General features: G+C 30.8%; 1 protein-coding gene across 1 annotated transcript; it reads right to left on the reverse strand.

Moving 5' to 3' along the window:
- Positions 1-31,129: 31,129 nt before the first annotated feature.
- Positions 31,130-48,989, reverse strand: LOC113393942 (methanethiol oxidase). Its single transcript, XM_026631064.2, has 11 exons — positions 48,868-48,989; positions 41,739-41,893; positions 37,328-37,513; positions 34,825-34,984; positions 34,632-34,740; positions 34,246-34,443; positions 34,042-34,139; positions 33,309-33,493; positions 32,729-32,878; positions 31,965-32,083; positions 31,130-31,350 (listed from the first exon to the last, which is right to left on the reverse strand). The coding sequence occupies exons 1-11, from the start codon at positions 48,875-48,877 to the stop codon at positions 31,302-31,304; spliced, it is 1,419 nt and encodes a 472-aa protein (XP_026486849.2). The 5' UTR covers positions 48,878-48,989; the 3' UTR covers positions 31,130-31,301.
- Positions 48,990-67,025: the final 18,036 nt, after the last annotated feature.

Here is a 67,025-nt window from a genome sequence, read left to right on the forward strand (position 1 = left end):
AAAATCCAAGAGCAAAAAAATCGAGCAGTCATTTCATTGTCCCCGAATATATTTTCCTGAAAAATCGTGGAACGAATCTCCGATACGTAGCTTTCGTTTCATTATATTGACTTTCCTCTAAATAAAGGGTAGGAATTTTAATCTCGAATTTTCGAGAGCGCTTCTCTTATGTACTTTGCAAGGGAACTCGGCTTGTAATAATTTTATAAGCATTCTTAAGTGTCTCGACTCTTAAATGACATTGGATGCGAAGCTTAAGATTGGCTTAAAGAAATTTAGTTTAATAAAAACACTAAGCTTTAAGAAATATTTATCTTGTTAATTATTTGATGATGAACTGTATTCAAACTCTTAAAATAACTAAAATTTATACTTTACAATATCAAACGAACGGAAATATATTCATTTTGTTCAAAATTTAAAAAAAATGTCCTGCATATAATTAAATAAAAACTCAAAGTTGAAAGACCTTACAATTGGATTAGAAAATCATCTCCACTAGCCGCTGATTATTGAGTGGATACGTATAGGTAGGATCTTGATTTAAAAAAATTATAAATACAAATTAAGCACCACTGAGTGGTGCTTGACTGGTTTTATTTTTTTCATTCAATTCATCTCGTGCTCGGCGGTGAAGGAAAACATTGTGAGAAAACCTGCATGTGTCTAATTTCAACGAAATTCAACCACAAGTGTATCCACCATTGGAGCAGCGTGGTGGAATATGCTGCAAAAACCTTCTGCTCAATAGGAGAGGTGGCCTTAGCCCAGCAGCGGGAAATTTACTGTTGTTGTCTGTTGTATAAATCAATATCACAATTTCATTTCTCATTTAAATGGTACGGTTTTATTTAAGAGGTAATTATGTAATACAGAGTACACACGAATATAATTAATTGAAGAAACGGCTTTGATGATCATCTATGCCATCGTTAAAATTTAATTAATTTGTAACGTGAAAGGGAATTTTATATAAGTTACCTTCTGGCACATTGCACGCAATTCCAAAGCATATTTAACCCTTTAATAAATAATATTAAAAGGATTGGATTCAAAATTAGAATTTATACTTTTTTTTTCAATATAAATATTACTTTCACCGTTTTATCGATGTTCGGAAAGAACACAAGGCTTGAAAAAAGAATAACAAAAAAAAAAACAGGAAAATAAACAATTTTAATACTACTAATACTATTTATACTACTTCTAATACTACTAATACTAATACTAATACTATTTAGTGGACGGGCAAATAAAACATTAGTATCAAAATTTTTGTCAACGTTATAAAACTGTTAAATTTCCAAAGCACGCGGAAACAGACATTTTCAAAAGCCTCTGTGCTATAGCACAAGTATCGATTGAATAAAATAAAAAAAAGAATATAATATTTTTTATAATCTACTTAATAAAATTGTTTAAATGACGTACTAACATACAAAACATAACCTAAGCCGTTGGGTCTATCAGGATGAAATTTTGTACATAAATTCCTTGGATCGTAGGTCAGCACTAAGAGATTTGCTAAAATTAATCTCTTAAGAGATAATTTGTATGGGAGACTGTCATTTTTGAAAGTTACAGATAAGGGAATCGTCATTTCGACTTCTATTTACAAGTAAAAGACAACTGTTAAAGCGTGAAAATTCATCACTCTAGAGGGTAAAATTAGAGAAGAAATTTTGTATGAAGGTAAGTTATTTTAAGTTAGAAATAAGAAAACCGGTGATTAGCTTTCTGTTTATAGAAGACCAACGTTATGTTATTTTCCAAAAGTAAATCCCATAAGGTACATCCCATATACTAAGTTATTATTTAACTTAATTGCTTACTATAACTTTTTTGTTTGCCAGTAAGCAAAAGCTTATTTCTCAAATAAGTACAATACATGTGTACATTGAAAGCATTATTTAAAACTACAAATATAAACACTATAACATTTGAAGAAACAAAAGCCATTAAACCCATCGAATACTCTTTACGAAATTGCATAAAAAATATATATAAATATAAGTCGTTATGAAATCGTTGAAATAAACAGTAGTAATATAATTTATCCATTCAAGTTAAATTTAACGGCTGGATCCGTTAACGAAACTAAAGAAATAAATGTTTCCACTGCGGTTATTTCAAAATTCTCGTCATTTCCATGTTTTCAGTTTTTTAATTAAACGTGCTCGTTGAGACCTTGTTTTTAAAATTCATTAAAATCTCTTCGCAGACACAAAATTTAAGTGTTACTAGTTTGGCTACAAAATGAAAGAATAATTTCGTTGTGACTTCATTTTCATTTTGGTATTAAAAATATATAATTGGTATAACATATCTAATGATGAATTAATTATATACGCTTTAGTCTCAATTCCTTAAAATATACATAAAATATAGTGAACAATGAATATTTGTGACAATTAATAAAGAATATATTTTATACAAATTAAAAATATAAATTTGTATTTCTATAGTATAATTGATGTATGTCATGTCTTTTAAATTTATATTTAAATTGCTTTAAATTTATAAGCTCTTTTAAAATGTCCTGTATTCATTTTAATTATTAAGTCTCTGTAATCTATAAGATTATTTTTAATGAGTTGCTTTAAAAGGCGCCGTATTTATTATATTTCAGCATGATAATTTACTACTTAATTTATTAAAATATCATTTACATATACATAGTTGATTTAATTTTGACTTAATCTAAACCGGAAAGAATCAATCAAATATAACTGTAAAATCTAAAGTCAATTAAAGTAGAGTAACATGCAGTTGCTTAGTTGTATTTTACATTTCAGGAAAAGAGCACGCTCGTTTGGTGAAATTAGAATAACAATAAAACGCCACGCCAACGAATAACACATTCATTTTTCATGAGAACTAGTTTTCCATTTGTCACCAAACCTTATTCGCAGTTTTCTTTTTAAACAAAGCCTGATAAAATTGTTAATAAAAAATCGATATTTATATCATTTATAAATAAGAAACAAAATAAATATGTTTTCTTTTTGAAATGATTCCATTTCAGATTATTTATACACATATATATATATATAGTGTTGCACCACAAAATAAAATAAATACTATGTATTTTTTATTACATTGGTGTGCGTGACAGCTACGTTTGACAGACGTCAAACGTCATAAAACTATACGTGTTGTGTACTTTTTTTCGACGTATTTTATATTTGACAGTCTATCTCAGTGATTCCCAAAGTGGTCCAGGTGGATCCCAGGGGTCCACGGGAGACTTGCTGGGGGTCTACGTAAGCGGGAATAAAAATGGGGGTCCAACTTGCGTATTCGATATTACGTACAATTTCATGTACAGATTTTTTTTTTTTCTTCATCATCATTTTGAGAGAATCACTAACAAATTCATAGATTTGAATTGCTGAAATACTCGTAGGGTTACTAAGGATATAATTAAAAACACCAATATTAAACAAATTTAAATTTACTTCATAATTTAGTGTTTCTCTCAAACTGTGGTTACGGACACATGCCAATAGGTGGTCCACGAGAAAAATAAGTTTGGGAACTACTGGTCTATCTGGTTGTATAAATAATCAAAGGATTCCATATCAAATGCATGCATTCCGTCCGACCACACGTTCACCGTAATCTTGTCGGTTCTATTGTAGCTTCTATTTTATGGAAACGATGTCTACGATGTAAATGAAACCTTTATTCGACTAAACAGTTGTGTTCCCGAAGCCGCAATGGGTCGAATATTAAATAGACATGGGATGCGGTCGATCTGAAAATTGAAATTAAGATAAGCATGGTTAAGAGGAATTTGGTTTTGATTATTTCATGCATATTAAATAGTTATGCGTAGCTCATAAATAAATGAAACTTCTTTAAAGTTTTCATTGAATTACACTATTGATTTGTACACTGTATTGAAACATGAAAATGATGTCACTTGTGTTTGTGAATTATGTCATGCTTGACGGATTCGAATGAAATGCTGTTACAAGTGTACAGCTCGCATTGGAGCAGCACGGTTGAATAAGCTCAGAGCCTTCTCCTCTAGAATGGAGGAGGGATAAGCCCAGCATTCGGATATCTGAGGTTTGTTACTTATACGCATGCGCTAAATCGTTTCCAATATTTTATTTTTAAAATTTACTGTACATGTTCTTTTTTTTTCTATTTTGTATTAGTCATATGAAGGTGGACTGGCAATTGGACCATGTTCCACCAACTTTGGGAACTGAGAAATTATATCCCTTGCGCGCTTCTCTGGCATAATCAACCTTCAAACTGGAACCCAACAAGAGTACGTAATTCTGTTTGGCGGCAGAATAAGTTATGTGTATAACTGGGTAGTACCCATTCAGATATAGATATATATATATATATCGGCTATAGAATATAGTCATACATATTTGTACAATTATTTTTAAATTAAAAACGAGCGGTATATTGTTTCACCCTGATTGATCAAGCAAGCCCTACTACCAAGTATAAAATCATTTGAACTGAGAAGAAATAATATATAAACAAACAACATCAATGTAATATACATTAATATTACTCTAAGGGTAACTTAGGTCTAATATTCCCGGAGTGATCTTTGATTAACGTATACTCCGGATTATGGTGACGATTAGATATGCTAAATCAACAAACAGACGAGGAACGGATACGACGTATATTAATAATTGATTCGAATTAAGTGATATTACTTATTTACCGTGTGAGCAAGCTGCTAATACATGCTATCAGCAATGTATTGCGACTAATTTCAGAATATTGTGTCTCCAATGAGATTCCTTTAATGGACTACCAGCCAGTCTCGTCGTATGTGTTACCTAGTTTACAGTAAATTAAACGTATTCTTTGAAAGTAATACTTCCGTATACACGGTCTCCTCACTATTTATTTAATTTCGTTAATGGTCTTCAGTGAGTATAGTATTTCTGTAAAAAAAAATAATTAGTAAAATATAGAGAAATATTTGTTGCCTACTCTCCGTTTGAGGAGAAGATTAGGAACATACTCCGCCACACTACTTCAATGCGGTTTAGTGATTATATAACACACGAGTGTTATATTTGCAGCCAACCACCCAGAGCACACATAATAAGCACATGAGATTTCAGTGGTATTTGCTCAGGTTTGAACCCAATATCTTAAGATAAGATTAAGGTAGTGTCTACATCATAATTTTTATTGATCCTTACTCAGATAAATACGTTCATTTTAATTTAATTATTTTATAAACCGACTTCTTCTAAATATGTCGAACAGTTTTGTTCTTTATTTTTTAGTAAGCATATAGAACAAAAAAAATCCTGGCTTGCGGGTTGTATTCTTATCGACGATTGCTCGACACGTTCCGCGAGTACTTCGTATTTCATTTTAACTTAATTGAGTAGAAGTAATCTTATTTTTTATTTATTCTGATACCACTTACGATAACTCTACCTTATTCAAGTAGGTTATTAGCAGCACTTTAAATCATAATGTAAGAGGATCACATTAATATTCGCTTATGCAATACATATAAAAAAAAATGAATAAAAGGAGAAATTTGACAGGCGCACTCTTTTCAACGCCAGACATCGTTGAAGTATCATTTGATAATTATCTACTTAACTTAAATTTCACGTTAATTAGTTAGTCTGTTTTGTTTTCTTTTTAAGTAAAATGAATTAATACTTTATAAGCACATGTCTAAGATATATTTGTATATTCAAATATATCATAATAATATATACGTTTAAACGTGTTATTTTCGTCTTACCGTAACTTATATGTTATTCTAGCCCTTCTTGCCTATTTATCACCAAACAAATTTCCTCATTTAGCATTACAATGTCATCAAATTACGAAACTCATGTCACGCCGAGAACATATTAAGGGGCGAATAGGGTGCGTTGTTATTTCAAATATGTAAGTAAATATTTCGGGACGAATGTACATTTTCAAGGATTATAAAAGTTACTGGCTTATACTTATGTGAAAATGTTTTTAAAAATTACGTTTTAATAAAAAAAAAAAGCGTATCACGAAAGTGCACCCTGATTGTTCAATAAAGAAAATTGCTTATTAAAATTTAAAAAATAATAATCATATTCAGTTAGTAAAAATGTTAAGCTTAGTTAAATTTTAAGCTATTTGGTCGTAAATGAAAAGTTCAACATCGCACCTATAAAACTTCATACCCTCAATATTCCAGTTAAAATTACACACCAAATTGCACAGTAAATTCATTGAAACTTCAAACACGGTGGTTGTGGTCCAAATAATAATTTCCTAGTCAATAATTATATTTATTAAATTAAATATAAAAATAAATAGGTATATTTTAAGCATAATGACTAAAAAGGTATTTTAATTTACAATTATTTAATGTAATAGTTTAAGTTTAACAAAGCAAGTATAGATATCATAGATGCGACCGATCTAGAAAAGCTTGAAGTATCGCGATAACTGTCCCTTTTCGTAATTGCAGATCTCGAAGGTTTGAGATCATTATCTTGGATTAAGCCACTAAGGTTGGAAATTAGAAGATAATACTTGTAGGAATTCTATTGACGGAATCTTCATACTATTTCCTTGATGCATTGAGAAATTTCAGACTATTTTATATGAGATAAATGAGCGGAGGCAGAGCCAATTTTACATATAAAATCTTCCATATCTATTGTGACTGAGAACTTCTTGGATGAATAAAAATTGGTCTGGCTGCAATTTGGACTGCGCACTTTATCTAGTTTCTATTTTACGTTCTTATAGACGACATTTATCTCTTTGTCCGAAGTTTTAAAAGATAAACTAATACAACGCGACGCATCTTTGCTTAACCCTAAACCTTAAAACAAAACCCTTTAATGCGTATACATATTTGTCTCCATGTGCTAAAATGCTTAACACTTTTATGAGGTAGATTAGAGAAACGTGAGGGTAGGTATGCAGTGCTTTTTAATTAATTACAAATATAGAGTAAGTATTTAATTCTTAACACAAAACCCTTTTAAAATATTACGGTGTTCAATTTCTAAATTTGTATGAAAATAGGTGTATTTCGGGTATACATTTAGGTCCCTTTTTATTTTTGGTATACATTAGTGATATTACTTTTTATGTATAATATTTTTATGATATTATGTAAACAATGCAGTATTATAAAATATACTCTATATTTTGTAATACAGCATCGTTTTCTGACTAAACTATGTTATTCAGACAGAAATAAACAAATTAAGACGATGTTGATGACGATAATATCGATTTGAATGCTAAGAAACAAATGCAATGCAAAAAAAATAATCTACCATAAAGCAGTACTAATCTTAATGTAACCAAATATATATGTTTTTAACTTCATTCACCCAGAATGTAAGCTTCAGTGTAATTCTCAACTAACAACTCACAGATATTGTCAACAAAGTTAGACAACTGACTAATATTGAGCGCGATTGTACATTTTAATTATTTCCATAGTATTATGTTGTACGTCATGACGACAGAACCAGAGACAAATATTGTATAAAAGTGAGAAATAAAAAAAACAAATAACAGTATCACTGAGATTCTGACTTCGCAAAGTCAAGAAATTCGTAATTAGTTTCCATATTAAATTCCGCAAGTATTTTTAATATAATTCCGTATACTTAACATATTATAATACATACGATCAAGATGCTTGGCGTTATTATACATATTTCATTATTTTTTATTCGGAATACATAAATTACATTCTATGTGAATTTATGTTTAGTGATATATGTATTAATTGAATGCTCGTATTGTAATTAGTATTTTAACGATTAACGACGCAGTTTCTTTCTTATTGTACCGAGAACGATAGAACGGTATCAACATCATTCCGAGTTGTGAATGGCAGCTTTATATATTATTATTTAATATTATCTTCTGAATGAACTTTATTCACAATTTGTAGCCTAAATCTATCTATCTTTTATATATTTAACCAGTTCGGCCAAGTAAAATATTGCAATTTATATATCAGATTAAAATTGCTTGGAGTTATATGGAGGTCGTTATAATTTCTCCATATGTCGTATATGAGGACATACTTGATGGTAGGGCTTTGTTCAAACCCGTCTGGCAAGGTACCACCCATCCCATATTCTAACACCAAACATCAATACTTAATATTGTTGTTTTGCGTTTTGAAGGGTGAATAAGCCAGGGTAATTATAGGCACAAGGATCTTAATATCTTAGCTCCCAAGATTGGTAGTCGGTACCATCAAGTGGCCCATTTACCAATATATACGATAAGAAAAAATAAAAAAGTATTGTTACGTTAGTAATTAGTCATGTTCACGACTATACAGTACATATGCACAGATATGAAGTATTATATATGAAGACTTGTAAAAACACACAAAATAACTTTACAATAACTTTTACAAGGTTGTCGTTTCAGTAATGAAGACTTCAAAGTTACAGATAATAAATAAAAACTCGAAGAAACTTGGTCATATTTATCATATATATGTAATGTATCAAAGCATTATATATATTATTTATTAGTTACATTAAGATATATATCGCTTGTAAAAATTAAAATTCCTTAATATTTTTAATGGATTGAAGACATCAAAAGGTAAGAATCATGAAACTGCTCTTTTCGATAGAGAATGTAAACAGTCGGGTAAGGGTAAGGGTTTAAAAGCAATTGAGGGGTATTTTCTTTTGAAACCAACACAATAGCGATTGTTGTTGGCTATTGCCACCATCAAAGAATCCGTATAGCCATTGCTTTGCGGTATTGAACGTTTCCATTTATAGCTATGATAAGGAAAAATGTTAACCGTCGTTTCACATAATATTTTATCGCGCATTTTCATACTTTCGTTTATGTCTTTGAATTTGTATTTCATTGAATGAAAATCATTATTATAATAAAATACAGCTTGGATATAGTATTTCACTATGAAATTGGTTAATGAGATCGGATATATTTCCCAATTAACTACCAGCCTGGATATGAGCAAGTTTCTTTCGGCTCGGTAAATTTGTTTTAATACAATACAGAATGAGGCTGTATTGTATTCAAAGAAATGGTTTTTCGTTACATAAATTGTAAGGAATTTTATATATGATGAAAGACTCATTAATTAGTTCAAATAATGGTTTTCTAATTCAATGGAAACTTTACTGGCATTCTTACCTTATTCAATGCAGTCACGGTAGCATTGTTATTATTAGTTACTAGCTGTGCCCGCGACTTCGTGCGCGTTGTTTGAATTTAAGTTATTTGGATATTGTAGCGTGATTTTATTTTTGTTCTATATATAATTCTAAAATTAAAGTCCTTATTACATCCGCTATCTGCCAGTGAAAGTACCGTCGAAATCGGTTCAACCGTTCCAAAGATTAGCAACAGACAGACAGACAGACAAAAGTTGTAAAAAAAATATATTTTGGTATATGTACCGTGTACATACATATGCATTTAGCAAAAATGGGTTATTTTAATATTACAAACAGACACTCCAATTTTATTATATGTATAGATTATTAGCATTTGACGACCTCCGTTGTCGAGTAGTGTGAACACCGGTTTTCATGTTCAAAAGTTCATTAGTTTTCTATGTTGTCTTGGGCCTGGATGTTTGTGGTACCGTCGTTACTTCTGATTTTCCATAACAGAAGTACTTTAGCCATATACATTGGGATTAAAGTATGTATGTGATGATCTCCAATATTTAGTGAATTATATCTTGAACAGTATTGGTTAAAATTGTTAGTATTGGTTCTTCGCTTGAACCCCTCCGGTCGTGTCGAATATATTCCATCAGATGTTTCATCAGATTACGAAATTGAGGATAACTTAGAATGCTTTTGTGTTTGGGCACATATTTGTGGAATATAATATGCCCCGCGAAGATAGCTGGCAACCGGAATGAATCAGATACTTGTAGGAAGACCCTCAAATTAGCATCATTATATTTCGCAATAAAAATGAACAAATCGCAATATTAACTGTCTTTGCGTAACAAATATAATCACTACATCAATACATATTATTAATTATAAAAATAAAAATCCACCCGCCGTGTCTGTATGTCTGTCTGAACGCAATAAACTCAACAAATACGAATGATGTTTCATAATGTTTTCTGTAATGGACGGATTGATTCGTCACTAAGGTATAATTATTATACATCTTAACTATAATTTACAATGGTTGTTTGTAAATTGACTGAATTATAGCGACGATTATTGAATACGACGGAAAAAACAATGCTCACTGAGAGCTTTACCCATAAGAGTTAAATGCATTATGATATAAATGTTTCATGCAGAACCCTTGTTGAAAAATATGATAAAAAATATATTTTATTATTAAAAACTACATTCATACGTTACAAATGAAGTTTTTTTAATTTATGTATCCGAGAAATTAAGGTTCTATCTATGTAATTACGTATAGTATAAGATTTTTTTACCTTTTCATTTTATTTACGCAACACAGGCTATTCACAGATCTATTTACAAATGCATACATACAAATAAATCCTCTTGGAAGTTAATCTCTTTATTTTCAAATGTTCTTTCACTTAGCAGAGTCTTATATTAAATTCAATGTACAGTTTATGAGTATCTAGTAAGTATCTATGTTTTAGTTAATTAAATTACTGTATTAATATTATAAATGCGAAAGTAACTCTGTTTGTCTGTTGCCCTTTAACGTAAAAGTTTTAATTGGGTATGAAGCAAGCTTTAGCTCCAAGGAAGGGCGTAGGCAAGTTTTTACTAACAGCTGACGACAAGTCCTTCGAACACTAGCGAAGCCGCGAGCGGCAACTAGAACATCTTATATATGTATATCTTGTATAAGTATTTATTTTTTGCATTGTGTATGCAATTAGAAGGAGTTTAAAGTCCCACGACGTTTGTCCTACAGGTGGGTAAATTAATTGTCTACGTTTAAAATAACAGAATTAAATCTAGTGAAACCATATTTTGAAAATATACATAGTGTTATTATTCCATTATAGATATATTTTCAAAATATATCCCTGTAACAACATTTGAATTATGATATGGTAAAATTAACAATATATAATATTAGTAATATTAGTAAGAGTATTAAGGTAGTTTGAATATTTAAAACATTTCGATATTGTATCTAAATACGTTGTACGTTTAAAAAAAAAAATATCTTAACAAATGTAATGTATCTGAGTAAACAGTGTCCGGAATAAATTAGATATGTGTAACGACGTACTTACTTACGTGCTCATGAAATACTAATATAATTCAACTACACGTAGCAATTTACAATATAATTCATTATATTATGTACGACGAGTGGTTATTTACATCCATGAACTAGTTCAGTAAAAAATGTACACTATTTGTATAAAAAAATATCATTAAGATGTTTTGCGCGATTTCAACCGCGTTAAACGTTACAGCTCCGCCCCGTCGGTTATAGCGTAATGTTGTATAGGCTATAAAGTTTCTCAATAAAAGGGCTATCTAACGCAAGTTTTTTTCACTGGTAGATTCCGAGATTAGCACGTGTGAAAAATACGGCTAACTCTGCAGCTCTATTTATACATTTATGTATACTTACTATTTGTAATTTATTTACTTTTTTAATTAAGAAATCTCCTCGATAAACACCTAAATCGCATACGTATTCAGAAAGTTACAAATATTTTAGCAAATTTGTTAAGATTAAAGTATTATTATTTCTATATGGTAGGGCTTTGTGCAAGCCTACAGTGCGCTGGTACACCCACTCAAAATTTTACAAAAATATATGAAAATTCCCAACTAATTTAAGTAGAAAATAAATTCATATATTTCATTGAAATTTTCTAAATTTTCTTTTAAAATTTTCAGTTTTCCGAAAAACGGACAGATAAAAAATGTATCCAGAAAAGATCTCCAATTCATAGAACGTATTGTTTTTAATGAATTAGAGGACACAACGAATTTAAGGAGAAGAAGGTCTCTCCCTTACGTGTTTCCTTTCTCTTGACGAGGGTACCTTATTTACATTTTAACGGAAAACTGACCCAGTAACGTTCACGTTTGACCTCACAAACAATAAAGTATATTACATAAATTGTTCCCTTTAAATTTGAATGACAAACATATAATAGAAGTCAAATCATTTATTTTAAAAAAATCATTACTAACCAAAACAGTCTAGTTGATACTTAAGGCGAATTAAATGCCTTAACGCATTCTCTGCCGCTCAATCTTTAGGCTAATTAAAAATACAAGAAAGCACTACAACTATTTAGATATAAATTGGTAAGATTATATATTTTATACTTACATAATTTTTTTACATCTCGGTCCGTCCGATAAAATGTATTAAGCAAAATATTATAAGCACCACAATGATGTTTAATTTAACAGTGGCGTTAAATATGTAACTTAATAAACACATTGACACCATTTCAATCTATACAATACACGTAATAACTATAGTATAGTTGTAGTGATCTATGAACTAATGTTGATTTTGAATAATATTGTGTTTGTAAGTATAATGAAATAATCTAGTGTTTATTAATAATATTAATAAGTGCAAGTATATTTATTTGAATGTAAGTGTGTAGTTTACAATAAAAATGTGTATATATGTATGAAAATTTATGCTTTTTCATTTCAAACAATAGTTGTTTAAATGAAAGCTATAAAACATTTTGAACCGTTACTGTTGTGTTGTTGTTTTTTTTTTTTTTTCATTTTTCTGTATCGTTCGAGAAAAATACAATGACAATTAAATTTTGTAACTAGATATAGTTAGCTAACGTGAAGAGCTACTTCAGGCGAACCCACTTCAAGCCCTAGGGTCCGTAATTTGACCACTCAGCCTCCACTTTGTTGCTCCACAGCTCCACGCAATTGTGAATTAATTGAACAATAAAAAATTAAGTTAACTTTGTGAGCAATAACAGAGAGATAAAAATGGAATTAATGGTTGGCTTGGTCGGTAAAATAAATCTGGGATAGGTTGAGGCTCAAAGTAATAGCCCTTTCCCTGAATAGTCTTTGCTGACTATGTATTCAGTTAGTTCTTCCCGTTTATTGTTAAAATACTACGATTTTATAACTATACCAGTCGTTGTGAAATTAAATAAATATACGAATCGCATGAAATACGTTTAATGAAATAGACCTACTTATATAAAAAATCCAAACAAGACCCTATGGTACAAAGTAAGGAATTTAGGCAAGAGGTTCACAAAATTTTAAATAATATTTTATTATGTGAGTGGATTAAACAATAATCTCAGATATAGCATGTGATTATACCTATATATTTTATAATGTAACACTTAGCTTAGATTGCATAAATCTTCTTCGTATACTCCAGCTTATTTTTATTTGTATAACATAAGAGCCATTTGTTTGTATGTAATAATAAATTAAATATTTCTAGCATGTGTTGCGGTTTTTAATTGTTTTTTAATCATAAAGTGATACTACTTGCGTATTTGAATCAAAATATTCCAGAACCTTCTTGTAATAGACATGTATATGCCTCGATATCTAAATTAAATTTTAGTATGATCAACCCTGAGGTTTAGTTTTGATGAGTTAAAATAATATAATTATAATTTTACTAATGTTTAGATGGATGTGTCTTACTCAATCACTTACAAACGACTGAACGGATCTGAATGAAAGCCACAGAGATAGATTATATCTTGATTAGCATATAAGTTCACGAGGGCATCGCAACCGGCAGAAACCGGTACAGTATCAATATTATATATAAAGATCTACAAAGCTATTTTCGCATTTATAAAGTTATCTTGATGAGATTAAGATGTTCATTTAAATTGTTATCATGAAACCTTTGGATAAATTTCAATAAAGGTTCTGTTAAAGCTGTTTATGAATTTAAATAAGAACATTATTTTACATATACTGTTTAAGTACCATCAAGACTAGTAAAGTAAAGATTCAAAAGTGCTCGTAAGAACTTATTTTATTAAAGTATATTTTTCATTTAGATTTACTTGCCTCGCAAATACATGTGAGTTTCAGTATACACGACGAGATGTTTTCTTCGACCTCGTTCGCTTTAAACTTACTTATTCCATAGTTCTAGTATTTTTCTGTAAATCTCGTCCATTATATAGTAAATCCTAATGCAGATCATATATCGAAAGCTACTCCTTTGAATCTACTTTCTTTTGCCAAATTTGTTTAAAGTAATAAAAAAGCAAATTAATAATAATTTCAAATTTATAAGATAAGTCTAATGTACGTAAATCTAATTACGATTCCATCGTCTGATTACAAAAGTACTAGGAAAGCAAATGTAAGTTTTTTCTTAACACCACTAATGGTAACGACAACTCCTTAATGTCTTTTAAATATCTTTTGGACCCTTTTAAGCCTCCTTCATTATCTTGAAAGCAATCTCTGGTCAACATTTGCTCAGAGAGTATAAAGATTCGAATTTAGAAACATCAATTACTTTTAATGTTTTCTGTATTCCTAACTGCTAATTGGCTTTCGGGATTCCGATGTTATATACATTAATGTTATACATCAGCTTTAATATAAATTGTATTAATTACATACTAATATTACATACGAATAACAATGACGTATCAATTAATATAGGCTAGGATTTGATTATTGTACATAATAGAGTATTTTAAAGGCTGTTCAAACCTTTCTAATAAATGTATAATGTATATGCAATACTTTAGAGTAAATACCGTCAGCAAAATAATAAAAGGTGGAAACGACTTCCATGATGAAACCAATAACGTTTAAGCGAGGCGATAAATTCCCTCCCGAGACCTCTGGAACAATATGTAAACTTCGATACCGCATTTACTGCAGCTCTATAAAATAAATAACCTGTTTTATCTTTCTAGACTCCTTGTTGGCCCCTACTCGGCCCCTAGGGTACAGTTAGATACCTTTTATGTGAATTTACTCGTGATATTTTTACAATTGAAAATTCTATAAATGCGGAATGCGAATGAGCTTGCCTTTAAAAACTTCACTTGCTTAACTTTACCATTTGAAGTGTTACGGAATTCTTAATATTTTATAAACTTTTATCTCGATTATAATATAGTATTGTACTGATTATCTAAATCTTAAAGAATGGGTAGAAGATAGGTTATTTTACCAAGGAGGTTTATAAAGGCACTTTTTAAAAGTTTATCATCAATTCGGAAAGTAGATTCTATCAAGAACTACCGGCATGAAAGTCAGTAGTTACACTTTTTCTACATTTTAATAAGATACTTTATGTACTTAAATATTATATTACTTGTTGTTAGGGCTTCGTGCAAACCCATCTGGGTAGGTACCATATACTACCGCCACATAGGAGTACTCAGTATGTATTCCGGTTTGAAGGGTAAGTGAGCCAGTGTAACCACAGGCACAAGGGACATAACATCTTAGTTCCCAAGGCGCATTGATAATGTTAGTAATAGTTAACATTTCTTTTAGCGCCATTGTTTATGGACGATGGTAACCACTTACCATAAATATATATACATATTTACACATATCGTGCCTGGAAATTAACAAATATTAAGACCATGTTTTTCTATACTTAATAAAACTATAAACCTTTTGGTGCGGTCGTTCAGAACCTTTAAGCATATTACGTTTTATGTACGAGTTACGTTTGTATATATTTTGTATGTTGGATGTACGAGTAGGTAGTTCTGTTTGTGATTAATAGACTTCGACACCGTTTGATCGATCACCATGAAGGTTGGAACATATATTTTTTCACGTTGAAGGTTTTAATATTATCCACTTTGGTGTATCCCCGCTGGATAGTGCAGCATATCAACTTCTATTCCGTTCAACTGAACGCCATGACAATTGATAGGTGTATAAGTAATAAGACGACTGCCGGGTTATATTAATATATTTAATACATAAAATATACTATAATATATTATTGAAACCTACAACTGACTCAGACGAATAGTAAAATTTGGAATTTGATTATACACATTATCAGCCTGTAAATTTCCTACTGCTGGGCCTCCTCTCCCTTTGAGAAGAAAGTTTGGAGCATAATCCACCATGCTGCTCCAATGAAATTAGATACATGCAGGTTTCCTCACGATGTTTTCGAGATGACGAGATAAATTACAAACAGAAATCATCGGTTAAGATGCACGCATTCTAACCACTGGGCCATCTCGGCTCTTTTGATTATACAAAAGTTGAGAATTAAAATTCTAATATGTGGTATTTGTTATGACAATCAAATGGGAAAAAAACTCCGTGATTTAAGAACGAAAATGATTGCGGGATTCCATTCGGAAAAGCACTCATTCATTTATCATGTACTTTATTTTTATTTTTAATACATTTCGCGCTCAGTGATCTAAAGCATTGTGAGGAAATCTGTAAATATCCTCAGTAAATATCTGCTACGTCTATAATTTAACTGGTATGTATGTCATTTAGGTAAAGAGGATTGTAAGTGCCACGCCCAGAAATAAAAGGGCTATTAGAAAGGCGAACGTTTCATTATTTTATACAATATCAAATTATTAGAAATCTATCCATTTTTGGTCAAATGTACCGATAACAAAAAATTTCAAAATATCTTCTGACCAAACAAAGTTCGTTTGGTTATCACGTTCATAAAACATAAAATGAAACAAAGTATGTTTTAATTATTTCAAAATAAAAATAATTATTTAACAATTAAACTTGTCCGAAATTCCCTTTGTAAGCGAAATAAAATTAAAAATGAATTCTGTAGTAACTCAGTAAAGTTGGGACAATAATTGGATTTTAAAAGTTGTTAATTTGACTGGACCTCACCGCGGTCTGTTTAGTCACTTGAGTTAATTAATTCTAAGCGAAATGAAAAGGTCGGTACCATTCGAATATAGTTATTTAAATTAAAAGGAATAGTTATATCATTGCTCTCGTATCAATGCAAATTATCATTTCATATAATACAGCAACTGACAAAGCTGTAATTATTGGTTAGGTATTGAACATAAATTAATAGCGATTCGATATGATGAGCGGTTATTGTTCCCACGTAATTGATTCATTATTAGTATTTTACTAATTGATCGAAGTGTAATTGAACCTGGTGTATAATTTATTATTAAAAATTCTACTTGGTGGTAATTATTAAAAAATATTAACTTACAATGTGGGTCGTTCCACTTTTGAAATGTCATTAATGTCTATGTGTTGTTTAATGTGTTTATTTGTAGAGGTTAACGTTTACTTATGTGTGCATATTCGTAAACTTTTGAATTTTGACGCATATCTTTAGAACAAATTATCGCACCGACTTTTAATCTTCTTACGGAATACTAATAAATGAAGATTCTTATAACATACTAGCTGCGCCCGCGACTTCGTGCGCATTTGAATTTAATAAAAAAAAAGTGACTTTATTATTATTTTACATATAATTCTAAAATAAAAGTAACCTAAGTTACTCCTTATTACATCAGCTATCCGCCAGTGAAAGTCCCGTCCCGAAACAAACAGTCAGACATACAGACAAAAATTGTAAAAAATGTAATTTAGGTATATGTACCGTGTATACATACATATGCATTTTGTAAAACGCGTTTATTTTAATATTACAAACAGACACTCCAATTTTATTATATGTATAGATAAGGGAGTGAAATATTTTGATAGAAAATAATCTGTTAAAAGTAATATTACGTTTCGAAATCCAGAGCCTTAGAAAGCAACAGAAAGGAATAAACTCCTGACAATCATTACTCAGACAATTGAAAGCAATAGAAGGATGAAATTAAAAGAATGACACTGCAGAACAATAGTTGTGAAGTCACGAAACATTAATTTGAAACCGTTTCTGTATATATAGGTTTAAAGGTACTACTTTAAGTTAATGGTGAATATTTAAATAGGTTAGCTGAGCCTACGGTAGCACATTTTATTCTGTAGCCACTAATGGTCACTGTCAAATATCTCGACTCGTAGTGCGAAGCATGAGAAAGTGTATTATAATTTTAAGATTTTACGTGATAGGAACGTAACAAATTTAAATTAGACCAAAAGCTTTCGCGTCAATCAAGTGTGAAACCGAAAACTTGCGAAGAAAATCACCAATGGAATATATTTTTTTTGATAAATTCCTTTCAATAATAGTTGTATTTTGTTTGTAGGTTATTGCGAATGGCGTTTAATTGTGATTAATAAAAAAACCAAAAGACTTGTATTGTATAATTATTTTTTTTTTTATGTTTAACTTAGTAGAATTTTTTTTTTCGATTCAATGGCCATTATGTGTCGTGCACTTTTAGAATTTCCAGATTTTTTTTTACATTAAATTTTTAATATCTCCTTAAACTATAAGTAATCGTAGACTATACGTTTTAAAATGTACACGATTTAAACTAAGCTAGCTAAGGTAAACTAAGGTAGCTTAATAGGGCTTACAGTAGGCACGTTTGGCAAATATGCTTCTACTACGGATAAACAATAATAAATGCATTATTAATATAATCACACAATATCCTCGTATCTTTTAAATTATAAACACTAAGATATTTTTTTATTTTATAGTAGTAGTAGTTAATATGGAATGTTGCCATTAATTATTTAGTAGCTAAAGACTTCTTGGAGCATTTAATAATTATCAAATTGTCACAATAACAACCAGTAAGTGCCCTGTGTTGGTCAAGGGTATAAGGTATTCCTTGTTAAGACGGCTTAGGGATCATTCGACACAGGTATAGGTAGTGTTGCCAGTTGGTAATTAATTACACATGAAATAGAATCTCGTCCAATACATTAATGTTTTCCTTAAAAATGTCGTCAAGATAAATTATAAACATAAATTAAAAAAGTCATATCTCAATGATATTTGTTCGAATTTGTGTCTGAAATCTTGAAATCAACTCGTCCACCAGCTCCATATCAAAATCAATACAATATCATACTAGAATTTAACATTTTAACTTGTATCTTAAGAAAACTTAATAGAACTGTCATGTCAGTGGAAGTTAAGGGAAAAGAAGATATATCTTTACTCCCGAGAGAGAGTAATTCTGATCATAAACATGTCACACAAACGAATGCTCCACTTTATGCTCAGTCCTTTATCTTACAACATTTTGTTTAATGTAATTTTCGATTCGTTTAGGTCATTTTATGATAAATTAAATTGGAATGGCCCAGTGATTTGAAATTGAGTCTTGAACTAAAGATTGTTTTATTAAGCACCAAAACAGCAGAATTAATTTTCATCCGCATTATTCCTGTTCATTATTTATTTCTGGCTCGTCGAATGGCAATGGAAAACATCGTGAGGAAATATGCAGGCTATCGGATGAGAATCTACATATTATGTATCTGCCACCCTGCATTGAAACGTTAAACAATTGGAGAGATAACTACATAATATATATATATATATATATATATATATATATATATATATATATTTGGTTATAACATCATATACCTATATAATTATATATATATCTAGAATTGAGACCTTCACAGACCTATATAAAAACCAATGTATCCTATGTAAAAACGTTTTCAATTTAAATGTTTAATATGTAAAAACATAAAAATTTACAAAAAAATATTCAAATCCCAGGATACTTTGTATAAATTAATATTATACATTATAGCAAATTTAGTTAGTAAGTTAGCTAAGGAAGTGTGGTATTTTAGGATTTACTTTCTTTAGTCTATTTTTACCGACTTCAGAAAAAGGAGGTTATGTATTGCATAAGACAGGAATCTTTAACTTTTGAGTTTAATAATCATATTTTATATTGTTTCTAATGCTAATTAATTTTGATAAAAATCTTTCTTATATAAAAATTAGTGGATACTGCCGTGCCCCGAAGAGCACGTAAAGACAAACACACTTTTGCATTATGTTATTTTCGGCGTATTTATCTGGTCACCCTTGAGAGTAGCCACCGTGAACGAAATCAGTGAAGAAATCACTGACCTATAATTTTTCCTTTGGTTCAATCTGAGATTGAACACAGAATCTAGGGATCAAAAGTCTAAGCATGCCTCACCACCGATGCCCCGATGGGTCTTAATATAAAATAATATAAACACTGACACATAGCACCTGAAGTTAATAAGGAAAAAATCAAATACAACTTACCTACACAACAAAACAACGTAGCAGTATTAATAGTATAAAAAATTGTTTATATATTATATCAATATATAAATAAATTCTTAGATGGAATCACCTATGGAACATTTCTCATGGCTCGTTCAAAGGGAATAACATAGTAAACTAATATTAGTTTCGTAGAATCGTAATACAAAACTATTGACATTCGATATATACAAATGTATTCCGTTTCCTTTAGGGATATCACAGTAATGATCAATTAACGAAAGTTTTTGCGTTGTCGAGTACTCTTTTGCATATCTCTTTGTTCGTAGTTTCCTTTTGTGTTGATAATAACAATCTTCGATGAATATTGCCATAGTTTATTTAGTATTTACATTATATTATAACCAATCCTCTTTAAGGATCACTTGTGATTTATTTTGTTGTTATATTTATTAATTTTTATTTGTTTTTGTTAAACAACTAGATATTAAAGTAGATTTTACAATGAAATATATTCAAGTCTAATTGTCAACGCGTTTATAGGATCAATTTGATGAATTCTTGTTGTTGCAATTGTGTTTTTTCAGTATAACTCGATGTCGCCACCTAACTGTGACATCAATTCCATACAAGAAGAAATTTGGTAACACTTTTCTTTGTAGCACAGCTAAAAAATTGAATTGTTTACCAGCAAACGTAGTCCCCTCCTCTCATAACCTGGGTTCCTTTAAACGAGGCGTGAATTGCGCCGGCATGGCGAGAGCGGCTAGTGCAGTTCATTTTTCCTAACTGGGCTATCTTCGCGTTTGGTACACCACTACCACTTACTTACCAGGTTGAAGTCTGACTTGGTAAATATTAAAAAAGATGTAAGCAAAATTGTAATTTATTTTTTACTGATAATATACAACGTCCAATGTTTTTTTTCCTCAAACTTTGTTAAAGATTTAATGTTTTTTTTAAATATAATTGTTATTGCTATCTATGATCCAAAAGTCTTACATCGTCACCGAAACCGGGTGTAAAGCTAGATAAACTATAGATATAATTATATACTATATAGCTAGTTAGGTAACTGCTTCAAATTTAAATAGCCTCGGGCTTCGAATGCGTCCACCCTGATAGTATCTCCTGTTAGATGACACTTTGTATCGTATTAAATATTGTCAAAGTCCATTGATTCTCGTAGCAGTTTGGAAATGTTATTCGTACTAGTTTGTAAGTACCGAGCAAACCTAATTATAGCAATTGCACAAAAGATTAAACATTCAATGCCTTGACAAAGCTTAGGATCTTAAGGTATCATCAATCATAGGATTATTATGTCATGTTCCTTGTTTCTATAATTATACTTGTTCATTCGCCCGAGACCATCTAATATAAGATAGTAGATATATCTTTTATGAATATAGAATTAGGACGATTGCAACAGTGAAGTGGACAGATTACAAAGCCTTACTAAAATAAATCCAAAATTAAATAAATAAATGTACCCCAATTATAACTAAGCGAAACTGGCTTATAACAGTTTATCGCTAAAGAATAATAAAAATAATTGATACCGTCAGTTTTTTTTATTTTTTTTATTAACGTAATAAATATTTCGATGAAGGCATTAATTATATACTGTGACTGGAATGATAGCAACATTTCCATATATTGTGACAATAATTATACCAACATTTCCACGTTGAAACGCAACTCTGATCCTATACTCTACTATAATCAGTTACAAATAAAAAAGCACAATTTTAGTAAATACTGAGTTACATCAGTCAATATTTAATGTTCATTTACGCTTTATTATATGTCGGTTCTTATAATACACGTATTTATTCAGTAAGCTCTTTCAAACATAATTGAAACAATAGTTCCGTTACTCAAGCAAATTAAATCGAAGTCAGATCTGGGATATGATTCGCTTTGCATAGCGCTTGAAATTCAAATTGTGCATTTCATATCGAGCTGCCTTGTCTGAACGATTTTGAGATGCTATCAGGCTTAGCCTGGATCCTTTATAAATAGAATTTGTCAATTATTATTAATATGATAGTAATTAACTTAATATATACAATTCTAGACACATTTCTTTCATTATCAAAATGTTATACGTAATAATTATGTTTATTCGATAATCTATTTATATCGAATACACAATTATTAAAACCTAATTAACTTTAAAAAAACTTTTAAAAAGATTGTCTGTCAAAACGTACACAATTGAAGTTCGAAATATACCCGTCGTGAAAAGTAACGTAAGCCAGAAACGCGTTAAAACACGTAAATAATAACTCATTTTAATAGTATCTTATTATATGAAATAAAATTCTGAGGCAGCTAATGAACAAATATTAGACATGGTACATATGATTAGAAATATATCATGATTATATCATAAAACAGCATTAGGAAGAGACCAGAACACACGTGTTTCTAAAGGAATTGGTGAGCGAGTATTCGCCTTAGCACTAACGTTTTTAAAGGACCTACAGGCAGAGTGTCATACCTTTTTAAATGCGCTAGTATCAACATCAGCGACCAAATCTGGGATAGGCACCTGCCACCGATGGGCACTGTAAAATACGGAATGAAGAGTTTTATACCCAGAAGCGACACATCACCCATGGTTAAGATGCGAAGGAAGACCGCATCCCATCCCAGTCCACTCATCCTATTTAAACACATAAAGAAATCTCGATAGGGAAGATCCCTACCGTTTAGGAGGTTACATACAAACGTACAGAAGAATTATTTACATAAAGTACTATTTAAGTTAAATATACTTTAGTAAACACATAAAAATGTAACGCAACTAAATTAAAATACCACCTACTTTTATATTTAAGGTAAATTTTCATTGTCTCTTTAATATAACTTTTTTTTTATAGTATACCTATTTATTTCATTTGCTACTGAAAAGTATATAATATCTTAGTGACACGAATAGTCGAGCTTGACCTACATTTTTTCTTATTTGTGGTGCGGCGTTTATTATTTATTGTTTCAAGAAGAATATTATTTATTTTATTTACATAGGAATTATTAACATTAAATCCTTAATTATTTATACTAATATGAATTAAAAATAGTTACTGCATAAATCTTGACCTCATGGAATGGTGGTAAGAATGCTAGCAGAATTTACTCTGGGCAAATTCGAACCAGCCCTCCTGTCACCAGTGGAGGCAATAAGGCGAGGTGTTATACTTAAGTGAAGCTTTTTACACTACTACTCCAAGGTCCAAGTGTTTCAAGAGCAAATGACAAAAAATATATTGAAGATTATAGGGTCTGTGGTATTATTCAATTTTCCTTTAGATCAATGCTTATTTTAAATGATAGGCACTCAAAAAGTAACATATAAATATATATAAGTATTTGCTTTTATCTTAAACAACTCTTATATTTCAAAACATAGTTGTTAATTTTCTTTTTATCTATTTTTCCCCGAAAAACGATGTATTTTTAAACACTTACATAAATTAAATAAAGTCGGATAAACTTGGTAATAATCCCAAATGGAATTAGGATACCGTTGGTACAACAATAATTATTAAATGTATTTTCACATAATATTTAATTTCTGTTTAAAGCTTTTTAATTGTAAGTTACGATGTATATATGCTTTCGTCTGAACTTTACACGTAATTAAAAAAATATGTCAAAAAAAAAATCATAAAGTTATAACAATATTACGTAAATAGATTCTGTAATTGTACGTCTTTATTCTAGTACAGGAACAGGCGTCGTCTAATTAATATTGTGTCAAATTTCGTGGATCACTTTGTAATAAAGATTCTACTGTATAGTGTTGTCAGGTTGAAAATACTAGGTCATTAACTATATTTAGAAAATAAGAAAATTATAAAAAATAATATAATTGTACTATCTAAACATATTTCAATGTACGTCACCGATAAATTATGTATGGCCGGAATAACAATTAAATTTGTTATTCTTAGCACTGCCTTGATTATATAGTAAATATAATATAATATAAGGAAAATTTCTTTGGAATGTAAATAAGGCACCCTCGTCATGATAAGACGGACACGTAAGGGCAAAGTTTTCTTCTATAATATTGCTGTTTATTCACTCAAAATATCCACTACGGTGAAGGTAGTATTAGGTAAGTAACATTATTATTTTTGCTATTTTATTCTCAAAAATAAGCCAGCATTACATTCGAGCTCATATGCGCGTAACAAAAAAGCTGAGCGAACGTAAGCCGAGATTAAGTTGGGCTGGAAATACGTGACTAATTGTAACAGATTTTCGTATATTTTATACTCACATTGAATAGTATTACGGACGTTTTAGGAATAACTATCCCGTAGGATTTTAAGCCTTTTTTTATTTAAAACATATTAGTTTACGACTGAGTACTGTAAAGTCACTACCGATGATAAGCATTGGAACTTTAATAAGTATTCATATTCTAATTAGGGTTCTAGTATTTTGTCTCGTATGCATGAAACAAATATTTACATTCCAAAGATTTTTTCCTGATACGATATATCAGGTTATATATACAAGTTATTATTTAATGAACGTAATATTAATAATAACAAATTTAATTACTATTCCGGTAATATATAATATATCTGTGACGTAAAATAAAAAGGAACAATAAACAGTGCTGAAAAGTGTTGCTATTAAAATCTTATAATGTGTTTCCATTAAAATAATAGTGTTGGAGCTTTTTGCAATTATTCTGAATGTCGCCGTAGCGTATTTCCATACGATCTACGCCGAATAAAAAGAAGTCTAACAGAGCAAGCGATGCAACGCGCGAAAGAATACGCGTGAGTCGTAATACGCGAAAGAAGACTCGTCACATGTACTCGTACATCGCCTAATGTGGAAGCATTTAAGTAATTGCAGGATAATTCGTCACCACAATTTGACAATACAATTTTTATAGAATAAAAAGTTGTTAATTCATTATTCTTTTATGTAATATCGATTTAACATTAATCGATTTTTAATTATTATTGTAATTCAGGTGTTATTATAGAATGAACTTTTCTACTGAATTGGAATAGTGATGTAAATTCACTGTATGTAATTGTGTTGTCTATTTCGTTTAGAATCGCAATCGAATATCGCCTTATAGTACGATATAACTTTGATGTAGCATCCCGAAAATTCGTAAAACCGATTCAAAATCATCAATCTTTATCCATTTCTTATGCGAAAATGATATTTACGCAAACGTTATAATTTGTATAACCAAATACATTCGCCAAATTGATGATTGATTTTTTTTAAATTTATCGGTAAACTATCTATGATATTTTTAAACTGTTTTGACTGTTTTAAACAACTGAACAAAAATCAAGTTTAACTTAACGATGCAATGATTTTTGTATTTCTATCTTTTGTGAAAAATAAATATAAGTATTTAGAAGACTTTTGTGATATTTATTCTATCGTTATTGGAAATGAGTCAAGCCAATGTTCTATAAAGCTTAGAATCTATTGAATACATTTTCGACACATTTTCGGTATTCATAGTCACATGATATGCAATGTATAGCAGGTATGTTTAATGCATATCAAATATCTTAAAATAGATACAATTTGAATTCAATTCATATTATAAATTATTAATTGCAATTTTATGAATATTCGAAATTTAAAACCTGTATAGTTCTGTACCTCATATTTTCATATATGAATTCTATAGAATACTTTCAAAATTATAGAGTATAATAAAATTTTATGAACATTACGTAATTATTTTGTAATAAGATTAGCCAATAATAATCCTTTCAAAAAACCCCTGTAGACGTTCTACAATATGAAACGTGCTAATTAAGTAAAGATACAGTTTACGAGATAAGCTTAATGTAATTCCTTTATCATTTTCAACGACAAAGAGAATTTTAAAGACGTTAATGCAACACGTCGGTGATGAACTTACTAAATTAAATTAATTCTTATTCATAATGTAATATTCTCTTACGTAATTTAAAGGGGAATATAATGGGATGCCATTGCTCAGCATGGGCTTCTCCCCCCATGAAGTTTAGAGCTTTTTACCACCCTGATCCATTGCTCACATAAGCATGTGTGTTGTGGTAGAGAATTCGACACATGTTGGTGAAACACGATGTTTACGTTCATCACCAAGCATGAGATTAATTATAAACAATAAAATAAGTACATGAAACTCTCGATCCGGTTTGAACGGCAATATTTGTTATAGTTTTACATTTTTTAGCCACAAATATATTAATGTAAATATTGTTACACCCTTCCCCTTTTTTAATGCTCTTAATTTTGTTTTGCCTCGAAATATTTTTATACGCTGATAGTTACAAAAGATTCACAGATAAATCAGCGTTTACGCTCATTTGTTTTGTACTTTTTCCGTTACCCGGTAATTGAACGTACCTTTGCCGTCTTCCTCATAAATTTCCTGGACTTTAATTTATCGTACAAAAAATCTTTTCCAGAACAACAAATTTATCTAACATTTCTTCAGTACCCATAAATCGCGATACCCGTAAATGTCTTAACAGGGCGCTTAATGTGTTTTCAATTGCCTAAATCGATGGATTATATAGATAACACCGTACATCCGTATAAACGAAACCTTCATTTGACTAAAACAGCTACGATACTAATGGCTTGAGTATTTAATAGGGGCGAGTACGGCGGCTAAACTGCAAATTGAAATTAAAGATAATGGTATGGGCCATAGTAGAACTTTGGTATAGCTGCTTCGTTAAAATTAGAATACGTTAATACTCATTTACTTTGAAGCGAGTACCTTTATAGCTTGATATAATTTTGTTTGCTTATTATTACGTAATTTCGACGTTCAAAAGTTTGCCTCAGTAAAGTCTAATGGTGTTTATTAATTAATTGGATATAAGACTTCTTCAAGTTAATTCTTGTTCAGTAAATTAATTAGATACACATTAAAATATGTAATTAATTATTAGTATAAAGAAATTTTACAAAAAATATATAGTGACTATGAAATCAGTTTCGTTTAGCGATTTAATTAATACATTTATTAATTAAATTATATATCAAATCAAATTTGGACAATAATTTTCGCTTAGACTAGATAAGAAAGACGCTTTGTTGGCTTGGATACTAGTTTTGTTGCTATAAAATTAATATAAAAAAAGCAATTTTTCTCAATGTCTTAATAAATAAATAGCAAGAAGACGTCCCAATGTTGGGGAGAGGCTGATCAGATAAATTTTGAAGCCAGAGAATTTTTGTGATCAATGCGAGTTCGAATACTTACTTTTTCGTAGTAATAAATTAAATATATATATTCATATTTTATTACAATTCAATATAACATATATATATATATTACTTCAGTTTCTAAAATGTTAATTTAGCTGATTTGAGTTGTCGCAATGTTCATTGGTCGAAGGCAGCCAACGACGAATAGGCGCTCAATTAGCATACAGTATTTAGTAAGATTAGTAGATCTGACTTAGCTTGTTATTTCCGAAACTGGCAGTTAGTATAACGATCATATGAATAATTAATTTCCACCATAAAATCTACGATATTATGTTCCTATCGTACCTTACCGTAACAATACAAAGTAGGTATTGATGTTTGGTGATAAAATAACTAATGAAGGAGCGAGACAGCACTTATGAGATAAAGATTAATCTTCTTTATATATTATATAGCTGTTCGTCCCTACTTCGTATGGGTAAAATAAGCATTTTATCCTAACATCATTTTTAATTATTAATTGTTAGTGTTCAGCGCGAAACCGGAAATCTTAAACATACAAAACTTAAATGTTTGTAAAAGTATAGTGCCAAAGCCTCCTCTCATTTCGAAGAGAAGGTTTTTGGTGATAATTCCACCACGTTGTTCCAATGCGGGTTAACGAATACACTTGTGACGGAATTTCATTGAAATAAGACACATGCATGTTTCCTCTCATGAATATAAATTAAGTACATATTTTATATGATTTACATAAATATCAATAATAATACAAAGTTTTATCAAAAGCACTTTTCTAAATTATAGCGTTGTATTCAGATATTTTAAAATTCAGTTTCGAAAACCTTAGTTTGTACTTTAGCTAAAGTTTCAAATCCTTTGGGAATGTGGCACGTATAATATGCAAATTGTATTTCAATAGCTCTCATTCCAAGTATGTAAAGAACTAAAGCTGTGCCAGTTTCATATAAATACTATTATGTTTCTGAAGTATTAAAAACAACCGATAATATACAGCAAAAGTTTTTTTTTTTTAATAGGATTAAAAATCTTGTCCAAAGTGTTCAATTTGTGTGAAACTAAAACGTATATATCTATTGTTCAGTAATAAAATGAAATTTAAAACGCCAAAATGTATTAAAGTCAAATGTAAAAAAGGCACGGGCAACTGCGAGCTCGTGAATGTAAAATACCCTACAACGAATGTGATTTCTTTAAGAAATAAGGTACTGCAAAAAGGGTTGCCATGATGTAAAAATACACTATTGGTTTGATTTAAGAATATTATTGTTATATTTGACGACGTTTTCTATACGACTGTCCAAAAAGGAGTGTAACGTTAAGTATGTTTATGAGTTTATTTATTTTACCTTTTCATTTAAACTCCTGAACAGTTTTTAATGTTTGACATACCATTAGAGTGGCACTCGCTTTTAATTTATTAATTCATACATTCATGACAGTTGTTTTTATTTGATAGGGTAAACCGCTACGTTACGTAACGCGTTACGACGCTAGTCTGTCTGGCTTCCCTTTCTCTTATACATATCTAGTTACAATTCTTGATTATCTAATGTACGTTAACGTTACAATAAAATATTTTATTAATAAATAACTTTTCCTCATATTAATATAAATAACATTTAAGTAGTTACATAAGCTTACTCAGGTTAAACAATTTCATTATTAAATAGTTCAACTTATATTAGATTAAGTTATCAATTATCAGACAAAAGAAGTATTATTGTTGTATTTGATGAATATAGCTGAAGCATGAATATAGCATTTTTGACGATAATATAGCTGAAGGATAACAAATGACTTAAATTTAGTAAAGACGCGTCGTATAACACATTCGCGTCACCTTTACCCGCACCATTTGTCTCGTCGCGAATTCTCCCAGTTAATATTTCAGTGGAATCAAATTACGAAACTCGTAAGATGCCGGGAACATATTGAAGGACGGATGGGGGCGGTGTTATGCGAAATACGCAAGGAACCGTCTTATGGGCTGTATGTGAACATTTCCAAGAGTTATTTCTTTCGTAATAGCACGAATTACATTGTTTACTAACATAACGCGCACTAAAAATGTTAACAGAAATCTTCGAACTACTACCCTTATTTTTTATATAATATTAATTTGTTTATTGATGTATTACGATTCTTAATACGATTGTCTATATAAATTAATGAATGAATGTACATAATATGAAATGAAATTTTTTAAAGTTTAACTGTTAAAATAGAACTGATGATGTTTCTTAATCATATCTAAAAAATCACTGTTTAATTGTTTGTTTGAAATTAATCATCTAATAGATTTTAACACTGTTTAACAAATCATCATGAAATTGGTACCTATATGTAAAATCGGGGGCGTTGAGGTAAGATCTGCAATGGGTTAAGATCATACCATTTGAATTATCGGTTAATGTGAACTCTTTTATATAATAATAATAAGGGCATTGTGCAAGCCCATCTGGGTAGGTACCACCCACTCATCAGATATTCTACCACCAAACAGCAGTACTCAGTATTGTTGTGTTCCGGTTTGAAGTGTGAGTGAGCCAGTGTAACTACAGGCACAAGGGACGTAACATCCTAGTTCCCAAGGTTGGTGGCGCATTGGTGATGTAAGGAATGGTTAATATTTCTTACAACGCCATTGTCTATGGACGGTGGTGACCACTTACCATGAGGTGATCTATTTGCTCGCCCGCCTACCGATATCATCATTGGTAGTGGAGTAAGGGATGGTTAATATTATATTGCACCAATGTCTATGGGAGATGGTGATCATATCTCATCATCGGATAAATATGTGAGGATATTTATACGGAGAATAATTTAAAGGTAATCGCATGGGATAATCACTTTTGAGGAGACTGCAATGCATTTCAGGCATCACTTATTTATTTATAAAAGTTAACTTATATTGAATTTAATTATTTGCTTTCTACAGCAGAATGTGTTTTGAAATTGTTTATTTATTTTGAATACGTAAAGTAGCTTAAAATATGTTGCCGACGGACGTTCCTTCATAACGGAAGCATAGGATTTCGCCATAAATCTTATACAGCTTCAAATAATAACACTCCGACTGGAAAGTTTAAGCTATAAAAATAATGGCTCTATTATTTACGGTCGACAGTTAGTACTGAGGAATTATATTTATCAAGCTATAAACGAATATAATTTATGTATCGTAAAGACTGATCGCTGTTAACTTAACGATTAAGTTATTCAATTGATAATGACATAAAGATAGGAAGCTGATATGTACAAATAGATTTTGCCAAAGAGTTACACCATGTAAGATTCATGAGTTCCGCCATAAAGCCAGGGTATACACATCGCTTATTCTAGCGAGAAACATGAATTATCTGTATTCTCGTGTTGTATTTGAAGGCTGAGTAAGAAAATAGCATAACTTAAAATTGAATATAGAAGATTATAATATTACTTATTAAACACAACGAGATCCCATGGCCGGTGGAGCATTAACGATCTGAAAAGTGATTAATATTTCTGGGAAAGGGTTTTTAATGACAATTGACCTTTAGAAAGCTCATCATCTCATAAACATCTCGTAAACATTATAAAAAAAACATGAGCGATTTTCTTTTTGAGTTTGCATATATATATTTTTTTATTTTTTCCAGAACTAAGTTATGTAGCAGGTCTGCGTAGAACGTGTTTTAAATTCTGCGGGCAAGTTTCTTTTCACTTGTCCTATCTACGAATTCATCTCGGCTCGACATTTAATCTGTTGTAAAAAGTTTTAAAGTAAGAAGAAGTAAGTTTTCCCTATGGCACTAATTTTGTATAACCATATTTTGAAAATGGAAAGAAAACATTTTTCAATTATTCAATCATATATTTATTGCTTTGTACAAAAAATCGTTTTACACTTTTATATAGATTAATTATATTTATATTAATACAATTAAATAATCCAGAACATGCTTACATCATACTAATATAATAAGGGATAGCGTATAAAAATATTGACAGAGCAATTTACTTAGTTAATTTTCAGCCAACCAAATATCTGAAGTGCAGTCGCCTCCCGGATATCTATAGAAAAAAACAAATAATCATATTTAACTATCTATACTAATATTATTAATTCGAAAGTAACTCTGCCTCTGTCTTTCTATTAATCTTTCCGGGCCACCAACCGACCACTGAACCGAATTTGAGGAAATTTGGTATGAAGCAAACTTGAACCCCAACCATAAGCTATCTATTGTACTAGCTATTTTATGCCAAGCTCCTGACACCCACCCCCTAAAACGCAAGCGAAGCAGTGGGCGACAACTATAATAATATAATTTGTACTTTATTTCTGCAGTGTTATCCTATAAAAAATAACTTAGCCATCTAGTTCCAACAAAGCAATTCGAAGTTGGTGCCACGTACGTGGTTGTACCAAGTGACATATACGTCAAACATATTATAACCACATTGATAGAAATTACGATCTTTTTATGACTGTCAAAAATATATAAATGATGTTTAATTAACCAGCAATAGTAATTAATTTACTATATAATACCTATACATATACTTTACTAAAAACAATAAAAAACTTCAAAACCTTAAAATATTACACAAAATGTTGAAGGAAATCGAGGCGTCTCGAATAGTAAAATCTCTACATCAAAAACAGCTGAAAGAAGTTTCATTACCTCATTTCATGCGGCAAAACTGGCCCGTTCGGTTCCTTACCGAAGTCGACAAGAAAATCCGGGTCTAATTTCATGCCTCCGTTAACCGTGTCTACGTCCAACTTGACCATCCAACCTCCCTGAATATGCAAATACTTCCGTTATATGACGCCAAATTTCCATGCACTTTTATGACTTCTTTCGTTTTGTACTTAGACATTTTAAGTTTATATAATATACATTTTTATATGATATATGCAATAATTTCGTTCTATTAGTCATTTAAAATCTAAAATACATTCGTAATTGTTTTCGTTTTACATATGACGAATATGTTCAGTTTGCAAATGAAAACTATTTTCGTGTTCAATATGATTTTAGTTTTAATTAATTCGTAACAGTTTAACAATTAGACTGATGATTCGTTACGATATCTATTAAAGACTTGTATATAAATGATGGATTTTATAAATATTGTAAATTTTAAAATACAAAGTCATTTAACGCAACATTACAAATATAAATAAAAATAGAAAATGTCATTCAAATAAAAACACGAACAATAAGTAAAAAAAAAAAAATCGTAGTAGCAAATTAAACATTAATATTTCAAATATTTTTAATGGGATGACTATTTTTAACTAAATAAATTATCTTTGTTTCATATGCGTAGTAAAATTACAAGATCAGTATTAAAGTATTCTAAATCACAAATTTCAGTCGAACGAAGTATATGGTCTGATAAAATATTTGACTGTATCTACATACATATACCTGCTACCAACCTCTTTTGTCATTTGTGGATAGAATTGTTTATCCCATGGAGAATAAAGCGATGAGGACACGTACAAGCGTTTTCCATCCAAAGATAACTGCAGCATCTGAGCCGCTCCTTGTAATGGTTTACCTTTTAATATTACCGGCTTAGGAGGTTCCTTAACATACAAAAAAATGTTTCGATTTAGTTCTATTTAATTTGCTGTCTTAATACCACATGAAAAATATTGCACGTAATATTATAAATTTTAAAAACGTTGTGCATACTTTTAAGTTAAATTTATACAGAAAATAGATGCTATATTTATGACACTTTATTTTAGACTTTGGTCGTTTTAATTAAAAAAAGCGCTTTCAAATGATAAATAGATTTTGACCATATTAAAAATGTTAGTTATTAAATCAGCATTTCTTCAAAAATGTCTTTGTACCGCAATAAAAATATGAAAGTAATATTGGAAGCGTTAAATTTAAAAAACAAAGAGAAGAACTCGAAATGAATGACAAAGCGGAACTGTAATTGTGTGGAGTCATGAAGCATTAATTTCAACTATTATCTGCTCGTGTTAGGAAATGAGAAATTCTTGCCTTCAGCTCTTTATCTTCAACGACTTTCAGGCCATAATTCACAATTACTCCGCCTAAATGAACATGGCCTTTCAGCTTCGGGTTCTTCGGGTCAGATACGTCATATTGTCTCACATCTCCGTGTAACCAGCACGAAATGTATAAGTACTTGTCATCCAGTGATAGAATAATATCAGACATTAAACCTAAAATAATTTAATGGCATTGTCATATCATACGATCACAAGGTGTCTATAAATTATAATAATATCAGTCGATTTCAAACAACGACAAATTTTATGCTGCCATGAAAATAAAATATATAGCACGCTTTAATAGTATAATTGTCTGATTGACATTTACAATAATTATTGGCGTATTCACAATTAAATTTTCGGTCTGCATTAGGCACCACTCAGTCGCACGTGCTTACAAGATGTCTTAATGTGCGTGATACGACTATTGTAAGAATAAGACCGCAAAAAATAATTCAAGATTAAAATTTTTAATTCACATAGATAATTTAACGTAGAGTGGAGTGCCTTCGTGGGTGAATTGATGTATACTTATTAAAAAATTGACTTCTATCAGGTATGGATAGCCTTCTGATCCGTAAATAGCAACCCAATTCTACCTTCTGTATAAGATATCGTAGACAATTCTACCATCTTCTATCCATAAGTAAAACGAATTGTTTCTTTAACAAAGGAACCGGATATTAGCAAGTACATATAATTTAAAAAAAAATCCTTACCATTGATGTCAGTTTCAACGCCATCTTTTATAGCTCTTTTTGCTGGAATATCGATTACTTTATCTGCCTTCCACTTTCCATTGTCCAATTTATAGAACCTACAATAAAATAATACATTAGAGAGACATCTGTGGCAACGAATTACTCCTAAATAAAGATTACTATACATTTGGTTTGCTAAGTAAATGTATTCAAATCTCTTACCTATATACGTTAGCCTCGACAGCGCATCCGACAAATCCTTGTGCGGATTTAGGATCATGAAGGAATCTGATCTCAAGGGGCGCACATCCCTCGCTACCTAAATCTATGACTTGTTCTATCTCGTGAGTAGACCATTTATAAATATTTAGAGAGGTCCCATATCTCTCCGAGTTAGGAACGTCGTCCTCATGGAAACCCCTACAGAAAATAAAAGAAAGAATTTTATATGAAGGTTCGTGGAATAATTTATTATACTTTAGATATAGATATATATCTTGTCTATATAGATAAGAGCATATTTAAAAGGCGTGACATAACTAGATCTAGAAGAAAAGATTGAAAAGGATATTTTATTTTGTTCCAAAGAGTTACTTTTTTTAACTTACGATTTGAAGAATTTTGGACTACCCCATTCTGAAGCAACCATTACATCGTGATAAGGTTGGTACCAGAAATCATAACCAAACTTTGCTTTCTTCCCTTTCGTCCAAGTGCCTAAAATATATTCAAATTATCGTTATGTCCATAACATAGTACAAATCTCCCCTACGAAGTGTTCGAGAGTCCTTAACCACTTACCTGTCACTTGCAAAGTTTTCGAATCAATAAGCACAAAATCCCCTTTTCCGTTTTCGTTTTCATCGCCCATAGTCGAAATCATGATTTCTCCACTGGCTAAGCAATGTGTCGTATGAGGAAAAGTGCAGTTGAATGACCTAAACTCGGAGCCGTCGATTACCTGGTAATGAGATTTTCAGGCTATGAACATTCGACAAGGGTTCAGAGGCATTTGCACAGATTGAGTTAAAGCTTTTTATACCTCTCCGATAGTAGTACTAATGGAATAAAAATACTGCGCAGCTTGGTATAATGTTCCTGTTATGCGAACGAAATAAATTTTATTACAGCGGGTATGGTTTTCGTTAAAATTAAAAATATTATTTTAAATTAATAAAAACGAACTTTTGTATATTTGTTCTTTATATTTTTAAAACATTCCTCCGATTTTGATGAAACTTTGGTTAGCTTTGGTTAGTTTCTCACTTGTGAAAGTTATGTAGACCCTTATTTCACCCGCGCGAAGTCAGGGTAGCTCGTATGTAATATTAAATCAAATCATATTCTATACAATAAAAATACTAGATCCTAGAAACAGCCTTCGCTAGAATTAAATAAAAAATGGGGTCAACGGAATACAAAATTTGTACATTGGTCGTTGTTTTATACCGATATGTTCAGTAGTTATAATGTGAATGACGCAAAAAAAGTCATATTATATACTAATGTATATTGCAATAAAGTCTTATTTGGAAAGTGGAAAAATATTATAGATTAAATGGCTAATACGAGTTGGAAACCGTTTCGTAGAATTTTGAATGTTCGAAGTTTGACGATAGATTTGGGACGAGTTCGGCAGAGGTAGTTGTAGGGTAATTTCACTTTATAACTATGTGGATAATAATTATACTCGAGTCGGGCGATGATCGAAGGAACGATGTAGGTAGTGTTACTAACATTTATTGCATAACTTACGTTATTAAATGCTACAGTAGTATCCTGGGAAATTAATCGAGCGATATGTACCTACGTTTTGTATATCAGTTCATATTATGGAATCAATCTATTATTAAACTGATATTTCTTTACGAAATTATTATTGTGAGATGAAAAATAAACATTATGAAATTATATTATTGTGGAAGTATTTATTCTGGTATTTTGTTAATTTATTTAATCTATATTACAACTAAGAAACAATACTCATATTATAAATGCGTAAGTAACTCTGTCTCTGTCTAACAGTTACTCTTTCACGGTCAAACTACTGAATATAATTTAATAATAACTAGTATTCTATACTTATAAAATCTATTGTTGATTAACTATCAACGTACTGCCAAAGCTGGATATAACTAAGCGTAATTAAAAAAAAAGGTATATTTTATAATGTTGCTTACATTGTATACGTCCGCTGAGATAGAATTTTTTGACATTCCAACTTCAAGGCGGTTTTTATGAATGAAAATATATGAAAAATCTGACTGATTGAATTGAACTCGTCCGATGTCGGGGCAGGCAATTTTATTCTATACATAAAATCAGTTTAATACGATACAAATAATTTTAAAAGTAATATTTCATTTTAGATTTCAATATTGAAGATCGTATAAAATTCAGCGTTCGGTTATTTATACTGGCTTGCAATATTAAACAATGGCCGCATGTGATATTGAAAGTATGAAAAAAGAGATGATGAAATTAAAAAAGTTTATCCGATCCGTTGACATAAAAATTCAGTTTTACGAGTTTCGCGCAAACAAGAACCAACTTGTCCATGTTACTAACGCTTCGAGTTTTTAACTAGTAAGAAACCACAATAGGTTTTTATGTATGAAAATTTTATTCTGAATATTAAGTTTAAAATATTTGAATTTAAATTGGTCTAGATTAATGATTTTTAATAGAACATTTTAAATTATACATAAACTGTGATAATAAAAATAAACGAAACGATTCTAATTACATAACATATACAATTATACATATATATTTTCATAGTATTATTTGATATAATCTATAGTACTGGTAAAGCGTAGGTTACACAGTTTCCAGACCCAGAAAGAAATTTAAATGTAGCGTAGTAAAAAAAGCCTGTCAATTTCTTAGTGCTGGGCATTGGTCTCTATTCTCAAGGCTATTCCAATGAAGATTCGGTAAAAATATGGCAGAACTTCATCCAACTTCCTCTCGATATTTTATTTAAACGTCGAGCATGAGATGAATTATCATAATTAATAAAGCAAGTGAAAATTTAATAGGGCGTATCCGGTTACGTCGCCGGTTTCGTTAAGATTCCCGTGTTCCAACTTTTCTAATTTTAAATTAAAATGCAACAATATTTTAAAATTTTAATCACGACGTCCTTCGAATTGTACGGATTGTCATTAAGAATTTTAATAATAGCATCACAAAAATCTACATTACTGATTAAAATGATATAATATCAACCGTAAATCTTACAAAAGTTGGAGTAAATGTTCCACGTTAATAGCTTTGATGGTACTTAATCTAACTTTATTACCTTATGCAGCTCTGGCTTGCGTGGGTTTGTGCCAACGTCAATAACGAAGACATTGCAGGAATGTAAGCCAGGCAGTATAAGGAAATTTCTTTTCAGTTCCGGATTGTCGTGGCAACTCGAACAAACATTCCATCCACTGTGATGAAGCTCGTCTCCAACGCTGCCAGTATATGTGCGATGAATGACCTGGTAATCAATAACATTAAAATTTTACAGCCCTTTTGTGTGGATCATTACACAGTCTCTATAGGCAATAACTGTCTCTTTTGAATATAAATGATATAATCTCTATTGAAAAACCATAAATGGTGTATAATGGTTTTAAATGTTCAGTTGACGTTGGGGATTCCTTTGTAAAAGTTATTAATAGCTGTGAAATGAGGGATATTTGAATAAAATAGAGTTACATACATATTCACTTACATATCTGATATATTATGTGTAATAAACTATTCAAATCATTATGATGATTGAGACGTAAGTATACACACACGGTTTTACTATAAACCCGGTTTAGTGGGTGTTTAGTTTATCACGGATTTCATCTCTTTCTGTCAAATTTAGACATCAAAATAAAGAGAGAACATTAGCTTATTCCACCACGCTCGAATACGGATTGGTGGATAAACAGGTGGTAGGCCTTCATCTGACTCATGCAAATGTTTTCGTTCACGTTGCCGGTAAAAAATACATTCACATTGCAGCACTTGCACGAGATAAATTATAATTAAATTAAGCACATGAAAAATCAAGAGTGCTTGCGCAGATCCGTTTACACAATCAATGATAATAAGTATGTATAGTTTAGAAGTGTAGTTATATATGTATATATAAGACAATGTAAAATTGTTGTCTGTTCCTAAAACACTACTCTTAATACTTAACCTAAATAAGTGTTATATTAAACATATAAAGTTCCGTATAAACACAAAAGCGCCTCCCACGTTTGTGTGAGTGTTATGAATATAAATATATATGCGTAAAAAATTAAACACGTGATCTGTAAATTAGTAAAATTAAACTTTATTCCTAAACGACAAGGTGAGCTTTCAATTGAACGATTTTTTTTATAAAACATTATTTTGTCGAGCGAATGTTCGTTGAAATGTAAAGGTCGAATTTGAATACAAGTTTTGTATACGTAACGTTTGGGAAAAACGGTTCTAATGTAAAGTACTATGACTACTATATATATTTATTAAACGCAATTTATATTACAGTATTTTGTCTAAACAACTCTGTAAAAAATAAAACGCTCAAGTTGAAAACAATCGCAATAACAATAGTTCATTATTTATTCATTCAAACACAAAGTTTTGTAATTTTAATTCGTTTAAATTTATACACGAATGCAATAGACGATCAGCCTGTCTTATATACATTAGGAAATTAATAACTTTCAATTACCTAATAAATAAAAAAAATATATAAGATCTAGGTCTTGTGCCTGTTATTACAATAGCAAGCCTGAGCCGGAAAACATATTTCGCAGTGGACGAAATGATGAGTACAGTACGGTACCTTTACCTAAGCTAGCACAAATTCTTACCACTCGGAAATCAAAGTCAATAAGCAATTCCAATTTTAAAAATCGATCGGAAATCCAATGATTCCTAGAAACGAATTCCAAGCTAAGATATATTGCATTCCGGTTGTTAATTTACTTTCACGTTCGTACGACGAGATACACAATAATACTTTTCTAGCCCTAAAATCCTTTAGGATTACCGGAACGTTATTGCCTCGCTGCGACATCTCTCCGGACTAAGCGGACGTTCGTACAATTTTATTTGCTAATATCCGAGCTAATTTAGCTCGTCGTATTTTCATTTTCTTTATTATTTTCTTTATCTCTTAAGTAATAGCAATAGCAGGTAATTACAACTACATAGATTTACGATGGATTAATAAATGGTTGATGTATGTTAACATTGTAATGAAACCGAGATAGCACGGTGTGTTGAACGTACGGGTATTGATCTAAGGTCATAGGTTCATAATCGAGGTAGAATTGTAATATTGAGCTGAATTGTAATCTCATGTGCTTAATTTGTGTAATGACATACAAACCTTATTTCGCATACATTATTTTCGTAAAGTCACTCAATGTCTGAATTGCTTTGACATACTTTTTTTACTTTTCATACTAGCTGTTACCGGTTCGCAGTGACTCGTTCATAAATGTGCTCCAAATACGAATCGAATATGTGCCTAGATATCCTTAGTTTTACAATAATTCCACAGTAAATATAATATAAATAAAATTAGTACCGAGGAAATGTAATAAAATAAAATACGAAAGTTATGCAAGCGCTTAATAAAATCTTGTAAAATTCTTCTACTTCTTCTGTAAGTAGTTGTTGTAGATCTATTCATTAGAGAAAGGGCACATCTCCAAGTCAAATTAATTATATATTAAGAAATTAAACTTAACAAATTTAATCTAATTTTGTGTTTTTTTGGCTGTCTGTAAGCAGCCTCTCTCTCATTCATACCAATGCACGCCGATGGTAATTTAAAGTGAAGGGGCGTGCCTTCGTCAATGAATATATCTCTAAACTAATTAAAATTAGTAGCTGCAAAAAAAAACAGTTTAATTAGAGCTGTCTCTGAAAATTTGCCACCGTATGTATCTAATATTCATAGCAAGTAAAGTCTACTTAACTTATTAACTTCACTTGGTGGTAGGGCTTTGTGTTAATCCTTTTCTGTAAGTACCACCCCACTCGTTACATATTCAACCTCCAATTGCAATAGTATTCTCGTGTTCCGGTTTGATGGGTGAGTCAGTGTTGCCACAGGCATATGGGATATAACATCTACGAACCCAAAGTTACCGGCGCATTGGATGAAGGGAATGGTCGATGATTTTTACAGCGCCTAACTGACCGGTCACTTTGCTCCATATAAATCAACATTATAATAATAACAGTAATTAAACAGACTTTTACCAGCTGTTCGAGTGTGACATAGTTTATGTGTTCGAGTAACAAACATTCATGATACATATTCACTTTACTAAGATATATTAAAAGAGATTTGACCTGGAAAGACTTAACGTTTGATTTTGATTAAAATAGCGTTAATTTAACTTCGGTAGTAAGACATTTTTACAGAAATTCGTCAGTGAGGTACAACGAACTGTAGTTCAAGTTCCAAACCGAGTTTTCATTCAGCGTACGGTCCAGCGAATTGTTCTGAACAAATGTTTGTCTACTCTATCGACGTTTGGACAGGTTTGAACAGGAGTACTCGGTCTCCCGGCTTAAGTTCAAATATATCTGTTCGAATTGAGAAAACTTCCCTATTTTTTATACGAAATTGTTTGAACAGTTATATTAAATTTTATGAATATTGTGCAATAAAATAATTTCGAGTATGCAAGCTTGCTCGTGTTAATATGACTACACGTAATTTTGGAATTTGGATTAATTATGTTGAAATAATTATTAATTTAAAACACGCAAGCATAAAAAAATACTCAATTAAATTCAGGACCATCACAAAACATCTGTAGAGATTATTTAGTATAAAATAAATACTTTAATTGGGTTAAGACGTAAAAACGTACTTCCAAAATACATCATGATATTTTTATTTCCAAAAGTTTCCGGTGGTAGTTTTTTAACTATTCATAATAATTGTGGTACCATATCGATTAATTGAATTGCACTGTAGGTTAGTGCTGGTAGTATAGGTGATATTAACCGACTTAAAAAAAAAAAATTATTACCTCAAAATTCCATCGTTTATGAACCGACTTTTATTTTGTTTGGAAGAGTACTTTCCCTTTGGTACCATTCACATTTTTATGTCGTTTATTATTTTTGCGAAAATTTTATATTATACTCGAATAACATAAACTCACCTGAACGAACTTTTTTATAGTGAAATTTAGGTAGGATTTTAGTATTCACAAGCGCGTACAGACACTGATAATGTCAAATATATGAACCATTTAACTTCACTACGCCTTAACTGTGTGATCTAAAATAATTGTGCCCTATGTGTGTAATTGCGCCGACTCACCTACGCTTTAAATTTGAACGCCGCTATACAACGTATCACTGTTCGGTGATAGAATTATTAATGCGTGGGTTGTAACTTAGACGGGCTACTGCTGTGTGTGTACTCGTAACCGGGCTACCACCGGTTACATATCTAATACGGCATATACATTCATTTTTATAAATTTTAATCATACCATACCAGCACTAAATTGTTTTTTTTTTCTAGATTTACCGATACATTAATTTTGTTGTAATTGATTTTTAAATATATATTCGTCTTATACGGACGTTTGGACGGAATTAAGATAGCTATTTGTAACATTAAATTATGTTCTTTATATGTTGTTACTATGTTAAGATAATAATAAAAGTTATTCCAACCAATCAAAATAAATTAAAACCTGGCTGTATGTGGGTGATTTAGGGTCCACGTCGACAGTAGCAAGGTAGTCCTCCTTACTCGAGTCTGGTTGCACGCACACAACATAAAGTAACCCTTCCCTGGGGCCGTTTCTGTATGCGTCAAGTGGGGATGCGTATCCCGGCCCGAGCTTACCTGGGAAAAATAATAAATTATTATTGTTAGCCAAATTTGGGATGTAGGAGTTCTCAAATGAAATTTGCGTCACTCAAGGGGATGGTAATGGCTTCTGTTAAATAATAATACGAAACGTAAAGGCAAATTAACAATATTTTATATAACATTACGTCATACATTTACGATTGTATAGTGTCTTTCATAAATTCAAAAATTTTTAATTAAAATTAAAAAGTCGTTTCAAATTTTAAATTAAATACATTAATCCTACTTATTATTTAAGACCAAGGGAATATAAATAGAAAAATAAATTGTTATTTGATGTATCCTATCGTTTTAAAAGTAAATAAGTTTATTATACCCAAGTTAAAAGATTGCATGTCTTACGCGTATGCATTTTTATAGCTCATTCAGGCAGTCTCAGTTATTACTATGTTCACGAGAACAAGACATTCGTAGATAATGTCGAAATATCGAGCTCCACCAAATAAAAATAATAAAAAAAATGGTAAATATCCCGTTTCAAATACTTATAGTAATAAAAATAACCATGTTCATTTAAAATCTTATATAGTTTCAGTTATTTTACATTTTAAAATACATTTTCTGTTATTTTTTTCAGTTTATTAAATATTATTTATATTAATTAAAATGTTTCTATGTAGATCATATGAATTTATTTACTTAAAATTATATTTTTTCTGTCATAAAGTAAAAGTTTGTACATTATTGTATTAATCAAGAAATCGAATTACTAACTAATAATAAAATTGCAATATATTGTGATTTTTCGTCTGACTGACGAAAGGATATTTAATTGAAAAGAACCTTTAATGGATTTCCATTTAAAATATCGAAGGCGGTATAAAATAAATTGACTGACGAAATTTATTTGCATTTCCTTATGGTTTAAGCGCTTTTACATTCATCCGATACGATATCGGTATTCGGAGCTGATGTGTACGATGGCACATGAGTTTATAACAAGAAGACAAACGTACGATGTGTGACCATAACTGCTAATATACATATATATATACATATATATATTGAAAATTAATATATTGAAATATATTAATGTAAGAAGTTTAAGCCAGTCCTTACTTAGTTATACGCTATGAACTGTGAGAACTAAGGTAAATACTGTGAGAATAAAGGTTTACTTATTCGAGCGAATCGGTCAGTCAGTAAAGTCAGTTTGGCGAAAAAATAATAGGCAAAAGTCTTATAAAAGCGGAGACCTCTCCTTGTCAAGTATGGGATATTTCAATTTCACGGTTTAATATGTATCTAACACATAAACAACATACAGTATTTCATCCGAGACATGATCAGGATGTTTCCCTTCACGGAGCTCGAGATTAATAAACACAAATTAAGCACATGGAAATTTAGAGCCAGCCAGACTTGAACCCGCAATATTCGGTTGCGATTCACGTAAAATAACGGTCACATTGAAATATTGCTAAATGACATCGGAATGTGATATAATTCCGATATCGTATCGGATAGCTTAAAAAATAATCTTAATATTCTCAATTTACTTTGGAAATGAATGCCTTTGCGCAAATAGCGCACTGTCACATCCCATAAATAGTCGAAAGACATACAAATATTACATTTTCAATGTTATTACATGTAGAAAATACTGAGCGGAAATAAAATCAGTCATAAATTAGAGTTAAAGATTTTACAAGACATAGAGCATCAAAAAAATTTGCTTATCTAATTATGCAACGGGAGTACTCTCACTGGTGATAGCTTGCTGTTAATAGGTCGGCTGGGAGATTGCATGCAACTAATTCTATATGCACCCATGTTTATTCGGGGCGGGTCACTAATTACGTTATACACATGTAGACGATATACGCAACTACAGATATGAGTTTAAAAATATTTCAAGTCTGATATCAAATTCACTCGCGTTAGTAAGCAAACGATTATATTAGGTATATTTTTCAATCAAGAAAAATGTTGGCCTAATGTGAAATACGTATATTATATCCTACTATCGAGTAGGATAAATTATGAATCTTTATAATTTATCGTTTTAATATCCAATACGATTCAAAGATTCTTCTGTTCTCGTAAGAACTTTATTTTTTATTAAGTAAAATAAAAATATAATTTATTCTAAGTACAGAAGGTGAAGAATTTTCGTTATATATTTTATAACAACTATAGGCTGGTTCTATAACAGTATTTTTAAATGTAATTCGAATATTCTAAAGCCAATTTCTATCTACATAGCGCTACGTAAGCACTGGATTTGCTAAACCGACATTGAGGGATACACACCCCTTGCAATTCAGTAATCACGTGAGGTAATGCTTGCATATAAATTACTCCTTTGTTTGGTATAATCTCATTAAGCGCCATTGTTTACTACACAAACTTCTTCATTTTATACCTCTAATCTCACCAAAAAGGCTGCTATTTTATATTATTTTTTACATTATTTAAAATAACATTTTCCTTTTTTTAAATCATATTTGAAGTTTTTGTAATAGTTATCATTTGAAGTGTTCGTGATATCAGGTCACATTTTTTTAGTATAATGTCGTATATATTTAGTAGTACAGGATCTAAGCATTGCGTATACCTATATATGCGTGTGAGCGAGACAAAAAGATACGTGGATAGTGTGCAAGAGGAAACAGAATAATATTATTACATTAAATATTTGCCTTACACTTCTTCATTTAAATTGATAATGTTAACTTGAAATTTATTTTATCCAACGTTTTAATATTTTTATTATAAAAATATCAAATCCATAATATTTTAGAATGTCGACGCGAAATAATGAGCAGTTAATATGAATTCCATTTTTGAAATGCTTGATATATATAAATACTCTTTAGTAACGTCTTACAGGTCGCTTTTAATTCTTGTTTATAAAAGCGATTTTGTTTTTAACGAACTCAGTCTAAATGTCCTTGACGTCTCGAGTCTGAAGAAATATTAAATAACAAGCACAGGACTCGTAACATTTTAGTTCCCAAGGTTGGTAGTGCATTGTTGATATGAGAAATTATTATTATCTCCTTCTTATAAAATATCTATGAGCAGCGGTGACCACTAATAATCAGGTGGCGTTATTTTTTTTTCTAAGTCAAAGTCAAAGTCGAAAATCTTTATTCAATATACATAGAAGCGTTATACTTGCTTATGGATAGTCAAAGATCTACACCCGGTTCGGTTATAAACACCTCGGACCTGAGAAGAACCGGCAGAAGAAACACAGCGGGATTTTTTTCAATTGTCTTACTATGCAATTATTGTTTTCATACAATAACAAAAAAAATATTTTCGTTATAAGAATCAGCCTGGGAACGATCGTCTCATTCCCAAGGTATCAACTAAGAAGTCATAGTTTTGTAATATCCTTTAGCAAACAAACTTATTTAACGATTCTTTTAAATTTTACAATTTAATATTGTTGATCCATTGTTCCACAAAAACGTTACTAACCCTGTGTAATCGGTTAATTGAAGTAACAAGTTTATGTTCGTCCCGAGTATTAATAGTATGTACGTCACAATTTCTGAAAAAATATTGTAAGTCTTTGTGTAAATTATCAAAAATAGATTAAGAAGCGGCAGTCATTATTTTAATTTCTTTAAATTTACATCTTAACAAATATTTTGAGCCCAGGTTATAGATTGCACGAATAGCCCTCTTCTGCAATACGAAAATTGTATTTATATCGGCCTTACTCCCCAGAGTAGAATGTCATAAGACATTATACTGTGGAAATAAATAAAATATACTAGGCAAGCCGTGTCAATATTAGTCAATGGTCTAATTTTTTTTACCGCGAAGGCTCCAGATCTGAGTCTAATCGCCTATCTATTTATATAGGGGCCCGATTTGTCAGTCAGTTTTATTTCCAGTGGACCTACCTAAATTACATTTAAAAAGGACCTTTTATATAAGTAATATAAAAATATAACAGAGTGAAGTATTAAAAAATAATGTACATAGAGATAATTAGTGTTGTTTGTCGAATAAAGAGGAAAAACATTATACATTAAAGCCACATAAAACTCGTCTCATCATAATATTATACTAAATCATACTACATCATACTCAAAACAAAATAAGACCTACGCATAAAAATTGTAACTTGATTATAGTTTAATATAATCTATAAATTTAAAATTAGGAGTTATTAAAAGTGTCGCTAACGCGTCTAGTGACAGATGATATCAAACGGGGATTAAAATATATATTTTAACATTTTTAGGGCATTTTTAGTGCACATAAAATTCGTGTTGTTTGTTGTGCAGACCCTTCGGAAAGATCGTAAAGCTGTTGGTCCTGCCTCTGGTTTCTTACCGGTCGTGTCCGATTGCAAATCCATCGGATTATGAGTAAATAAATGAAATAAAGTTCACTGGTATTTATGGATAATATACTTGTGCAAATATATAATTGTGGACAGTTTGTTAGTTAACGTCGTCGTTCATGATATTAATTAGTCCAGGGAACTCATTCGAGTTCTTCAAGAACTAATGGTATATTTATAAGTAAAGCAGCTTAAATGGAATTTGAATACTTTTACTGTCAAAAATTCCTTTTTTAAAATTTGATTCATATATTACAATATAAAAGATTTTAAGCGATCATTGCTTACAAATGTTTCAACGTATGGTAAAACTAGTACCTCATTAACATCAATACAGAGAAGCGAATGGATCTGATAGTTAGTGCTTCGCAAAGATTGAATGTCACCGTAATAGGAACGAATCATTACTAACACTAAATACACTGATAATATGTTACTAGATAGGATAGGATATCTTATAACCCTTATATCTATAATAACCTACACATAGTTTTAATCTGACTTTTAGTTTTTAAACCGGAATAATGATGGGATAACACATGTTTACGTGTGACAGTATACAAAACATGCACAGATTCCTGCCATCATTAAACGCAGAATGTTTCATTACAATTCGAACGAAATATATTTTTTAATTATGTTTTTACGACTGAGTTGTTATCAAATGTTTTGAGGCGTTATGAGTTTGCTCTTTTTATTAGGTATATTATGAAATATTTTAAACAATATTATCAGTGAGTTATTTTCGTAATGATTAACTGTTACCTTTTTAAATAACAATATTGTTTATATTTACAAAATGAAAGAGATTTTTATAGCAATTTATCGTCAACTTTGATAGCGAAGTGTAAAGTTCAATTTGATATTTGAATGAATTGAAAATCAAACAAGTATGAAATTTTATTAATAATAATATGTGTATACTCATGCAGAACATTGCAAACTTTTAACCTATTACCACACTAGGTATATGCAGTCACAGTGATATAAATATAATGTTAATCGAAAAAGACAAATGATGTTTAACAAGAGATGCGTGTCTGTTTGTCTCTTTCTCTCCTTAGATATATTTAAGTAATATAAAGATTTGGTGCAATTAAATAGTAGTTAATGCAAACATTAAAAAAATATAGCATTTAAGTTTAGCGGACAACATCTTAACATATAATAATATAATATCCCGAACGGCATTCTGTGGGTTTGAAAGTTATTTTTTAAGAATATATTTGAAAATCGAAGTAGAACTCGACCAAAGAATAAAATTTGGAAAAAAAAACAGCTCGGTTTTTTTTAATTTTAAGATCGAGTTGGGCGCTGATGATACTGAGAACAAATTAGAGGCTTATTTAAAGTGCCACCAATAGACTGACAAAATTGTCACAAACGTTAAAAAAAAAGAATACGAATATTATTCGTTTATTAGAATCACTTGAAATACAATAAAACTGTATTAAATTTGATATACATATAAAATGTATATAATAAAATATAGTCTATTTATTTTTCTAATCTATAGTATGTGTATATATTTAATTAAATTAAATTATTTTGGCACGTTTATTATCCGGCGTCGATAATTTGCCCCTATAGCTTAGTTTAGCCCGCCTATCTAGTAATCTTGTTAAATTGTTGTTAACTTGTTCAATACTTGTTATTATTATTATTAATTCCATACATGGTTACGTAATAAAAAAGGGTCAATTAAGTAAAGATTGTACCCAAAACAAACGAAACCTTTCAACTTTTTTTAAGCATCATTTAAATTTAAACTTTAATAATAATAAAAAATATTTTATTACGTTGCATCAATGTGAGGGCAAATAGCCCACTGGTTCGAATACGTAAACCTTATCCGATAATCGTGGGTGTGAAAAACCAAGCGAACTCAGTGTTCATGTATTTAATTTTTAATTATAATTCAAATCATGTATATATGCTTGCATTTATGAAATTAGTTTTGATTTAATTTTTATCGAAAACAGCGTCACAATTCTCTCGAAAACAACATGTGTGAACAACAAACATAAGTAACATTTAGAGGCTAATATTTTTTATAACATAGGCTAATGAAAGAGATTCTAAATCTCATTATAAGAATTGCATAATCTGTGTTGTGATTGTCGCTTGTGGAATACAAACAAACTATAATATACGATTCTAGTTGTATTGTATATTAATCTATGCAATTAAAGAGCGCGGTTATATGAATCACAAATAAGTAAACTAACATCTAACTATGGTTCAGGAGATAAATACTGCAATTATCTAAGTGACCCACCACTTCAGAAGATAAAAACAACTAAGATAGCTTCAACTTTCCATTTGGTTTTGAGATTAGATATAATAAAAACCAAGTTAAATGAAACCTCATTTACGTCACACGATTGATATAAAATTAGAATACTACACATAATTACCTATTCATGTATTAAATGTATATTTTTAATAATTTTATTTTACTAATGTCGTATACGATGTCGCTTCTAGTTTCTACTAACTCTTTGTAAGTCTTTAAACTTCGTATTTTACGCAGTTATATAAATGATGTATGAAGTGCAAAAGTTATTTTGTTTATATGTCGACTAGTAATAAATATAATAGGAATGTTAAAAACAAAATAAATATATAATAATCAACTTACAACACGACATTTCGTAAAATGACAATTACTATTACAAATCCAACACTAAATACAAATCAAGCAACCGACTCCTGCGCGTTAGCAGACATCACTAACAAAATCACAGATAATACAAAAAAAGTAACCAACAAACAATATATTTGCATCTTCAATCCATATAATATAACCGTCTCTTTTTACTGTTAGCGCGCTTCAATATAGCTATCTGTTATCGATTCCGTACCATAATGTAATCATGCATTTTTTGTACTGGTAATAATTCTCAACGAATATATATTGTGAATATTTTTTTAATTCAAGTTTTGTTTATAAATCATTTTAAAATGTAAATAAAAAAAATAACGGCATTTCGTAATGTTCTATTTTTAAATGTCTATAGACGATCTAAGATCCGGTATTAGTATAAAATAAGGGTCAATATACACTTACAACTTGGAGTGAAATATCAACAACAGATAAAAATATAATTTTCAAAATATGCATGAAGTATTTATACAGTATAAGAAGTACAATAATATTTTTTTAAATATAGATAATAAAAAATTCTGAAACTATTTATTATCTACATCACTATAAAAATACTTTTTCATAATCGTGTTATTGCTATTTTTCTAAAACAGGAGATTGTTTATAAATTGCCAGTAGCTTTAAAAATAAAACTATAGATAGTAAATAAATCCAAAACAAGAGAATGTTTGGAATATTCAAATGATTTGTTTTTATATTGTCAAATATTTCTATCCGAAATATTGTTCCACCTTTCAGTTTTCTATAAAATAAATTGACACTGTCGTCTCCACAATATTTAAATACAAGTAATATTAAACATTCAAAAAGCTTGTCGTTGTTAGTACTTGTAAACCCAAAGACGTACTGTAAAAATACTATTCAACCAAAAACTAAGACACATCGTACATACGTGCTTTGGTAACTAAACTGCTTCACAACTTCATTCAGTCTTTAAACCGCTTTTCGTATTCGTATGTTTATTGTCAATGTATTGTTAAGTTCTTTATAAAACGTAGCACAATTATAGTTTATCACCTACTTTATAGTACATAATTTGGTGTGTAAACTCGGGTTGAGTTTAACGTTTACGCGTTAACACTCTCCGTCTCCCCAATTTATGTTTATGCGTGTGGATATTAGTGTCTTGTAAAATTCGTCGCAAACTGGAATGCTGATGAAACTCGTGCCGGATTGAAATGTGTCTGCTGATGTTTTTAAATAGTATATGCCAGAGGGCTTTGTCTTTATTCTTCCACAATAAATCTGCCGTCTTCTCCTTAATCCTACGCATATTTTCCTCGAGTCTCCTAGCTTTTATTTCCATTTGTATGAGGGAACGGGTCGTATTTGTCAAAAGGCGGTACAGGTATTCTTTTCTTCTCGTTTTTCCCGGTTCCGTTGCGGTTTCATTAATCATAGGCTCGCATTCAATATACGCGGAGTCCGAAATATTTTTTATGGTTGTGTGTTGTTTAATTTTCGTTCGTAGTAAAATTCCAGCAAGTAGTACGGTGAGTGCGAAAGTTACTATCATAAGTAATTTCGCATGTTTGTAAAGAGGTTTCAATATAAAATGCATGACGCATGACTGTCAGAACGATGCGATCGCTACATGTCTTACGTGCGTCGCGTTATATGATCGCATAATATGCAGTATCGCGACGAGCAACAAGTCACGTGGTCGCGTCAGACGCTTGCGGCGCCCTCTCGCGTCCTGAGCGCAAACGGCACTGAGACTGAAAATACGCCGGTGCGACGCACCCTACGATTTTCCCCAATGACTTTTCCGCTTGGATGTTGGAATAATAGATACGGTATTATACGATAGCCCTGTTCTCTCCTTATGAAATTTTCATATTAATTCCCGTCTAACAATGATTAATTGAAATGGGGTGTGGATCAATACGAATGTACCTGCAATTTAACAACTCCAATTAAGTTATGATAATTTGCGTGATATGTATTTATTTTTTTCTAAATTATATTTGTAAAAATATGAGTTAATTGGATGAAATTTTGTTCCAAATTTAAAATAAATTATCACCTTAAACCTTTTTATTATATAATTTTTATGCCACTCTTTTCTAAGCTCTCTGTTTTTGTAGGTGCGTAAGTGGCAAAGGGGAAGGGCGTGAATTCACCTCGCCTCTCGTAATGTAGTCTAACACTATCTCCCTGCTATCAATACTATTTGTTCTGCAAAACCTTTGTCATTTAAATATATCTACGAGTTACTACTTTACATAATAATATGCACTTGAAACAAACGTTACTATTGTAGGTAAATATTTAAGAATTTGTCGTCAAATTAAATTATATTGTATGAACAACGAAATTCAAAATGACAAACGCAAAGATTTATTATTTATTTTGACATATTCTAGAATTTGTATGGATTTTGTATGGATATAATAATTTCCACAAACTTTACCAAATTTTTCTGACCTCCACAGAAATTTTAATTTAATTTTATAGATTTTACTAAAATGACATATATATTTTTCTCTACCGATATCAAAAATTGTTGCCGGTCGTGGGCTTTGACTGTATTAGCAATCTTCGATTCAGGATTTATAGGATGCTACTAAGATGCCCATCTGAAGACGTAATATGTCTCTTATGTATGATAAGATTGATGAGACTTCTCTCACCCAGTTTCATAGATCTATAAATGCGATGCCAGTTCATATAAATGCGATCCCTGACACTCTGGACCAATTACCGGATCGAAATTTTGGTTTATTTAAATATGAGTTTTCCAGTAGCAGCTCGGAATTGATGGAGCAGTTGCAGCCGTTAATCCTGCGCCTGACGGCCCTCTGCTCGTGTCGATTGCGTCCTATCGGAATATGAGTATGGGCCAATAAGAAACTCTGTTTGCACATGTGCACACTTGTGCGTTATGATATGCGTTTTGCGCAGTTTGCTTGTCCTCGTATTTAGGTAAGAAAGATATTGTATTTACATAGCCTCATCCAGCAGAAAATAAATATCTGTTAAGCGAATACAAATATGAATTTCAACAGAAAACGCACTCTTATCCCGCTCAAGTTAACTTTTGAAAGTTAAATGATACAAAATTTGAAAATGGAAGTTATTTTCGTTCATATTTAAAAGTAATGTTATATAAATTACTCTTAACCACTTAAGGAAATGTATTGGACGGGACACCTTATGATATGCAGGCACACCTAACAAATGACTACCCCTCATTTTTATTTTTGTGTTTCTGTTGAATGTTAAGTGAACCAGTAGGAATGTAACATCTTACATCATATGGTTAGCATCGCATTCGGCCTGTTTTTTATATATATACGTAATACTATTATGTAACTATTACGGTAATTGTCATATAAATCACGGAAAAATTCCGTGTTTAAGTAACATACAATTTCTTGTTTATGTTCAATATATATATGTTACCGTAAAATTGTAAATACCGTTAGATTATAATCTATCTCACAAGATTGTGAACTGTCCACAGATTGTGAACCTTAACATACTGCCTATAATTTAACGTATTATTTTTTGGTAGATTATAATATACCGCTTATTAAAGTTAAATTATAAAAACACTAACCTAACCGTGATATCATAAACTATGGAAATTTTTGACGTTTTATTTTATTTACAATCTAACGGTATTTACAATTCTACGGTGATATAGGTACAAATCATATAATGTAATTCAACATTGTTAAGTGTAATCTAAAAAAAACTTCAAGAACAATCGTTGAAAATCCATATTTTTTTCATATCGCCGAGAAAATACTGTTGATTGAATTTAAAACGAATAATTTTAATAAAATCATACCGTTGTCTCATCGCAGCTGGCGTCGGTAGATAAGCGACCCTTTCTTTCAAATTCTTTGTCTTGAATTGATTTTTGGGGAGAGAGGTCTATAAAATATTTAACAGCGGCGTCTAAAAGACGTTACAAGTTTACTCAAGTACCGATAACAGTATCGATTGTGGGCTCAGGTTTCTGAAAAGGATCACGTTGAATCCTTAGACATAAGCCTATTCTTACGTCTACAGCGGGATACTTTCACCAACAACAAATAAATAGGATATTAGGTATCACAGTTTTGCAAAAATTGTAGCTATATTTAATTGTCAAAACACAGTGAAAAATATTGTAAAATTCCCGTTGAAGATAAAAATTCTGAAAATATTAGAAGAGATGATTCAATTATAATGCTTATCAATGAGCTTCCATCCTTTTATGAAAAATAGTTGGAACTTGTTCCATTGTTACCGATTGCTGGCTAGTAGTCGGAGAGTGTTTTTCTTTCAGCTCAGATTATAAGCAAAAATGAAGCATATGGAAATTTAGTGATGTTTGTTCGAATTTGAATTAAACATTGGTCCAAATTTCGGCATAATTCAAAACCAAGACTTATATTGGTTCACGCGTACGACGTCGACGATAATCCCATCTTAATGTCAGGCTTCAATCCTGTATGAAAATAGCCCACAATAAAGCACCGTTTGTACTGATAAGATTATATGTGAAATTGCGTAGGCAGTTTAAAATCATCCCTTGGAAATAAGACGACATTGTGAAATACTTTCATTCGTCTCATGTACTATGCAAATCTTTTATATATTTTCTAATAAAAACTTATATTTGTAAAATCTTGTTTATTAATAACTTCCACACTCATAAATATTTAACTGTTATTGAAGGCAATCTCTAGTATATAATTTACATGTATGATCTTTACCAAGGACTGTCTTATATATCTGAGTGTAAGATTACGATATCTAATGAAGAAAAAAAAATAATAGCAAAGTTTAATACAATTATAAATGTGTTTCTATTTTTTTTTTCTTGCCAGTTCGCCTATGCCCGAAAATCTACATTCCGAACATTTAGTTTTCATTTTGTAAAATATTTAGACGATAATTTCACAGTTAAACTTTAATCGATTTGTTATTGATTTTTTCTAATATTTTATTGAAAGGTAGTGGATTATGCGAATCTGTCTGCGATGCTATTCAGTATTCCTCGTGCTATAAAATTGAAGTCAACAAACTTCATCGCTGGCTTTAAATATATATGTTATTTCTGCGAAGACTTTATACTTTATTATTAATGGAATTAAATCCATAATACTATTGGTACAGCAGGGACGAGTATGTGCATATTTTAGTATATATAATTAACTAATTTGAGAAATTAAATCACCTTGTGATATGTTGTTTAAATTAATGAATGGTATTTCATTAAACTACATACGGATGATATCTCTTCATATGCTATAGTTACGATAATAATACGGAATATTCCATGAATATTAGTAAAAAAATATTTTATAGTTAACATTGTATTGTGTAGTGTTTGTAGGTTTAGTTTTCCAATTTCACGTATAAATCTATTTATAAAACTGTTTGATATTAAGCTCATAGTTCAAAAACAAACAGCCTCTATTATTACCTCCTTTTAAGTAAACATTATTTAATTATTAACAAAACGCTTTATTTCTTTTTTTGAATTTGAAATTGGAAACAGAGAATGAAAGAGAGAATTTAATTCATAAATATTCTCCGGCTTTAAAAACTGATTAGTAATTATGTTAATTTATTCTGAGAGAAAATCGTTGATTTAAGGTAATCTCCTTCGTATACTGTGCTAGGTATAAAAGGTTCATAATATAGTAGACTGGCTGGATCGAGCTTAGATCGTTTGGCGCGATCATATTAAAGTAACAAGAAAACTGTAAACTAAGCTATAATAGTAAAAAATTAAGGGCAGACAAATCATGGAAAATCTGGATCTGTTTTAATCATATGGATAGGAAGTAACGTCGTAAATATCATTAAAAAGTGACTTAACGTCACATATCAATTAGGCTCTCCAGAGAATTGTAAATTCTCATTTGCTGTTGTTTGTGTGATGGCCTCGCTAAAGAGGGGAGGTTGAATTTATTGTTTTCCGTTTCACTGCATTACGTGATCTGTTTGGATTAACTTACGGGATACAAATTTAAAGCTTCAAGTTTTACAGCTTTTTATTCGATTGTTAACTATTTTATTACTGTGATCGTAAATTATTTATGTTATGGTCAAATTTCAGGGTTACATTAAATTAACTAAAGATACAATCTGTAAATGTCCCAATGCTTGTTTTTTTTTACGTAATGTAAACCTTCAGAAAGGTACCGGGACATTGAGGGGAGGAAAAATACCCACTCAAACCACTGCGATGGTCGTCCTCGGCACGGATCGAAGAGACTAAGGGATCATGTCTACATAACGCATACACGGCCCCTCCCGTGCTCCGCTCGTGGCTTGGCGGAGCTCTCCTCGCGGGCCGAAGGAGCTGGGCTTAGGCATCCTCTCCTTTTTAAGAGTTAAAGCGTACTTGGAGCTTATTCACGATAAAGATTTAAAAGGGCTCCTCTATGTATTAATGATCTAGGGTAAAAAAAAATGTGTGAAGCAAAGATTAAACACAATTTCTTGGTTTTTTGCATTATATTTATGTGTACAAAGACTGACACATTTTTACTCAGTGGCAGACTGTGCACACTGCTGCTTTGCTGTGCTGTGACACATCGCACACTATCATCAGAGGTTGGTGGCAAATTGGTGCTATTATTTCTTACGACACAAATGCTTAGCCTGGACGGATACGCCAAACGCCATCAGCCATTCTATATCATAAAAAGGATAGCCAAAAAGACGATTTATAACAATACCCCCTTTTTTATATTTAATAAGGGAACTTTCCAAGTGTATAAAATAGACCAAACTATAATATGAGCCGAAGTGGTGAATAGAATACAAACATCTGAACCAAATCGTGTCTTCAATTAATCTTATTTGATTTATTTTTGTTAGAGGACGAAAACATCGCAAGGAAACCTGCATTTGTCAGTAAATTCTGTGACATGTTTATTCATTAATTTGCAGCGGAGCAGTGTAATGGATTGAATTCTAGTTTCTCTTAACGTTATTTATTTATTTTTAGAATGCAAATGCAAATGTTCCACCTGTTGCTAAGTATGTTGTCATAAATATCAATAACACCACCATTAAAGTACCAGAACCAAAACACAGCATAATGCATCTTAACAATAGAATTAGTGATTAGCTGGTTGTATCCACCGAGGCATGAAGCTCTGGTACCTGGTTTTATGTAGTAATAGTAACCAGCAACCTGCAGTACCACAATAAAAAAAAGTAACGCTAGGACATATGAAATCTTGAAAAGGTCACAAATCTTTCCAATGATACTAAATTTAGGAGAAAAATAATATATTAACATATAGGTAAATAGGACGCCGAAGACAAAATTTTCCATGTTCTCTTATTAATACAATTATAAAAAAAATATTTCGTAATAACTTAAATACATATTTTTGATATAAAACATCCATTGGCGCACCTGGGGGGTAAGGCTGACTCGTATGCCGTGACGGTATACGGTATGATCCTCTTTTATTCGTTTATCCGCTGCCGGTATCGAGTCCCTTGTGTGTGAAGCGCATATGTCTACTGTATATTTCGTCGCTATATAATGTCATCATAAATTATAAATTATGTTTCTTTAAGAATTATAATTTCATTAAATGTCACTTTCGATGATTTACATCTAACGTACATTGGGCGTCTTGTGACGGCTCTCTGATTTATTTTCCATGTTACTGATTTGTAGAAGACAAGTCTTAAATTTGATGACAAAAACAAAACAAATATAACGGTAAATCGTTGTAAAACAAATGGGACAAGAAAAATAGAGAACTTCGGTCATTACGTCGCCCGACGAGCTTGAGTGCGAAGTTCGCCCCATTTGGCGTCGGCTACTAAATTCTACCCCTCAACTGGATTCGAAAGTGTTAACATCTTTCTTAACTTTTCTTTCACCAGTTATGTGTATAGTTTGGCTTTGTGGAACAGTAATTTAATGAGAGTTTTCCTCTAGGATTGTTTTATTCGTAAATGTAAACAGTACGTAAATATTTTTATATATTATACGAGTCTCATAATGAAATTAGTCCCATTCGAAAAACACATTTACGTTTCATATTAAATTTGGCAACTACTAAGCTAAAGTGAAATAAAATATTTACGAATTTGGAACAAAATATATTCTCTATTTGAATATAATTTAATATTTTGTTCTAGTATAAGCTTATATTTACATAAAAATGTGTCATAACGAATTTTACAAAATAAGAGCCTTTTATATGATATTAATATTTTCCAGGTATATGATAACACTCGTACATACTACGTGATTCACAGCGTTAAAATTATCATAGACTAGCTGTGCCCGCGACTTCGTTCGCGTAGTTGTCGGAAACACTATCATGATTATCGTTTGATTGCTCACGTTGGTTTTTGTTATTATAATCGTCAATAAGATTTAATAATATGTTTTACAGTACTTTAGCGTAGATTATATTTTTAGTTTTATTTTCTTGTGGTAGAAGAACATACTGATTTTGCCCGCAACCCGATCTTGACAACGCGACATATAGTTGGCCGTGTGAAAAGCCGTCTTGACGTAAATCGATTCCTACGTGTTTAAATGTTTGGCCCTGTGATTTATTAATGGTTACGGCAAAAGATAACTTAATGGGAAATTGAATTCTTTTAAAATTAAAAGGTAAATAATTTGGAATCATTGGGATGCGATGTATAAGCACTGTTTGACCAACTGCCGGACCAGTCAAAACTGTTGCAACGATCACGTTATTGCGAAGGAATTTTACTTGAAGGCGGGTCCCGTTACATAAATTTGGTGGTTTAAGATTTCTGAGTAAAATTATCGCAGCACCTATTTTTAACTTCAGGGAATGTGGTGGAAGGCCGCTCGGGTTTAAAGAATTGAGAAACTCTTGTGGGTAATGGACAGCATCTTCTTGATCCATTAGATTATCAATAGATGGGTAGGTAGTTATATCGCCTGGAAGTTTGGTTAAAATTAGGTCGTTAATTTCGTCAACGCTACTATTTCTCGCCGCCAATATTGCCCTTTGACACATCCATTGGTAATCTTTATTTTCTATTTCGACGATATTAGGGTAAACTTTTGATATTAAATCCTCTATGCTAGTCACTTTTTCTCCTAAATCGCGATCAATTTCAATTTTATTTTCAGAATGAGGTACTTTTCCATCTCCTATTAAAAGTAACTTTGAAGGAAAATTTGTACTTCCTCCCCCCAAATGTGCTCTCATATTCGTAGATAGTTTTAAGGTATGGACAAATGTCCATAACGGTGAACTTTTAAGGCAAGACCTTACAATGTCTGCTCTAGTTCCTCTTAAAATTACCGGTAAAGTTTGTCTAAATAAATTACCAACATCTGTGTTTTTATTGCTTATTGTTATACGGTCAATTATGACAACCCTTTTCTTAAACATAAAAGAAATATTGTACAATAGTGTCCGATTGCGAATATTTTTTTTGTTAACAATTCGATGCAGGTGTATCGACATCTGGATGTAAGACAAAAGAAAAAGTCAATTGTAAATAAATAAATCACAAACAAAATTCATACTCTGCCAAAACAAACAAAACGTTCAACAGGAAATGTAATAGTAAATCTGAATGACTTTTCTTTGTCTTGGATTAGGAGAAAAGTTCATGAATTGTAATACTTGACGGTAGACATGTTTGCTTAAACACTCAATTTTGATTTTGAATTATATAGGACCACTATGTACGTATAGGGTTTAAAAAAACATCAAGAAGTGTATTTATCGATAGACCAGATTTACAAATTTAGAGTATATCATATATTTACAAACCTACCTTGGCTGACACCGCCTCCAAAAATAACAATAATTTTAACTATAATATATTATCGTAATAACTTTGCTGACTTTTAAATAGTCTAAATATTTTTAATTTCATTTTACATAGTATAAATCTAAAAAATATTGTGATCATTGTTTGTTATTCATAGGTTTGTGTTAAGTTAGATTTAAAGTGGGTAGGTACATACTTATCTCCTTGCGTGGAAACACAGAACATACCTACATATTGGTAAGTAGAATAAGTTACTTGATTATTAAGTTGTAGAATAATAAGCAATTATTTTTTACTTTTTAGAGCATATTATTTTTTTTCTCTTTTGAAGTCGGTTTTTTTTTGTCAAAATTTTTGTTTCTAAAAGATTCGGCCGAGTATCGCTAACGTGCTCCTTAGAATTGTTCCGTTCCCTTCCGTACCGTTACTTTGTCATGGATCCTATGCTCAGAACCTTACCAAACTTTCACCATAGTACCCTTGAAGTATATCCTTTATAATAAAAAAAGAATCATTAAAATTGGTTGGCACAATTTTGAGTTATTCACCTATTTATCGCGCACATACATAATGCACATTTAAGACTTATATCGTTTTCATAAGGATACCATCATCGTAACAGGATAAAATTAAAATGGGGCCCCACGGGAAGCACTACCTTTCAAACAAAAAAAAATTATCAAAATCCAGTGAAAAGTTATGAGGTAACAGACATATAAAAAAAAATACAGACGAATTGATAACCTCCTCCTTTTTGAAGTCGGTTGAAAACAAACAATATTAACTTAAACGTAATAAGATAAACAAACCGAACAATAAGAAGTTTAGATTGTTTCTCCTTTGGTGTTATTATTTCATAAGGTGATTATAGTACAACCGTGTTGAATATGCTTGAACGTAATAGAAATTACTTGAAATATTGAACTACTAATTTATTTGTGTAGTCATTTTAAACGATATTCACCTATTTGCTTATTTGCAAAATTTATTTTCTCAGTGATGATTAATCTGCATCGGTGAAAGTATCGCTCGCCATTTTGAACTTTTTTACGTGTGTAATGTAATGTTTATACCTTATTTATACCGTGAAACGTTTGAATTGTTTACTTGCAAAGTACGAAGGAATGTTCATTGAAATTTTATCTTATATCGTAAGTTAAAACTACAGCAGATTATGATTTAAATGTAACCGATTTTAAACGATAAAAAATAATGAGCAAATAAGCTGATAACAAAACCTAATTTTGATAAATAATTTAACTATTAAGAATGTTAATTTTTTTAAGTCGTTATGTGCATTGCTACTTCGCAGAACTACACCGCGGGTGAGAGTGGCGAGCGCGGCGGCGGGGCTGACCCGCCTCCCCCTCATCCGCCGCCGCGCCCCGCCTGCTAGCACACTCTTAACAAATAGACATATAGTGTCACGGACTTTTTTTTTATTATTAAAAGAGGAATATATCTTTCATACACATTTTTGAGTAACTTAAAACGTTTATGCTGCGCACGCATCGAAAGTCCATAAATGTGAATAATTTTCCCCGTTTTTGCAACATTTCTCACTGTCGCTGCGTTCCTATTGGTCGCAGCGTAATGTTATATAGCCTAAAGCCTTCCTCTATAATTGGACTATTCAACAAAAAAAGAATTTTTCAAATCGGACCAGTAGTTCCTGAGATTAGCGCGTTTAAACAAACAAACAAACAAACTCTTCCGCTTTATATATTAGTATAGATTTTACTCGAAAAAAAAAAAGAAAAATCTCTTAATACAGTTTTTTATGTTAATCTTGTTAACAGCATGTAGAGTACTTTTTTAGATACCTACTGGTATCCAAAAAAGTAAAGTAAAAGTACTCTAACTCGTTGAAATTCGTACATAGTATATATGTTACTGTAAAAGCTCGAACTACGGTAAATCTTAAAATTTGACAATGAATGGTAAATATCCATAAAACTTTGGTATTCGAACTTTTACCATCATTCACTTGGTAAATCTTAGGATTTACATGTTAGGTTAATCGTCCCTTTATAATAAATACTTACATTTACCAACTCATGTCGGTAAATCTTAGGTTTTACTGGAAAATCTTAAGATTTACCTTAGTTCGAGCTTTTACATTAACACATATATATATATATATAATACAATATTAAGTCGTCATGAACACGAATATAGTAAAAGGTATATTCTTTATTTATCTTAACAATCATATTTCCTTGAAAACACTTTTGCATATAGATATACTCATTTACTTTCTGTTTGAAATGGCCCTCACTCAAATACATAAGAAAACTATTCGGTTGATTCTCAAGTTTAAAGCATATAGACATTTCACTAAAATTAACTAAGGGACGGATATAATATATGGGACTATTTAAAGTTGCAGAGCTGCTAATAGAGTTTCCTAAACTTCTTTGAGAGAACCCCTATATGGCTAACCCCTATAGGGCAGACACATATTTGACGTGAAAACTGAAATGTCAGTTCAGACTTTTGTTTAACTTACACCCATTGTGTTACAAACAATATAAGGCCCGTGGTAACGTTAATTAATAGAGTATTATATCCATACACTCGATAATACATACCAGTAACATGCCACGTAATCTATCACGTCATATCGTGTCATCTTTTTCATGCACAATATTATGAGTCAAAAGACTATAATGAAATTCTCCGCCACGTCAGGTATCACAGATTGCGTCCAATATGCCCCGTAGGGATGCATGAAGCACACACGCCTATACCAAAATAACCAATTTATTATGACCCCCCGATACATGAGTAATGTATTCTCTGTAGAGAGTATAATGCAACAACGACTGCTGGGGAAGGTCTCGTTTAAATGGATGCGTGACGTAGGTATATTTCATGCAATTTCTTGCGCCTGCAGGCAACGAAATGACATGCGGGTCGTTCGCGTTATGTCGATGCCAATAATGTTAGCCCCCGAGCGATCCCGACGAATGAATATAAAAGCCGAATAAGGCACAGTACGGGAAAAACATAGCCTTTTTGGCTCGTAGGTAAACAGTATAGATTTTGTTTTTGTCTTTATAGGTTTTTTTGGTGACAATTTCTATCACGAAATTTTGATTTTGCTGTTATTTTCAATATTATTATTGATGATAAAGTTTATTTCTCTTTACAAAAACATACCTTACATAATTTATAGGGTAGACTTATATCTAATGAGATATACATAAATCTATTCATAGATATTCAAACTTACGATTTATTTAAAAATATATAATTTAAGAGAGCACCTATTATTACCATTTTGATATTTCATTAAACCAAAGTACTCCGAACGAAAGTTAATTAAAATGAAGATTAATAACACCTATATCATAATATATGTTATATGTTACGGATAGACATTTTCCACCCTTTCTTACACATTTTTTACTAAAATAAAGAACATATATATATATATATATATATATATAACGGGGCGCGGTTACTTTGGTTATTGATTTGGATAATTAATGAATCGAGTAGTTGGCAATAATGTTCGATGGCTGATTTACTTTTAAGAGCGGGTCACCCCGAATGGAGTTGTAAGTGTCATGGCAACGCGAGCCATTATGTTTTGACAAGCGACTCGAATGCGATGATTGCTTGCAAACCAATTTGTTCTTAATCGAGATGAATTATTGATATTTTTGTGATATACGATTATTGAATCAATTAATGCAATGATTAGACGGTATTAATTACGTCTACGTTTGTAAATATCTCCATTTCACGCCCACATAGTCTTCCAAATGTTGGATCAATCCCCGAACCCAACTGTTCGGCATCCTACTCCTCCGACATATATGTACGTGTATACTAATCTTTAGAGCTATAAATCCATATTTACATTGTTTACTGGAGACTGGGAGAACTAAGTCGGGAGTCGATAAATTATGTTAAAGGTAAAATTAGGGTCGCGTTTGTTACATTTGCATTTATATTTTAAATGTAGTGTATATATATACAGGGTTATTGGTAATTCGACGTATTCCCGTTAGGAGGAATTAGGGGTGACTATTTGCGATAATTTTAACCCCCATATGCAAAAGTGAACCATTTTTGAGTTATCACGTTTTTTAGATTTTTTTCAAAATAAGTCAAAATTGCAACTTCAAAAATTTATTAAAAAAAATGTTTCGATTAAAATCTACTTTTTTCTTCTGATTTATAAAAACGATCAAACACTGGATATTTTTCAATATTTAAACAATAATTATCAGTCCAAATTAAAAAATGCGAGACGGAAAACGATATTATTTCAATATTTTTTTTATTTTTTTCCCTCAAATATGCCTGAAAAACAAAAAAAACCATTATGATACTTGTTCTGCAGATTATTTTACAAACATAGTCGTTTAATTAGCTTTTCGAAAATGTATAAAAACTAGGAATTTATTTCAAAGCAACCGTAATAAAATGATCAGAAAGGACGCTGGTGGAAATTCGTATTCGAACATGACCGAATTCGTACTAAAGGTGGCTCTTTAAAATTCTCACAAAATTGATTTAAAATAATAACCAATGTAAAAAACCTTACTTATTTACTTTATACAAATTTAAAATTAAATTTAGATTAATAAACAGTTCTGTAGCTAAGTTACAATTAAGATAAGATTGAAGGATACATAATTTTGAAATTCTGATATATGCTAACGAAAGAGCATAATATCATCATTAATAAGTACATTTGACAATAAAATTTTAATGGAAATTTGCCCTCAACACATTCGTCTACAAGACCATCGATATAAATAAATAATCTAACCTTAATATCAAATTAATCAAAATCCTATCTGATCTAAAATTTAAGCGTTACTTACCTAATAACGAAGATTTTCTCGAATCACAATTTTCATATAAGACTAAGCACTAACGTGCTGTGGATAACGTAGTTAGGTTTGGTGTAACTATCTTGAAACTACAAACTAATTAGTAGCAGCTTTGTAATAATGAATTCCACTTTCAAAACCATATTATACTAACTAAGTCTCACGCACTTAGTTTTACACACTACACTATTTATAGTATTATATATTATATTTATGAATATGTGGGAGTAGCTTTACTTTAATTTAATCCTGTTTACGTCGATGCAAAGGTGCTTTTACGTGTCTACTTAAATAAAGAATATTTAAATTTTTTTTTTTTATATTAGTCAAGAGTAAGACCAGATAAAAGGATAAAATGTGTGGGATATGACATTTGCAAGACGAGAGTAAGGATTAAGGAAAGTGATAAATTAAAAAGGTAAGATGATGATAAATCAACGTATTTAGACATTAAAATTAAATGCTTCATACCTACTCAGACATGTTTAAGTCTCGCTTTGTAAACAACACTTTATTAAGTTTAAGTTAGTGATTTTGCTATCGCACTTAATATGTCCACTAGACGTATTATAACTTTTCAAAGTACTCCTGAATATTACGATTACTTCTTACTGATATTGTTCTTTCGAACACAGAAAGATTCATTAGGATTCCATCTGTCTAATACAGTTTTATATTATACTAGTTGCCGACCGCCGTTTCACTCGAATTTTAAGAGATTCGTCGTCAGGTAAAAAAAAAAAATACAAAGCGAGACTTAAACATGTCTGAGTAGGTATGAAGCATTTAATTTTTAATGTCTAAATACGTTGATTTATCATCATCTTACCTTTTTAATTTATCACTTTCCTTAATCCTTACTCTCGTCTTGCAAATGTCATATCCCACACATTTTATCCTTTTTTTATCTGGTCTTACTCTTGACTTATATAAAAAAAAAAATATACTGAAATATTCTTTATTTAAGTAGACACGTAAAAGCACATTTGAAAAAAAAGTTAAAAAAGTATAGATTTCGAATATTACATATTAAACACTTTGTATGTTGTTTCTATGATGTGAGGACGGTGTTTTCATATTGTTTAAAGCGGTGTCTGAAAGGAAACTAATTATTTTCACTGACAAGCGAGCGCCCATACCTAGTCCTGTTGCAATATAATTATCTCGTACAAGCTTTATCTCTTTGATGTTACTTGAAATTTAATAACGCATACAAGCAATACGTTCCGTTCAGTATAAATAATAATGTCCAATCTTACTAGTAATTTCGATCAGATATATGAATGTATTTACAAACAAATTTAAAAATAAATTATTTTAAATTTAAAATTAAATGTGCTCTTTACAATGTAAAAACTTTTTTTTATTAATATTTAAGCATTACGATTGTCTATTTAATATCAAAATTACAAACGCATTGCAAAGATATACCTTGCAAAGGAGAATAATTTTAAAATTTCCATTAATATCTACGAAGATCTACGGAGATCTATAAGACGCTAATAAATCATGCTATGTTGGGAAGCGACAAACAATATTTCATTTCTTAACAAATATTTATAACAAATGTTTAAAAAATACTAGCATATTTATATCCACATGCGTAAGTCGTGATTTGGAGTTCCCTCCCTGTATTTCCTTTTTTTTCCGATTTTGTTTTCAAATATGCAAAAATTTTATATCAGGAGCCTTAGAACAAACCGTGAGCTCATAATCGAACCTGCAACATCCTCAACTAGATACTGATTTTATATCCATAGAAGTATAATAATATAGTATATAGCAATAGTCTTATATTTCGCAGATTTAACAACTGCAATTATTTTTAAAGTACATTGTTTACTTGTTATCTGCTTAAATAAAAAGTTAAATTCTGTATTTTTATGACATTTATGTTGGTGAATTTGCAACTGGACCACCTGATAGTGAGTAGTCATCGCATTCCTGATATCACCAACATACCAACGATCTTAGAAATTGAGATATTACTGTCCTTGTGCCTTTATTTACACTGGCCCACTCAAAATCGTAACACAACAATATAGAATATATTGTGGTGATTTGGTGGACTCTACTTACACGAGTTTGCACAAAGCTCTACCGAAAAATAAAATTAACCAATTTAGATACCTAAATAAATGAATTAAATCTATACATATAGTAAAATTGGAGTGTCTGTTTGTATATGTATACACGGTACATACACCAAAATAACAGTTTTTTTCAATTTTGTCTGTCTGTCTGTTTGTTCCGGCTAATCATTGAAACGGTTCGACCGATTTTGACGGGACTTTCACTGGCAGATAGCTGATGTAATAAGGAGTAACTTAAACTACAACAATAACTTTTTGTTAAATTCAAACGCCCACGTAGTCGCGTGCACAGCTTGTAACAAATATAAATAAGACAATTAAGTAATTGTTAACAGCATATTCAAAATAATTACGTTCCTCAAAATCAATTAAGGAATTGTTTAAGAGACGTGTTAGCGTAGATTCTTGCTAATTAAATACATCTTAAAATGTATAGATCACTGCCGACCGATCCACCAGCTTCTACCAAACAACAACGTTTTGTATGGCTCGGTTCCGGTATGTAGGTTAAGCCAGGTTAATTACAGGTCAAAGGAAATACCAATTTAGACGCTGTGACTAGCTGTCCATTGCTAATTTCTCTTTCAATATTTGTATCTGCAATGGTAATCAAACTGCATGTAAACTATTTATCTCGAGCACAATATCTTTCTAGTGTCACTAAGTAAATCAATGTATATTTTGTTCGAGTAGGCTCTTAGGATCAAATCCTAATCACGAGGATAAAACTCGATTTATAGCTACTACAAAAAAATATTTATACAATTGTTACAAACTTTCAAAATTACTTTCTTACACATAAAAAAGTCATTAATAAAATTAATTAATTATATTTTTTATTTATTTTCAGAAAAGCTGTGTGTTTCTCACTTTCGCCTTAAGAAACAAAACAAAAAAAAGAACGTTACAAAAGAACTATACAATAAACATTAAACGAAGGGTTATTCACCCTCCGGAAATTATACACCGATTACTCAACTTGTCTGCGTCTAAGTAGAGTCTACTGAGGCCTAGCCCATACTTCCATATCTACAAGTACAATGCAACTCATCTACGATACGTCCAACGCAGGCTATTAGTCTCCGGAATGAATGGGAACTAATTTAGCAGTTTCAGAGGAAAGACAGGATTCCATGTTGATGAAACTCTCAGTTAAACTTGCAGAATTTAAATTGTCTATTGAAATACTTATTTTATATGGAAATATTTAAGCGAGGTTTTCTTTTGAAGCGAGTTTTAGGAACTGATTAAAACAAATACAAACTTTATAAATAATGAACTACTAAATATATACAAGATAGATATAAATATTTGTATAGTTAGTATTATTAATAATACAAAACATAGTGTTAGCGAGTAGCCCTAGCCTCCAATATGGTGTTATGTCATTGCATTATATCATTAATTATATCACATTATTATTATTATTACATATTATAAG

The sequence above is a fragment of the Vanessa tameamea genome, chromosome 16 (assembly GCF_037043105.1).
Source record: "Vanessa tameamea isolate UH-Manoa-2023 chromosome 16, ilVanTame1 primary haplotype, whole genome shotgun sequence".
Lineage (NCBI taxonomy): Eukaryota > Metazoa > Arthropoda > Insecta > Lepidoptera > Nymphalidae > Vanessa > Vanessa tameamea.

Bases quoted from the DNA above. Each gene is read 5' to 3' on its own strand.
- LOC113393942 (XM_026631064.2), bottom strand. The intron at 34,444-34,631 runs GTAAGTTAAAAA...TATTTTCTGTAG, and splicing joins AGTCCAAAATTCTTCAAATC to GGGTTTCCATGAGGACGACG. The intron at 34,140-34,245 runs GTAAGAGATTTG...ATTTTATTGTAG, and splicing joins GTCGAGGCTAACGTATATAG to GTTCTATAAATTGGACAATG.